Here is a 72,089-nt window from a genome sequence, read left to right as displayed (position 1 = left end):
ATCAGAACTTTTGAACCCAAGGCTTTGTTTCCACTGACTGCCCTCTTTGGAGCTGCAATGGGCAAAAGTAAAAGTATTTAGCACATCCAAAGTAGCTCATTTCCGTATGTCACATATTTTTGTCAGCCTTCATTATTGCTGCTTATGATTTCTTCAAGTCTCTTTTGCTTGATAATTCTTTAGGATGAAATCTCTTCAATCCCCTTTCTAACCTCACTGTTGAAAGATATCTAGAAGGCCCACTGGGTGTGGGTTATTATTTCCTAGTCTTCTGTCTCCTCTGTTGTTCCCCACTACTTATAAAGTAAAAAAATAGAATGAAAGTCTTTAGGTTAGCATTCATTATTTTCCTAGTCTTTGCCCAACATCATGATTCTTCTTTATAAACGCTCTGCTTCAGTTAGATGGTCTAACTATTGTTTCTCCCAAGTCCTGGCCTCTTCACACCACTATCATATTAGAGAGAAGCTGTCTAGATTGTTCTCCACTCTCAAAATACGACATCATCTTTAAAAACTCCATAAAACTGTCATGACCTATTAGCATCTACTTGACACTTCTTTCTAAGTTCTCAGAGGAATGTGTTATATAATGTTTAAGAAGAAAAGTCTAGATCAGGCTGCCTACACTCTAAACCTGGTGAGGCTAGGGATTAAAGTGACCTAAGCAAGAACTTCAAGCTCATTTGGACCTCTGATTCATCATTTACATAACTGCAAATCCTACCTCAAAGGATAATTGTGAAGATTTAGTATTATAATAATCTATGTAAAAGCTCAGTGACCAGCACGTTATAAGCACTCAATATTAACTCTTATTTTTGCTTGGTATCTTTATCATGCCTTCCCTGTGACAGCTCTCATTACCTAACCAACTGCAATGAAAACAACAATTCCTGGTCTTAGTGGGTTAGTTTTTCCTCAGCAAAGCATCTAGTACAATATTCAGCACTCTTTAGCTGCTGATAGCTCAATCTTATTCAATGAATGTGATTCAGAATATATATTTAAAAACCTCTTTTTAAATGTGGAACTCTAAAACAATAAAATACCTGAGGAAAGTATAATTTACTTCTAAATAACAACAGAATACTTCCTGTACATGTGGCAACAAACCAGTGCCTGACAAATAGTTTAAAAACTATAAGAGTAATACAAGTAAACATGGTGAAAAGTTAATTCCAAGAGTCATTCTCAACTTAGTAAGAAAAGTATAATGTTTATTTATGTTCTGGCAAATTAGATGTAATATGAAGAAGAGGCATTGGTATAATTTTTTAAAGATGACAAAATTCCAATTTTTTTTATGGACAGCGTGATTTTCTACTTGGAATCTTCAGAAAATAAAGAGAGTTAATAAAAGAGTTTAATAGAATGCCTATATATAACATAAATATGTCTAACTCAATAGTTTTCCTGTGTACCAGCAATGACCAATTACAAAATACAACAGGAGAAAAAAATAAAATAATGCATGTATTATGTATCAGAAGTTATTTCACTCTTCTGAAGTTATAGTTTTATTTTCTATATTTATATTTACTGTATATTCTGTTTTTTCTACAAAATATCATGACTACATTTTATTTTATTAATATAAAATAATGGTGGTTTTAAAAAATGGGAGAGTAAATGTTGATGATTCAATTTGACAGTAATAGCTGATTTTGAAACTTCCGTATTGTCTCTATGCTTAAAAGTGTGATTCTTCAACAAGCTTAGAGCAATCCAGTACATAATAGGATAGTCAGTTTTGCTTAAACTAATTAAAAATTCAGCTTTTATGCAATATATCCCTGCATACATTATGAAATCCCAATATTTTCAAATACCAACACTTCCTTACATACATTTACTTTCTATAGCTGTTACATTATTAGTAATAAATTTCTTCCCCCCACAGAAACTAAACAAGCTTTTGGGCTGGTCATTCCCCTGTTATGGCCAATTCCAGCTTCTAAATCCTTCCTGTGATGCTGAAGCTTCATCTCTACAATTTTCCTGGACTCCCTTCTCAGCTGAGGTCTCGTTAGGTACTGATAGTGGGAGAAATAGTCTGTACATTGAGGGCAGGAAGAAGGTAGAAGGTACTTTTTTCCTATTCCAGATCCTGCAGCAAAGAACAACCATGATTCAAATGCCAACTTTTTTGGCATTCCCAGCCACAATCCCTCAGACATACAACATTAGATAGCTGCATCCATCTTGGTGACCTAAGTAACAGTTCTACTACACCCCATCTGTTAAACTTATGTCTCAGAAAAATTACAAGCTGCTTTAGTCCACAGACTTTTGTGATCACTTTGATAATCAAAATAGATCTATTGAAATGCCAAGCATCTTTTGTATTCCAATAGAGAATTATGAGTGCCATGTTTCTTTTCACTTTTATGAAATTAATGAGGGGCTACGTATTCCTAATAGATTCTTATATTGTCAAATAAAAGTAATCCAACTAACAATCTGGAACATGTAGCCAGAAATAAATTTCTATCAAAGTTTTAAGATGTAAATGCTTTTGAACTACATCTGTAAAATTAGAAAAAACAAATAATCATATCCATAATATTATTTTCATACTTCTAAGTATGAATAGACATATAAATTTTCACAGGCTTTTAGCTATATATCAACTTTGTTTTTTAAGAACTGACTTTACCTCTGCTTTGTATTTTGTTTTTTGTCTAAGACTCAAGACCTCATCAATCTTTCCCTCATTTATCTTACTTCTTTTCTAATTTACCTCAAGCCCTTATCCCCTCAACTATGCATTTTTATTCATAGAATTACTGATAATAATAAATGATTCAAAGTAACTTGAAGGATTTTTTATGTTTTGCTTCCCTTGCTTATATACAAAAGATGAAATTGTTACTCCATCCATGAAAATAACTTTTACTAAAATAAAGCAATTAATGTAAGTAACAGGGATTACATATTCAAACTAGCAGATAAGATGTATTTTGGCCTAAGGGTAAACTTTCTATTCACACTAAAATATAAATTTATTTGTTTTTATGCTGATCGCAATCTTTCCAAAATAAAAAACAACACTGTGAAAAACAGTTTAGAAGGAACTGAAAAGTTGTCTCTATCCTGCTTAACTTATTGCTATTTTTCCACTTCATAATGCAGGTGGAAAAATGATGTTGTATTCTTAACCTGGAGACCACCATTAACATTTGCATTTTTCCTATATTTCCTTGGGGAGTGGAGAATTTACTGATGAGCAAAGCAAAATTGTACTTCTAACTATAGGGATCCTCACTTAGATTAATCCTAATATAAATCTTCAAGGAAAAACAAAGATTTTTCTTTATCTTTGAGAGTTTGAGGCTTTGTTTGGAATTCTGCATTAAAAATGGATTGTCTATTTATATACAATTGAGAAATAACTGCAATTTTAATATCTTTTCCCTTCAGAGTGATCAAAGCCAATTGGTCTAAATATATAATAACAAAAATCAGTTTTGATAGTGATAGATAAGTTTGCCCTTACCACATAAAAATGGAGAAGCATAATATGATTTTTGGAGGTCTCCAATATGCGTTTTTTATCTGTTTTTCAATCTTACGGATGTTCCCAAATGAATAGTCTATTGTTTAGCTACACAAAGGGGACCATTCCATTCGACCCACAAGGTGATCAGTCAGGGCCTCAAGTGGGAGAGTTCATTACCTGGAGCTTGGCATGAATAATGATGAATGCCATTAGTCATCATAGAAATTTCGAACAGCTTTCAAAATTCTAGCCATAGTATTTGATTCCATGACCTCTTGCGACAATGAACCCCACAGACTAGTTGCATACTATGTAATGAAATATCTTTTCATTTACTCTATATTAATATACCATTAATTTCACACATATCAGAGGACAGTATACACATAAAACAACTGTTAGAACTTGCCAGTGATTTTCTGTATATACTGTCTTGATGGAAAATAAAACATCATTCTTTCCTGAAATACCTTTTAATAGGAAGATTATTCTATTTCCTCTGGGCTAAGACCAGGCTTCCTTAGCTTTTAAAATAGGTCTTACATCTATACTATGTTTATGTTACACTAAAACACCATTTTAGGATTTATAGACTGATATAAATAGTTATAAGACAATGTTTTCACAAAATATGAGCAACATTTTTGCAACCATGACATGATAGTGTGGACCATATTTGGCAAATATTCAGTCCCCTCTTCTTTCAATGTTGAGTGTACTTCCCTGATCCATTGATGTTTAGCTTGGCCATGTGACTTGCTTTAGCCAATGGGATGATTAGCAGAGGTGATACAAGTGGGGTCTTCAAATGTACTTGTCCAGTATGGCTTGGTTCCTTCCCACCCATGATCTACCATGAGAAGAGCAGGTCTCGGGAGCCACTGCCTTGTCACATTAGGCCCCAGATCAAGTATATGTGGAACTAAATTGAACTGAACTGTAGTCTGGAGCCAAACTGAGCTGACTCTCAGCCTGAACCAGAACTAGCCAACCCACCAAGCCTAGATCAGTCCAACTGCCGTCAAACTTCAAACCGGAAGCATGAGCATAAATGCTTGTTGTTGTAAGCCACTGAGGTTTTGGATGGTTTGCAAAACAGCATTATTGAAGCAATAAACTGACAGGTAAACCATGGAGAACAAACTGTTCTAGATTAATCAGTGATTCTGAAGTTATTCTATGTTTACTTGCCAGCTCTGACATGGAAGGGAAACTTCACTAGGAACAGGGCATTTCCAGTTTTAGCTGCTTACATTAGAATGAATTTCAATCATATTTTCTGGAAACAACAGGTGAGGAAATTACATAGTTAATGCATGAATTGTACTTTAAAAGATTTGACACGATTTGGGGACAGGAAATAAGAGATAAATACGGACAGCAAAATGATATATATCTACCTTCTGTTAGACATTTGTGGTGGCCTAGATTTTTCCCAAATTGATTCTGATTTTTAAAAAAAATTTCTGATTAAAGTAATATATTTTCCAAGTTCCCTGCATATAAAAAAATGATTTCTCTCCTTGCTTAGGCAAATCACACTGTACTATGTTAAATTTGTCATTTGTAAAGAAATATACATATATCCTTAAATTTTTTCTCATGTGTCTTTTCAGGTCACACAAGCAGTATTTATTATGAAAGAAAAAAGGAAGATAAGAATGGCATGAAGGAAGAGCATGATACAAGTGTCGCAATATTCTTTACCTTATTCAATTTCCAAATTTTTGTTGAGAACATTAGAAAAGGTAATATTTTTAGAAATAGCTAATATTTTTAGAATAGGTAATATTTTAGAATGGGTAATATTTTTAGAATAGGTAATATATTTAGAGGTAGGTAATACTTATAGAATAGGTAATATTTTGTTGAGAACATTAAAATAGGTAATATAATCACTTTTTTGGTATTAGGTTGGTGCAAAAGTAACTGTGGCTTTTGCCATTAAAACTAATGGCAAAACAAAAGAAGACTTAGAAAAGTTGTGAGTCATGGAGTTTTAAAACAGCACAGCTGTTACTTGAAGTAAGCTCCCCGATCCTATTGTTTTCAATTCTGAAAACCAGTTTTCATAATAAATGGTAGTATACTTATCTCAATATATCATAGAATTCCCACCCTATAGGAGTTAAACAAGACCTTATTTAATTCTGGTTCGGATAGAAATTTCACATATATTTCATAAATTTTAAATTATAAAAATCTTTCCATATCCATTGCTGCCAATTCCAGTTCTCTTCCAAGATATTGCCAAATATCAAGTAGTCCTTTTGTCTCCTGCTGAATTCTTACACTGCAATATTCAATTCATTACCCTATCCTAGTGTTTTTACACTCCAGATGGCTCTTGAATCTAACAATTTTTCTGCCTTTTGTGTTGCCCCTGACCTCTTCTGAATAAACATAATATTTTATCTAAAACAAATTCAACGGCTTTGGCCCTGACATGAAACTCCCACCATCCTGGCTTCTCTGATGTAAGTTGGGACTTTTTTTTTTTTCTCTCTGATCTCCCTCTGTTCAGTCTGTAGCTCCAGACTGGGATCCGGGACCTAGGAATTAAAGAACTTATTTTGTTAGAAATAAGTTAGATTATTTATTAGGTTGTGTTAGAAATAGGGGGAAAAAACAACAAACATTTTTCTCTCTCTCTCTTCTCACTACTCACAACACAACACAGAATTATTCACTTCTGGTCACCAAAATGTGTGGAGATTTATCCCTCCGATGCTCAAGAAATTCTCCAGTGGAGTTCAGTGGGGTGTCCTAGAATTCAAGTCAATTCTGACAGTACCTACCTGGAGATAGCATCAGATCCCACAGGTTAAGGACTGAGACCCACAAGACTGTCTCTACCTCAAATGCCAGTCTCAAGTACAGTTGTGTGTCACTTAATGACTGGGACGCATTCTGAGAAATGTGTCGCTGGGTGATTTCATCATTGTATGAACACCATAGAGTGTTTCATACAAACTTAGGTGTTACAACCTAAACACTTAAGCTATGTTGCGATAGGAATAATACAGGGTGGGCACAGGAGAACAGAAAATTCCAGGGAGCAGTTTCACATGACTAGTAAAAAGAAACTGTTGAAATAGCTGCAGAAGCTCGGGGCTGATATGACCCTAAAAAGACAGGATGTGAGCCAAACTAGCTAAAATCCACTGGACCCAACATGTTTCTGGATTTGACCTTAGAGGACCTCATTATACTCTCATTAACATACTGAATCACACACCCATCAGCACCATGACAGTTCCAAGAAATCTTCACCTTTTTCCAGGAACCTTCATGAATATTCCTTTGGTTAAAGAAACTCATAAAGATAGAAGCTCCTAACCCTGTTGTGTGACACTTTCTTGGGTACATCCACATTCCCCATTCTTGAGGGTGTACTTTTCACTTTGCAGTAAATCTCTGTACTTTCACTATTTTCCAAATTGTCCTTTAATTCCTTCTTGTGATGATGTCAGGAACCTGGGTACCAGCTGGGGTTGAGGTCCTACTGATGTTTGGGGACCTCCCCCAGCCCACTGGTATCAATATGGTATAGCCTCTTGTTGCTCCTAGGCTACATATCTGTACAACGTGTTATTCTACTGAATATTGTAGGCAGTTGTAACACAATGCTAAGTATTTATTGAAACATATCTAAACATAAAAAAGATAATGTGTTGTGCTATGACAATATCAGGAAGTCACTAGGCCACTAGGGTGACATTTTTCAGCACCATGATGGGGCCACCATCACATATGCACTCTGTTATTGATGGAGATGAACTTATGTGGTGCATGACTGTAGTAGGTTGTCACTGATACTTCTGACTAGCTGGCTATAAATCAGGGGTTCCCACAAACCCCTCCTCGAGTTCTATTAATTGCTAGAGCAGCTCACAGAACTCAGGAAAGCACTTTATTTAGGTTTACACATTTATTATAAAGCATATTACAAAGGATATAGATGAACAGCAAGATGGGAGAAATGCATGGGACAAGGCATAGGGGATAGGCATGGAGCTTCTATGCTCTCTCCTAGTGGCCTCTCTCCAGGAACTTTCACACAGTCAACCATCTGGAAGCTCCTGGAACCCAGTTCTTTTGGGTTTTTATGGAGGCTTCATTATGTAGGCATGATTTATTAAATGGTTGCTCGTTGATGATCAATCTCCCCTCCCTGAAAATTGGGGGTGGGGCTAAAAGTCCCAACCTTCTAATCATACCTTGAACTGATTAGCCTGCAAAAGACACTTTAATCACTTCAGAGATTCCAAGAAGTTTTGGAGCTACACGCCAGAAGGACAAATACATATTTCAAAATATCACAGTTTGCTATTTCTTATTATGGTCTTCCTTAAATTATTTTTCTGGGTACTTCATGGTTTAGCCCATTTAAATTTCCCCCAGTATTTTTGACAGGAAAACTAAAGCAAAACAAATAAACAAAAAAGATAAGAATGAGAAGGCAAAAATGCAAGAAAGAAAGCAACAAAATGCTTTAGGTAAGTAAAAATTCCTTTACTTACCTAAACAAACTCCTGAAACAACCATAGAAGTAGTTACTGTTGCTCTCTGATATCCAAGTGTGAGTGATCTGAGGAACAAGTTTTTTAAGACTTGTAGTCTGTAGCACTTACTGGACTGGATGGTGAAAGTTGGGAACTCCATATCATTGCAGCCTTTCTACTTACTTCCCCAGGACTCATGAAGTAGAGGAAGATTGGTCTCTGGAAGACATAGGAATCAGTGTGAATACTGAAAGAGCACAGGGAACTTCACCCCAAAACATGGCTCCCTTGTATAATGAGTATTTTGAATTAAAGGACCTTAGAGATCAACAGATGCTGGAAGAGACTTTTTCTCTCTACGTAAGGAGACCAGAGGGACCCACTAAGAATAATAATCGTTTTTCCTTCCCCTTTCCCACCTCTCCCAAAGACAGGATGAAGTTGTTTGCTGTAGTTCCTTTATCTGCCTAAACTCTGGACCTACCAAAGATGAAAGTAATAACTTCTGGGAACATCACACTCCGGGGACTGTTGTGGGGTGGGGGGAGGGGGGAGGGACAGCATTAGGAGATATACCCAATGCTAAATGACGAGTTAATGGGTGCAGCAAAACAACATGGCACATGGATGCATATGTAACAAACCTGCACATTGTGCACATGTACCCTAAAACCTAAAGTATAATAATAATAAAAAAAGAAAGTAATCACTTCTCCTTCCTTCCTTGAATTTTCATTAACTGAAGTCATATTCCAGGAAGAAAGGCTGAAGTTTGTCAACAAACCAAAAGAGACTATTGTCACAAAGCATTGCCCACTCTGCAGGCCCAAGAGAATTTTCCCCAGACCACTGAATGTTCTTCAGGCATATTTAATTATCCTAAAAATCATTTACTGCCCTCCTAAAATCATCCACACTTTCAGCACCTGTACCCTTTGTGATACTGGGCAATTGTCTGTGACTATACCCCATGCACATTAATGAATTTTTATGGCTTTTTTCTAATTAATCTGCCTTTTGTGAGTTGATTTTTCAGTGAAACTTCTGAGGGTGAAAGGGAAGTTTTTCCTTCACCTCTACAATAACGTACCTAGGGATAAGCACTGTTAACATTATGGTTTCCTGTGTATATGCCCAGATCATTCTGTATATGAACCTGTAGGATTTTTTAAATAAAAATTTTAAATAAACAATAACAACAAAATGATATGGACAGGAGGCAGGGAAATACTGGGTAGAAGAGAACCGTTCCTGGTGAGGGTCACACCCTCAAGCCTGGTGTGAACCCTGATTTGGACCCACAGCCCAAAGTGAGAACAGGCATTCATGTTTTCCCACCTCAATATTGCCTTTTCCAAAACCACCCTGGTCCGTCCCAACCCCCATTCTGTACCCATAAAATCCCCAGGCCACTCTGGCAGAGTGGCAGAGAAGGGGAGAAGAGAAGAAGCAGCCAGACATCAGAGAGAAGCATCTTGACTTTAGAGAGATGGCTTGATGGCAGAACTTCAGAGAAGAGTTCTGCTGAGTGTGGCCAAACTCCAGGGGAAGACTACCTTCCCACTCCATCTCCTTTCCAGCTCCCCTTCCTGCTGAGAGCCACTTTCAGTGCTCAATAAAATCCTCCACATTTAACACCCTTCAATCCATTCATGTGACCTGATTCTTCCTGGATGCTGGACAAGAACTCGGGTACCAAAATGGAAGGTGCAAAAAGGCTGTCACCCTGACCCTCCACTGAGCTCTGAAACACTTAAGCCATCCATGGACAGCAAAGCTAAAAGAGCACACTGTAACACACATGCCCTCTGGGGCTCCTGGGGTCATGGGTACACCCCCCCGAAAAGATGGTGCCCCGGGACCGCACAGAGTTCTACTCCTGCCAGTGCCTAGAAGCAATTGTCCCGGCCCCTGCACCTGCTCACCTGTGTGTTCCTGGTCCTGTGAGGGGTTGACAGCTGTGGGCTAAGTAAGCAAACCAGCCCCTTTGTGAATCCCATGAAGGGGTCAAGGAAATTATCTTGTTTCATCAACACATCTTATATTTATATGCCAGAAAAGAAACAAAAACACATTGAGATAAGCAGAGTCCTAGAAACAGAAAAAGCCAACGGCTTTCCGGGATTTCACTCCTGAAGAACAAAGGGGCTCAGATAACCCCTGTGAGGGACCACAGGGCTAGGGATCTGGAACCAGGGTTAGTCCAAAAAAGTGGATTTGAGGCAGGACTCCTCAATGTGCACCAGAGGTGAGAAGAACTGGGTTAATTGCCTGGAATGGTGGCCTTTGAAGAGGCCCTTGCCTGGGGAGAACTTGAGAACAGAAAAGGCACATACTGAGAGCCAGGGCTACTGTGTAACTGGCTAGGATTTCTACGAGCTAGAAAGTCTGAAATGAAGAGAATGAAATGTTATTTGGAATTGAGTGACCCCAAAATCTTAAGTTGAAGGAACCATAAAATATTCAGACTTGGGGGTAGGGAAAAGAGAAAGAAAAATAAATTTCAAAATAAGCAAAAACCCAATTTCCACTTAAAACAAATTTACATATGAACATTTCAAAAGTGAGGTACAAAATTAACTTAAAATTATAGCTCACAATAAATGTGTGAAGAAATTCCCAGAGCAATGAAAAAGAAAGTAAATAATTAAGGTAAGCACAGTTTAAGATTCTCAGGAGGTTGTGAAATAAAACCTCTTGATTAGTCAAGAACAAGTTGAAATAAAAATTAAACAACTAGAAATATTCAAAATTCAATATTAATAAATAACACAACACAAAGAGATATTAAGTAAACTGGCAGATAGTAATCAGTATAGCAACTAATAGGTCAGAAAATAAAGATTCTATAGAGGTACACAATATTTGAATGATACAATTAATATTCTTGATTTCCTAAAAATTCTAGAGGTAGCTTATGATAAACATAATATATTTTTATTGTAGTAAAATATGAAAAATATAAAACTTACCATTTTTACCATTTTTAAGTGTACAGTTCAATGGCATGAAGTATATTTCCATTGTTGTACAGTCATCACCACCATTCATCTCCAGAACTTTTATATCCTCCCAACTGAAACTCTGTATAATTAGATAATGACTTTCATTTCCCATTCCTTCACCCCCTGGCAACCATCAGGGGCTATCTCTATGAATGTGACTACTCTAGGTACCTCACATAAGTGGAATCATACAACATTCAGTATGTCTCCAAGATTCATCCATGTAATGGAATATTTCAGAATTTTCTTACTTACTCCTCAGGTGTGTAGTAGAGGATAGTGGGATCACTCTCTACATTGTGGGAGGTCTGATCTTGTTCTCTCATTATCCACACAGGCCATGACTAGACTCCTTTACACTTTGTGACACACCTCAAAAAGCTCCAAGTCAGATTTTCTGTAACACACATGGAGACAGACATTCTTCATATTTTATAGTCTTTCTTACAGACTGTAACTGTAACTTCCTTCAGCTTCTTTTGAGGCCAGTTTAAACAGAAATATTCTCACACTGTTCACTGAGGATTAAAAGGGACAAAGGCAGCTGATGTATAGATGATGAGCTATTGCCAGCCAGCCACAGCCACTGTCCTGTGGTGGATGGGAGGAGTTGCAGTTTCAACACCTTTTGCTTTCTTCAAATTTACTATTTCATTGTTAGTATTATGCCAGAATGTATTACAGCAAGTTGCTTCTTAAGATCTTGTTCCAATCTAAAATTATAATTCACTTATTCTGTCTGTAGACCACTAAACTAGGCCTTAAAATTATACTATAAATAGTGCCACCTTAGTTTATTGCAGCTATTTTCATATTTAAATGAGGAAATGGCATTAGTCTACCCTATATAATTTATTTTCAGATATGACTAATGAAATGATTCCAAAATATTTTTCAAGAGTTAAAAATACGTGAAATTTTTTCCTTAGAGGTCTGCTTTATCATGTAAGAGCTTAAAGAAACTCTAATTTTGTTTTAACTCTCCACTGGAATAAAAGATTGCCTATTTTAATTAAAAACCATATGAAATATAACTATTAAGTACCCAACAAAAGCACTAGGAGCAGATCTTAGTAGATATTACATTAGCATTTTAGGCTTAAGTCCTTTTGATATAGATAGAAATTCTTTTTTGTCAATATCTTACAACTCCCAGAAAAGTATTTCTGGTTCAGTTTTTTAAATTTTACTTTTGCTTTCCCCAGAAATGTTTAATGGGATGATTTCATATCTTGCATTTGAAGACATTGCTATTGGTGGAGTTAATTATGCTAGCTCTCATATTATTATCTGTTTTCTCTTTAGGTTGGGTTTAAAGTGATGTTAAGAAAAAGGTAGCTTATTACATTGATTAATCAAAGCTTCCAGAGAGAAGGTAGAAATATAACAATGGCTATTTCTGCCTTCCTTGCAGATCTCTTTCATTTCTTCCTACTTTCATGCCCTTTTACTTACAATGCTTGTTTGAAATGACCACTCTCTCCGCTCCCTGTGTAATCTGTTCCTCTGATCTTCTGTTAAATGGCATTATCCTCATGGAGCATTAGTGACATGACATTCTCTGCTTTCACTGAATCCCCTTAGACAGCCCCCTAGTTATTTCACAATCTTGCTGATAAAGCATGTGTTTATGCCCCCACATTGGAATATCAACTCCCTCACATTCCATATACCACATAAAATGGTGCTTGTATATAGTACACACTCAATAAATGTTGTAAAATCAAGTACAATGTTGTTCAGTGCTTAACATTTGTTGCAAATACAAAATTTGATATGAAAATAATTTGGAAGATTAAGAGATGATTTCTTATTGACCTTCTATACTCTTCACACCTATAGGCAGAAAGTTTCTCTTCTACCATTTTTTCCAACTGTGACATCCTAATGTAGGTGTAAAGCTCTACACTATACCTATAAGAATTGGTGCTTAATTGAAATATAAATGTTCTTACTAAAGAAGAAAACTTGGGGAGGAGAAAATAAAATATTAGGTTGGATAGTAGCATTGATTTCTCCTTGTAATATCTGCTTTTAAAAGTAGACATCTGTAGTAAGTAACGTGAGGGTTATTTGTATAGTCATAATTGGCTAAAAATAGTCCTGCATTTTGCCTCTTTCCTCTGTGTTAAAAGGAGATCACACAAACTTTGAAATCCTTCTTTATAATACTGGTTTTGAGGAAGGATTATTTTAAAGTGGCATTTTTACAGCATATTTGCTCTATAATTTTATCGAATAGGAATGAGAAGATAATCGATCAGTGACCACAACATCTGTGCTACTCTGAAAACCAGTGCTGCTCTTTAAAGTAAAGGGCTATATAGGATGTGGAAGATAAATCCTAAGCAACAAGACACCACTTCCTAGCTTTGTAATCAGATGACAAAGCTTTCCTCCCAATATGTAGTGGCCACTTTAGAGTCGTTTAATCTGTTTGATAATTGTGGTTCTGGGTCAAGTTACCTAGGCAGCAGACTCTGAATTGGACACCCAGCATGCAGAAGCTTATTGAGGAGTTCTTTTAGGATTAGCACCTGTTAGGGAAGTGTAGGAAGCTGAACTGGGCAAAGGGAGAAGTTGAACCCTAGTGTAGTCACAACAAAGGCGTGAGAGAGCCATGCCAGCAAGAAGCTCTGGAGCTGGACTACCACAGCAAGGATATCATAAGTCGGTGCAAGGATACAAGCCTTTATATCCCTGTGCTGCTAGTCACTGGATCCAAGCTATCCCTGGGAAGGGAGCATAAACTTGTGCAAAGTGACTCTCTTCAAATAATGGCAGTCCCCCCAAAAGGGGTGAGAACTGTTAGCTGTCAACTCTCGCAGTAGTTGGGGGAATGAGTACTTTAATCCTCAAAGTGGGGAGTTGTGTGGCATATCACAGACCCACTATGATTGTCTAATAAAAGCAATTTCTAAATAAAAATATATTAATATGTTAATACATAAAATATATTTTTATTTGCATATATTATTTTATGATACATTTTCTTTCAACTATGAGAAAGTTTAAAAAGAACTAGCCCTGAAATTCATGTGACAAATTATTGTTATCCAAGAATTCAAATGATGAATCCTAGTCATTAATATTTCCAACTTTATGAATTTTAACTAAAATAACACTTATTAAAACTACAAGATTCACATGTGATATATTTTATACATACATCAATATTTTAAATGTTTACTGTTGATCTTGGATTTAGAACGAATACTTTCTATTTATGAAGTAATACTGTTTATGAAAATTTGCTAGAAAGTTGTGTATAAACTCACTGAGCCCAAGATAATTTATATCCTTAGAACTACAATTATAAGCTGAAACTATTACTCTTTTTTTTAAAGGGCCAAATGTAGGTGGATGTCTATTGCCTAAAACTCCTTGGAGGACAGATTACAGGGGATGGGGTGAAATAGGATATGAAAAGCTATTAAATGGAAAAGAAATGTATATACACACATATATACATATGTTTGAATGTATGTGTTTGTGTAAACGTAGAAGAAATTTCATTAATGTGTTCATTATAAAAACCAAAAACCCAACAATTTTTTATTTTCTCTTTTTACTTTCCATATTTCTCGTATTTTCTACGAAATAAACATATATACATATACACATTTGTCTATCCATATACCTATCAATCTAATGATATAGTTCCTGGAGTTGTATTATATGGAAAAGCAAGCAAAGAATCAACTTATTTTTCTTCTTTCTTAGGTTGTATCTGCTGGGGCATGAGGTAGAAGGAACTCTGGATAATTTTGTCAACTTGAAACAAGAGAAAGGAATCAATTTCTTACACAAGGTAATCAAGACCATAATGTTTTCTTTTTAATTGCTTGTCACATTTCCTCTTATAAAAGATGTCTAAGTGACAAAGGTGAGTGACTGAACAGATTTTTAAAATAGTTTTATCTCCTCTCCATCCCAAATTTAATAGTCATTTGGCTTTGGGATTTAGTTGTCATTAGTCTTTCCAAGAATTGCTTCAATTTTTATTTTTTCCATTTGAAACATTTCCCTTATTTACATTCTTTGAACCTCAGTTCAGATGTCTCTTTTTTTCTTTCCTCAGTTTATATTTTCAGTTGTGGATTTTTATTTAATTTTGCCTTTACTTATTTTATTATAAAAACATTTACCAAAAAAGATTATTCAAGAATAGACTGTCGAAATATTTCAGAAATTGCTAAATGTTTTTTCACTTTTCATGCCTTTTGTTACTTGTCACCTACAGACATATTAAATGGCGTTTTTGCAGCTCCTTCTTTCCCCCACTTCAGCACTCCTTTACTTCTTTTACAGATAACACTTTACAGATTGGCTTTTCAGATAGTGGGATGTAGTCAACACGGATGCTTTTTCTGATCGATCAAACCAGCTTCCTTTGTTGCTCACTGGCGACAGGGTTAGTGATTTTGCTCACATCACTGTCAGATACAGTATTATTGAAGTTTTAAAAAATGTATTTTCAACTCTTTTTTTTTAAAGACCAATTTAGAGATTGGAGAAAAGCTATAAATACGCAATTATTTTGCAAAACTTCCTGCCCTAAAGAATTAGACATTGAGGAAAGACTTTCCTATTGCTTCAGGAAGTCACTTGACAAATCTGATACATTTCTTGTAGCAAAGTTTGGTGACTGCAAAGCAGAGGAATACCTTTTGGTGGGTAGAGAAACTCATGTGCTCGGACTCCAAACTTGGGATTTACAACCATTTGAGCTCTGTTTCTCAGCTTTTTAGGCTTAAGAACTCATCTTGCCTGTATCTTAAACTTGATTAGATTCTGGGATTCTTACTTAGATTTGTCAAGTTCATAAGAGATCGATGTCCTTCTACGTATACATCATGAATATCTATGTCTTAATTTACAGTGAAAATTTTGTTAATTGGAAGAACTACTCACATTAGTTCAACATGAATGCTTCTCCCTATAGCATGCCAAATATCAGTAAGATTACTGGGTGATCACAGAATTAGAACACTGTAGCACAGATTAAGAATTTTCAGGTTAAGATAGCATATAAACTCATTTTCCCAAAAGGCATTTCTTTACCAATATAATTCTACCTTTTGACGTCCCTGGTAAACATTTCCTTTCTCTTGCATAATTCTTGGAAGAATATTATGTCTTTCTTCTATGACTCTCCATTTTATGTTCTTCCAATGAGCATCAGCACTTTTTCTAATAGATACATGCTTTCTCTAAAGATATTAATGGCTTCAAGGCTGGGCACAGTGGCTTTCACCTGTAATCCCAGCACTTTGGGAAGCCGAGGCAGGCGATCACTTGAGGCCAGGAGCAGGAAGCAGTCCTGCCCTATTGGGTGCAGCTGCAGCCACCCAAGTCAGGGCTGTGGACCCGGGTCTCTCCGCACTCTTAGGGGCTGAGAAATCCCCCCCGCCATCCACCACACTGAGACCTTGCAGGCTTGGAAGTGCCTGCTCCTACTGCCTGGCTTTTATCTGCTGTCAACACCTGCTCCAAACTTGGAGCAACATGGAGCTGAGCCTGGGTGTTGTCACAGCCCAGCCAGGGATACACATGCTCAGGGCATTGCTGACACACCAGCCCCCTGCTGCCTCAGCCCCTCTGGAATTTGGGCACTAACAAGCATGGGAGGGAGGCTGATGGGGGGCTGGGGACAGCCTGGCACTGACCTGCAGGTGCCCCTTTGTGCAAGCAGCCTGGCAGCAGGAGGCAGACAGGCTCCTGGGTGGGAGGAAATGGGTCCCCAGTGAGGCCCCACCTTCAGGGCAGGAGGGCCTGAAGGCTGGCGGCCAGGCTGCTAGTCCCACAGACCAGAGTGGGAACTTGTGGTGCCTTTTCTGGCCCTGCCCATGGCTGCCCAAGGATCAATTGGCATGTACTTCTTCCCTTCTGAGGCCCATAAAAGCCCTGGGCTCAACCAGAGCTGAGCAGATGACAGGACGACTTGCCTGCAGAAAGGAGCCACCCACTCTAGGGCTTCCTCTCTGCTGAGAGCTGCAGAGACAGTGGAGAGATGATGAGGAGATGATGGATGACCAGCTGCAGAGAGGAGTTATCTATCCTCTCTGCTGATAGCTGAACACTTGGGATGACTTGCCTAGCAGAGATGAGCTACCCTCTCTGCTAGTAGCTGAACACTGTAGGGACACCCTGGCTGCAGAAAGGAGCAACCTGCTGCAGGTTTCCTCTGAGCTGTTCTATTGCTCCATGAAACTCCTCTTCCTCTTGCTCACCCTCTACTTGTCTGTTTATCTCATTCTTCCTGGGTGCAGGACAAGAACTTGGGAACCTCTGAATGGTGAGCTCTTTCAAGAGCTGTAACACAAACAGGGCTGAAACATGCTCCTTGCTCACCATGTTGTGGGTAAAGAGAAGGAAAGAAGAACTGCAACCCTTTGGAGACCCCAGACCTGGGAACTCCCCCAGCCAGGGCTGTGACTCCCTCTTTGGGGCCCTGCAGTTCCTAGCATCTCCAAGCTTCTGGGAGCCACTGCGTTCACTGGTGCCAGCTGTGGAAGGTTCTTGTGGTGCTCCTGGTTTAGCCATAGCCTCACAGATAGCCTGTGCCCATGCTGGCACCTGGAGCTGCCTGCCCCACTGTAGCAGCCAGCATATCTGACTGAGCAGGGCTGGACCCCATGCTCACTCACACACCCCTTGGCGCTCCACACAGTCCCCCTTGGCAGGCATGGGACCCAGATGGGTAGTGTGAGCCAAGCGCAGCCTGCCAGGTTGAGTGGGCGGAATAAACCCAGCAGGCCAAAGCAAAACTCGGGCAAATGCACCACCAGCCACAGAGATTTCTGGCCAGAAAGGTCAATACCCCAAAGATCCCATAACAGAAGGATCTGGGGTACTACAGGCCTTAGCCATCTCAATGGGGAGTTGAAGCTGAAATGACCCTTCACAGTTGTCTCCAAGTGGGAGGAAGGTCTGGGCCTTTGTGCTTGTGATATGACATGCCTTTGGATGAAATAGTCCTTTCAGCTTGAACAATTACTGTAAGAGTGGCAGCTTAGGCCTTTTGGCCAGCAGCATTCACAGCAGTTGGTGGAGTTAAGTCCTCGATTTCTGAAGGGGAACCTGGGTGCCTGGGTGGTATATTACAGTGCTCAGAATTTATTATCTGGGAGAGCAATGGTCCTGAGCATGAGAATTAACTCAGTTATAAAAAATAATGTTGAATTTACTGAATCTGAATCTATCAAGGTGGAGCCCAAATGACGGAAAATTTTAAAGGGTTCCACAAGTAATTCTGTGTATCATTCAGATTTGGGAACCAATGATGTAAAGGGCATAAACTCTTCTCACAGCTTCGGAAATAATTATGCTTTTCTTCCTTGAATATTCAGTAATTTCACATAGTATACACTACTCCTTAATGGGCAGAGCAGAAGGATGAAGGAAGAAATCACATTATGAATAGCTCTGGATTCAACGAAAGGGCAGACAGGCATTTTAAGTGTGTTCCACATTATATGAGAACAAAGGGATTAAGCACAATAGGAAGCCCATTAAATTGCTATTGCATTTGGAAAAAATTAAAGGTTATGTTCAGACTATTACAGAATAGATGTAAAGATTCATAAAACTATGTTAATCTATAAAATCTTCAGATAGATACATAATGAGCTATCTGGGCAAGCAGATAGAATAAATAAAGCAAAAATTAATGATTTTGCAATGCAGGAGCTCTTTTAGTGTGGAAATAGCATGCTATCTGTAGAACTTTAGTTGTAATAAGTGGAAGTAGACATTCAGAAAAATTTTACAAAGCAAAGTTAAAAGCATTTGTAACAAAATATTTTCTTTGTATTTGTGGTCTGTTGCTCAGAATCTCTAAGTAAGAGGTCTTGCTCTCACTCTTTGTTCCAATATTTGTCAGTATTGGATAGTTAGTACTGCATGTTTGGGGTGGTGCCCTTCCTTCCTAAATACCTATTTGCTTCCAGAAATTTGTGTTTTCTCTTTCACCCACCCTTACCCCCTTACCTATTGGGATTCAGTGATGTGGTATGAGTTTTGTTGACTGGAGTAGATCTGACTGAGTCCTGATTGCTGAACAGAACAGTGCCCCGCTTTTTTCAGAAACAATGTGTAGCTTAGAGGTTGGGTGGATGTGACCAAGGCTCAATTGTTAGACACAGCAACAGGGCCCTGTCTTTTTGCACCTAGCATGCAATTGGTAGGCATTCATATCAGCCCTGAAATCATTGAGCCTGTAAACTAAATGGTGTCTGAGACAGATCTCAATCAGTTTAGAGGTTTATTTCACCAAGCTCGAGGAGGTGCATGGGAAACACAAGTTTCAGTAGAATCTGTGGCCTGTGCTTTCTCCAAATAGGATTTTGTGGACTTCAATATTTAAAGAGGAAAGAGTGGCAGGAAGGGAAGGAGTGAGTCAATTATGCATTTACCTGGCACTCAGTAAATCTGCATTTTACATAAGATAAAGTTGACATAGAATGGAGGAAGAAGTAAAATATACATTTGTCTTGGGGTAGGTTGAGGGATGATTTTTAGTCCTATATCTGTCCTGTACCTGTAAAAGTAAGCTGTCAACTTGCATCATCAGGGTGAGATTCAACAGAACTCTGGTTTATGGTAAAGATTTTGGAGCTGATAAGAAATTTCCTTATAAGCAATTTGTGAGGGAGGACCCCTGGGAAGATATGTGGCCTTTTACTCTTGCAGCTATCTGTTTAAGAACAAAAGGAAGGTCGTTTTTGCATGACTCAGTTCCCAAGCTTAACTTTCCCTTTGGCATAGTGAGTTTGAGGTTCTGAGACTTTATTATTTTCCTTGCACAAGGCTTATACATGGGGGTACTACCTGAATGTTCATCAATTTTAAAAATCTGGACATTTAAACAACTGAACCAATTGGACCCCAGACAATTTTCTGTGGAATACCCATGACCAAGTGAGACAGAAGAGTTCCCTTGAACCCCTCGTGGGACTTGCGACAGGGGTGTGGCTTGTTTACTCAGCTGCCATGCTCAAACCCCTTGCAAGAGGTGGAGCATGCAGATGAGTGGAAACAGGAGCTGGGGCGAGTGCCTTTGGGCACTGGCAGTAACAAATCCCGTGCTGGCCCGCAGCAGTGTCTAGGGGTTGCCTGAAACCCCTGGAGCCTCAGAAGGTGTGTGTTACAAACAATGCTCTTTTAGCATTTGCCTTCTGCAGATATCTAAGTGTTAACCAGCTCAGTAGAGGGTCAGAGTGACAGCCTTTTATACCCTGCCCTCTTGGTACTTGGGTTCTTGTCACATGGACTTGAAGGATTGTGAATAATAATTTTATTGAGTGATGGAAGTGGCTCTTAGGAAGATGGGGTGCTGGAAACGGGAAGGAGTGGGAAGATAACCTTCCCCTGGTCTGAGGGAGATGATAGCCAACTGTCCCTAGCAGATCTCTTCTCTGACCATAGACTCTGATGTCCAGCTGCCTCTTCTCCTCTCGACGTTCAGATGCTTCTTCTCTCCTTCTCTGCCATGCTGCTCTGCACCTCTGCCAGTGAAGCTTGGGGTTTTTATGGGCACAGGATAGGGGCATGTTGGGCCAAAAGGCAACATTTGGGTGGGAAAACGGGGATGTGACATTCTTATTTAGGGCCCCAAGTCCAGGATTGAGGGTGGAACACTTGCCAGGGACCCCAACTTTTTTACCTAGTATTTCCCTGCCTCCTGTACATATCACAAGCATTAGCATAGAGGTAGGAAACAGTTCCTTCTCGCCTATGTAGACCATCTCTTTTCTGAGCCAGATAGGAGTTGAAGAGATTCTAGTAACTACAACAAAATTGGTGTTGGGTTTCTGAGTCTCTAGGTAGTGGAAGCTTCTACTGAACCTGAATTCTTCATTGACAGTTCAGTGCAGTTTTTTGATGCAACTGAAGCAAGTAGGAGGTGGTTTTGTGGTGAGCAGGAGTGGATCAAATGAAGGGAACTAGTGGGTTCTGAGTTTGACCTTGAGAGGCACCTCTGAGTTCCCATGAGAAGCTAGAGGCAGCGAAAAAGAGAACAGATACTAAGAAAAACTCACTAGGGAGCTTTGGAGCTATCGAGAGAAGGTAACCTTTTGAAAAGACAGAATTTCTATTCGTTAATTAACCACTGCCATTTAAGATATCGATATCAAAGTGCCTCATTTCTAGGAGCAGAGTGGTGAAGCCTGTCCATATGATTTATGTGACGAATCACTCTGCTTAGAAAAGATGCTCAAATGCTCTTTAGAGAAGGCAATTAACACAGGGCTTGCTTTTTGAAATAAAGAATATGCAAATATTCTACATCCATTTGAAAACTGCCCTAAGAAATTATTTTAGAGGGTTTTTCAGTGCCATAGTTTAGTGTTAAGCATAAGACAAGTGATAGTAATTGTGGTTTTTGCCATTACTTTTAATGACAGAAACTGCAATTACTTTTGCACCAACATAATATTTCAGTGGCTAGGAACTTTATATAAATTGGTGATTTTAGGGCACAAGCAAGGAAATATAAACATGCAGTTATTCTTTAAATAACTGTAGTCAATGTGTTCTTTTCATGAGTTCACATTTCAAGTAAGAAAGTATTACAGTTGTTTCAGGCTATACTTTCTAGTGCAGAGAACGGATGGGATTTTCTAACTGTCTTCAGTGTGCTACTGGCCCACTGAAGTCTTTGGTTCCCCAGGCATTCCAAAGAACAATGTTCACACAGTGAGCTATTCCCCTGAGATCCCTCAGATGATCAGAACCTGAGGTAAGACAGCTATTCATGGACAGAAACAAAACCTCTAGGTTCCACAAGCAGCACTTACCTACTGAGAGTTTTGAAAAGAACACTGCACTCTCTGGGAAAACATGGCCCCCTGAGTCCAATTCCCAGGTGGCCGCAGCTCTTCAGATCCTCTTTGCCTGCAGCGACTCAAAAAGAGAGGCTTTTTGCCAAAATAATGTCAGTTTTATTCCTAGTTACTACCCCTTCCCAGAATGATGTTAGTTTATGCCTACCAGAATTCTTAAGGTATTATCACAAGTATGCATCTTCTTAAAGAAGGGAGATGATTCAGCAATTCACATTTGTATGTACGTGTGTATGTGTGTGTGAATGAAAGAGACAGAGAGAGAGAGAAGAGCAAGAGGAAGCACGTCTATGCCTTGAAAGTCCTCAGATGCATTATTATTTGAGCAAGATCATTTCAACAGGATCACCCTAGATGTGATACATCTAGCCCATTAAGCACATTAGCCACCCTTCCTGTCTTTGTGCCCAGTAGGGCACATACCTATTGATGCCAGTAAAGCTTGGGTGGCCTCGTCTATCTGTCTTTTAGCAGGAGAGTTCATCAAGGTTACTCAGGGGAAGAATATTTTTACAGTGTAAAGCCTCTACATCTAGGTACCAGAGAATTCTCTGGGAATATTTTGGCTTTCATGCCGATGAGTTTGAATAATCGGTCCTCACATCTCCAACACCTTGGTGTGGGATGGCATGAATCCTTTCACTGAACTTTTGTTCATTAGCACTTATCGAGCCATACAAAATGTGAGCTGATGTTGAGAAAGTGTGATTTAGAAAGGCACTGTGAAGCTTATCTTGTCCAAGAATATTTTTGCCTTAGACTAATATATCACCTTTCCTTTTGACTTAGTCTGAAATTTCCAAGATTGGAGTCAATTCCTTGAACTGGACAACTTCTAGGTTTCTGTACTCAGAATACCATTATTATAGTCCACATATATTGCCTGAAGGTGGAGGAAGATCCTAAAGCCATATTTTGGTTTTCCACCAGGTACTAACTAAAATGTACATTTTAAGCTAATCGCCATTTTAAAAGTCACAGGACTTCTGAGATACTGGACTGCTAAGCCTCTCAAGGGGTAAATATGCATGTGGGGAATTCACATTAATGCATTCATCATTTTAAAGTAGTAATTGTCTGAGTTTCTGATGAATTTCTAGCTCTTATTCTGGTTCCTCTTATGGCTTGATATAGCTTACTGTTCCTGGATAGTCTGAGATGCTTCTCTATCTTAGCTATTTATCTTGTATTGATTTGGAACTAGTCTAAATAATTTCATGTTACTTCAAGCCAAAAAAGTCTAGATAAGTAAGAGGCATCCACATATGTGCAATAATTTAGGAGTGTATTGTATGTAATACAATGCCTAGCATATAAGATATACATAAAAAATATTGAAAGAAAATCTGGGCCGGTGGTGGTAATAAGACCAGAAAAGACAGGATGGAAACCAGAGATTTGTGATAAAAGAAAACCCCAAAAGATTTGTCAAGTGATAACATAAAAAAAAAAAAAGATTGATATGGCATAAATCTTGTGAGGATTCATGCCAGAGAGACCTGAACCAACAGGTAGACTTCCATCAGTTTTTTTGCAAAATAATTCTATACAAATAACCTTTAAAAAATCTGAGAACACAGTAAGTAGTGAGAAAACACAGACCAAAATAAACAGTAATGTAAGTAATATATGAAGCATCTATGATTTAAAAATATTGGATGCTTTCTATGTATTTCATGGAAAAGCACCTCCCCCTCTCACCCCCTTTTTATCCTTTCCTTTGTATGTACAGGTTAATGTCTCTAGGCATTAGAAAAGAAGCTAAAGAGGGCTCTCTTTAAAAGAGAATTTTTTATTTTTAATGCAAAGTCAATTTAGCACTACACAATGCAATTCAAAATGGGGTGTTTCTATTTCAGTAAAGGTGTTGGAAAGACAGTGAGTGGAAGAGACAAGGTTGTAAATAGCCCCAGTCACAGTAAGTCATAGCTGAAGGACAGTGTATGCATTTATGGAGGTTGGAAAGGACCATTAGTCACACATCCATCTTTTCAGTCACTGAGAGAACAATCTCCATTAGTAACATCATTTTTGAATAATAAGAGAAAATGTATGTATGTATATCCTTGGAAGTTCAATAAATAGTGACCCTTACACCTGAGAAATTTGTAGGCACCTGGGAAAGTTAATTATCTCTTTTATACTTCACAGTTTTATAGAATATTTTTATATTACTACCATGGTGTATTAAGCTATATCTTGGTGACCATAAAACATAAATAAGAAAAAGCTGAGGGAGAAAATACATCAAAATCACTTAACATGGTGTCTGTACAAGTCAGCTGCTTAAGATAATAAATTAAGGAAGGAAGAAATGTTTTCCCACTGCATTCCTGAGTTGATGTGTCCAGTGCAAGATGCACTGGAATCCTGCAGTATAGTATCTTGGGTTGCCTCTGGTTTTGATCAGCTCTGTGGACCCATGTTCTGGAGGAGCTTAGACTCACCATGTGCCAACAGTGTTCCATTCAAGTTCATGCTGCTCAGATTTGTGTTTTGTATCCAGGGCCTCCTCCCATGCTGTGGAAACCCACTGAGCCTGGGTATATGCACAGCCTGGAAATGTGGGAGAATTTACATCTTTAGGGGCAACCCTCAAATGGAAGAAGAAGCCAATGAAAACAGACTTCCATCCTTCGGGTGAACAATTCACAGATAGTTCTGGCAAATTCACCCCAGGAAGCTTGCTTATGCCTTCTCACATTAGCTTTTCTTCCCTTCTTGCCTTTTTTTACTCTTCTTGTTGCCTCATTCCTGATTTTTGCAATCACCTTGCAAATAAAACAACTGCACCCAGGTCCTTGTCACTAGCTCCGTTTATAAGGGATCCTAAACTAAGATAGTTGGTCATTGTGTATTAATCTGACTGATGTTTCTCAGAAGGCATATAGTCAAAATCAAAGGCTACAAACCATAATTTGATTTTTAGTAGTTTAAAGGTAAAGATTTGGTAAATACTATATTGAAATACTTAACATACTTCATTTCACCTACAAAAATGGGTATGTTTTGTTTATACTTTACCTATGTCTATGCAATGCTATAGTTGAATTAAATTTTGCAAAACAAATCTGACATTAGGAATTTCCTGCATTAGTAAAAATCAACTCTTATCCCTTTATGATATGAGTTTATGTTCATATTACTCATAAGTAGGTGATAATCATCTATATAAATCAACACAATCACTCATTTAATACATTAAAAGGAACATGTTTTTGTAAAGTGAATAAATTGCTTCAAAATAGAAATAATCTTCAGTTTCTCAATTCTGATTTCAATATGACAAATTTCTTAATCTGGGAAGCTATACTTATTTTGAAATGTACATAATCAAGATTTGAACTTTTCTTTTGAAATAAATGGTTCCTAATTTCTTGAAGAATATGTGAACTTAAAAGGACAAAATAGAATTGTCATGAGTTAATTTCACTGCCATTAAAATTCTGTTATTATAAAGCTTATGAAGTCCACCTAGCACATATTTTATAAGCTCCCATTGGTAATATAAATTAGAAGAAAAATGTGCTTAAATAATCTTGCATATATGAAATATATGGAAAATATAAAAAACACTTTAAAGTGTTATTGCTGAAAAATAATTTTTAAACTGTAGTTGTTGAAAAACATTTTCTAAAATAAATGATAAAAGTAATCATAATGAAAGAGAATGCTAGTAACATATTGTGAATTTTTCAATGTTTATAAAAATATTTATAATTTAATTAAAATTCGTATAACTTTATAAAATTAATAATTTTAAAGTGGAAAATTCAGAAGCATTTAAAACAGTCACAGTCTTGTGCAATCACCACCTCTATGCAGTTCCCAAACATTTTCATCACCCCAAAGGTACACATGTGCCCAATGAGCAGTTACTCAATTCTTTTGTCTCCGCAGCCCCTGACAACCACTAATTTGAGTTTTTTGCCCCAGCAATTTTTTTTATTTATAGTAATTTCTCACCATTTATTTAAAGTGGTAAAGTTCTTTAAACTGAAAGTTAAATGAAGTATAATGTTCAAGTAGAAGTCCATATTTCTTATCTAAACTCCCTGTGGAGAAATGCATGTTAAGATTTCAGATGTTTTTGGATTTTATAAATGTTATATATGGACACATGTATATGAATTAATTTCCTAGTGGAATTTTTTTCATTTAAAAAATATCTTATTTTATTGTGGTAAGAACCCAACATGGGTTCTCTTCTGTTAACAGTTTTTAGGTGTACAATACAGTATTGTTGGCTACATGTACAATGGAGTACAGCAGGTCTCTAGAACTCACTCATCTTTAACTAAAACTTCATGTACATTGACTAGTAATGCCCCGTTTCTCTCACCTCAACTCCTGACTATGAGTATTTTACTCCAATTCTATGAGTTTAGCTATTTTTAGATACCTCATATAAGTAAAATGATGCAGTATTTATCTTTCTGTGACTGACTTGTTTCAATTAGCATAACGTCCTCAAGGTTCATCAATGCTGCCTCATGTTGCAGAATTTCCTTCTATTTTAAGGATGAATAATTTTACACTGTATGTACCTACTACATTTTCTTTATCCATTCACCTGTCAATAGACATTTAGGTTGTTTCAACATCTTGACTATATTGAATAACACTGCAATGAATATAGGAGTGATGATAATCTCTTCGAGATGCTGATTTCAGTTATTTTAAAATAAATACCCAGATATGGAATTGCTGGATCATATGACATTTCTATTTTTCATTTTTTGAGGAAAAATTAAAAATAGCACCATTTTGCATTTCCTCCAATAGTGCACAATATGAGGTGATCTCTCATGGTGGTTTTGATTTGAATTTACCCAATGTTTAGTGATGTTGAGCATCTTTTAATATACCAATTGCCATCTGTATATCTTCTTTGGAGAAATGTCTTTTCAAGTCCTTAGCCCATTTAAAAAATGAGGCTATTAGCTTTTATTATCCTATTGAGTTGTAGGGACGTATTAGTCTGTTCTCACACTGCTAATAAAGACATACTCAAGACTGAGTAATTTATACAGGAAAGAGGTTTAATTGACTCACAGTTCCACATGGCTGCGGAGGCCTCACAATCACTGCAGAAGGCAAATGAGGAACAAAGTCACTTATTACATTGTGCAGGCAAGAGAGCTTGTACAGGGGAAGTCCCATTTATAAAACCATGAGATCTTGTGAGACTAATTTACTATCATGAGAACATCATGGGAAAGACCTATCCCCAGGATTCAAATACCTCCCACTGGATCCCTCCCATGACACATGGGAATTATGAAAGCTACAATTAAAGATGAGATTTGGGTAGGGACACAGCCAAACCATATCATAGAAGTTCTTCAGATTGTGGAGATTAACCCCTCATTAGATATATAGCTTGCAAATATTTTCTCTCATTCTGTACATTGCCTTTTCACTCTGTTGATTATTTCCTTTGCTTTACAGAAGCTTTTAGTTTGACGAGTCTCACTTGTTTATTTTTATTTTTCTTGACTTTACTTTTGGTATCATATCCATGAAATCATTGCCGTGACCAATGTGATACTAAGAGGGAAGTTTATTGTGATAAACACCTACATTGAAAAAGAATAAAGATCTCAAATAAGCAACTTAACATTAGACCCCAAGGACCTAGAAAAAGAAGAAGAGCCCAAAGCTAGAAGAAGGAAAAAAAATTACAAAGATTAGAGCAGAAATAAACAAAATATAAAACAACAGGAAAAAATAAAAAAGAAGAGCTGATTCTTTGAAAAGAAATAAAACTGACAAACCCACAGCTAAACTAAGAGAAAAAGAGAGAAGAAAGAAAGAAATAAAATCAGAAAAAAAGAGGATACATTACAACTGATGCCACAGAAATAAAAAGGATCATATGACACCATTATGAAGAATTATATGCTAACAAATTGGGTAACATAAAAGAAATGGATAAATTCCTGCAAACATGCATCTACCAAGACTAAATTGTGAAAAAACAGAAAGTTTAAACAGACCTATAACTAGCATGGTTATTGAATCGTTAATTTAGAACCTCCCAACATTTTTCGATTATATATTCTTTTTTAAATATATTCTCCTTTGAATAACATCACTGAAAGACAAGTATATTAAAGATAAAATTTTCTCTATGTATAGAAATTAAAGGAAAACTTAAGTTGTTAAGAGACATAGGAATCTATTAATTTGGAAATATCTCTTATGTCAGTTGAAAAGTCTTTCATATGGTCTGAAAACTTTATTTCAAATTATTAACAACAGATATATTTATAATGTGCCAATAGAAGATCAGTAGAAAAGTATAATTGTATGCTTATTTGGAAATATATTTATAAATCCAAAGTGGTCATTAACTAAAAATAAAATAATTATAAATGTCAATTGGAAGTAAGCAGTTGCAGATATGAAATGCCAATTTAGAAGCTATTGATATTTTTAAGGTGACATATATTCTTACTTTATTCTTGCTTCAAACATCTGAGCTTTTATGCTCAGTCTTCATCAGTCTATGACATAGTTCAAAAACTCAGACTCTTAATTCACAATTTATACATAATTCAATTATATATTTTATTTGGTCAACTTTGGTCAACCACATATGACTTCTGGTACCATGGTATAGATTTTTCCATATTTCTACACTGACATTAGATACATTCACCTAAATCAACTGTAAAGATATTTCCTCAAAAGTGGTTGTAAAAATAATAGCACATTTGTGTGATGTACAAAGGGAAATAAAATTAACTGTCCACAAAATCTTTTAAATCCCATGAGTTTTGGAATAAACTATAATTTACTATTTACTCTATAATTTTCAATTAAAATACATTCTATTTTAATTTTCACCCTCTGTTGTTACCTACAACGTTATAACATCTTGAAATCATTATTCAGAGAACTTTTTGTTAGTATACATGGATAATATATATATCAGCTAACCTCTTTCATCATGGGCATATGAGATCAAATACATTATGTTAATTATGTAATAAGGATCTCCAACTTTTCAGAAGGCAAAGTTATATCTGGAGTCAAACAAGACCAAATTAAAGGTAGGATGGTAGGCGTGGTTCACCCTTGGTAAATGCAGTAAGAGAATGCATTGTTGGGAGGGCATTCAAACAAAATTCTAAAACTTATTAAATAGGTCTGCTTTTTATTAACATAATGTGTCAGCATTTTGGAATAATGTCAGTTAAAAAATACATTCCTCCACCCCATCAAAACCTTTGTTTTAACTTCTCAGTTCTAAATAATTGCAGCAATTACTATCTATTTATCCACCCATATATTTATCTATCTAAACCTATATGCTTAAAATGAGCCACATTAGTACAGTGTTTATTTCTTATCATTTAATACACATTGTATTCTACATCAAAATTAATTTAAAATTTTTCAGTTTTAATGTTGGCCTATGGCACACACAGACTCAGATGTACATGTTCATTTCCAGAGAAAGTTGTAATGGTTAGAAATTTTTGACATTACTTCAGTCATAGTCTATGTCTTTACCCTTGTGATAGTAGATATCACATATGACTGTGTTTGAATATTCTATTCAAAATAAGCAACAGTATCTCAGTGATTGTAAAGACTAAAAACTGAATTTTAGTTATTCCATTTCTATTATTCGATGTAATTAAATTCAATGTAATAAAAATTGAAATTTTTATTCATATTCAAAATTTGATAGGTGAAAATTTTAGCTCATACATAAAATATGTTACTCAGTTTGGATATTTTCAAAAAATAAAGTATGTTCTTCATTTTCAGTTGTCAGTTGCTTATTTTAAAACTAAAAAATGGGTCCAGAAAATAATGATTATTGCATGGTTATTAAGAAAATTAGTTTTGTCCTTTAGATGATGGTGGTGGGAAAGAAATGATATAACCCAAGTTCAAATGCACTATGTATGCCACTGTCAACATACTTACTAAACTAGATAGATACAATACTAGATAAGTCTATGAGATGTTCTCTCAACCTTCCTACTTATCGCTACATATCCTGAGGTACAATGATGGCATAAAAGTAATTTCAAAAAGGTACATCAATATTTTTAACAGAAATTTGAACAAATGGAAATTCTAATCATAATTAACAATGGATATTGTATTATAACTTAATTTTGTTTTTAGTCTTTGGCAGATTAAAAGTGCTCTTTCATTTACAAAATGACTATGTAAAGAAACAAATGTAGGCAAAGAATAATAATAGTGTCTCATTTCATTTTTAATACTTGACTACTGCCAGTGTCTAAGCCCTACCGTTCCTGCTCCCATTCTGCCCCACAGCTGGGCAAGCTATTAAAAAAAGCTCTCTAACTTAATGCTGGTGAATTCAAATCATGGAATCCTTGTCCTATTAAGAGGAACCTTCACTCAGACCCATTCCTTAACTACCATAAACTCCATGCTAGTTCCCGATCTCTTTAGTCACTTTTGAATCTGCTTGGCAGCCTGCCTGCTCTCCTAAGAATCATTATGTGAGTCATAATTCTTTCCTACTCCCTTTGATGTATGTGGCATCTTCAGTCTAGACATCCAAACTAAATGTTAAGTGGAGGCTTCATTCCACCTCTGGGAAAGGTACAATGCGGCTGTTCTCCCAATGTAGGACATACACTGAAGTGCAGTCAATATGAGGAACTATGGAAATACGAAAGAACCACTCCCCCGACCCCAACACATTGAATGTTGGATATATTACCCATACAACAAACATTTTATGCCTAGTTGAGCTCAAATCCAAGGCATAATAACCTAAAAATTATATAAATAAAAAATATGAAAAATTAAGTAAAATTTGAAGGTTAAATGGTCCACGGGGGTAAGTACACAAAATACAAGCAGCAAGAGCTGGTGACTGGAGTTTTTCAACTTGCTAAAAGAAAAGAATCTAATCCTCAATCCTTTATGTCTATGAAGAATAGCAACAAAAATACCTGAATAAAACTGGACATCATAAAATCCTGCATCAGCCATGAAATAGAACTAGGAAAGCTCATATCTCCTAGAACATTGTAGGAGAGCTTAGAGTACACCATGAGCCATGGGTGGATTATATCGTAGACAAATATTTGGTCAAAACACACCCATCTCAAATTATCCTGGAGACTTTAATCTAAGAAAGTAAGATAAAATCTCTTTCCCCAAACCTACAGAATACTACTTTAGGTATTCTGAGTCTTCTAATTTTTAAATGAAACATAGAAAGTTAAAAATATTTTTTAAATAAAGCTGATGTATATTTAATAAGAATACAGGGCGTAGCCTTGTAATAACAGTTCTGCAATTCAGGTCATGGAAAATACCCTTTTTAAACAAATAGCAACGAAGAATATATCATAAGAATATCAAGCACACACAAAGGTACTAGGCACAAATAGAAAGTATCAATTGTTTTAACTAACCAAAAAGCTTGCATCAGAAAACTGAAAATCTGAAGGACATTTTTGACAAGTCTGCTGAAAATATTCAAAGGGGAGAAAAAAAGAAAAATCAAGGTGTTGTATGAAAATAATGGTCATATTTTTAAATTACATAACCTAAAAATCAGAGCATAATCAAGTAAAAAAACATAGAGGGGTTATAGAGTTGATAATACCAGGCTGAAGAGTAAAATATTGCCATAGATACATGTAAGAAATAATTTAAAATGACACAGATATATAAAAAGATAAAGATATCTATCAGATATTTTTTAAGAATTCATGGAAAAAATAATGACAAGAGCATTGTTTGAAAAGTTGAGAACTTTTTAGAATTAAGAAATTAGGTAAGTCCTCATGTTGATGACTCAAAACAGATGCATACAAACACTTCATGTGATATAGCCACCAAGCATCAAAGTAAGAAAGAAATCCTAAATTAAATTGGGCATTAATAATTACCAACTAAGCAATAATAATTATACAAACAGTCATTATAAAATCAGGCAAAGTAGAAATTAGACATGATAGATCTTATTTTTAAGCAGTGAGAAAGAAGAAATTATAACATAAAGTTTTATTACTAGCTGAATTATCATTATGAAACAGCCACTGAAAAAAACAGTTGCTAATCATAGATACTCAGTAAAACATAGGCTAACCCATTTTTTTCACCAGGAAAGAAGTTGAACTCACAAGGAAATAGTGGCAATGTTAGGTATGCTAAATATAAAATTAATTTGGGGAATCAAAATATAATGAACTAAAATATTGAACAATAACATTGAAGACGGAAGGTCAAAACCAGAGTTATAAAATCTTGAAGCTTTTGACTATTATGAAATAGGTTAGTAATGGGTAGTGTTATACATTTTTAGATTTACATGTTAAAATATATAAAAGTTAAACCACATAAGACTTACCATTATAAGTAGAGAAATTAAATGTTTAAATTTAAAATGAGTAGAAGTTAAAAAGAAAAGGCCGAGGCGGGCAGATCACGAGGTCAGGAGATCGAGACCATCCTGGCTAATATGGTGAAACCCCGTCTCTACTAAAAATACAAAAAATTAACTGGGCGAGGTGGCGGGCGCCTGTAGTCCCAGCTACTCGGGAGGCTGAGGCAGGAGAATGGCATGAACCCCGGGGGGTGGAGCCTGCAGTGAGCTGAAATCACGCCACTGCACTCCAGCCTGGGCGACAGCAAGACTCCATCTCAAAAAAAAAAAAAAAGAAAAGAAAAGGAGGGTATTTACAAAATTGATCAATCTAGTGGTATTTTAAATGAAGGAAAAAAGTGAAAGAAAAGAAATAAATGAAGACAAATATATGAATAACTACAATAAATGTAAATGAAATAAACTTTCCTATTCAAAAAACAGAAATTATTATATAAGCTGGAACAACAACCAGACAAATCAGACTATATGCTGTTCAGAGAGACACAAAACAAAAAACATAGGATAGTCTGAAAACAGTAGATGGAGAAAATATACCAAGACCATGCATACCTAAAGAAAGATCATTTAGAAACATTAATATTAAATTGAATTCAATTTAATTCAAAAGCTTTAATAGATATGAAAGGTAATACAAAATGATAGTTGTTGAAATGAAAATGATAATTCATTACAAAATAAATAATTTCAGCGAGAATATTTGGCAAAAATAAACTCCAATTTTATATACATGTAAAATATATAATATATATGCACATTTAAATATGTATGCATATATATTCACATTTATATATGCATATACATGCACACTTTATATATATATGTATATTATACATAACATGGTGGAAAGGAGCAGAGCAAGCTCTGTTTCCTTCATTTCCTTGTAAGGACACCAATCTCTTCATGGGGCTTTAGCCCCATGACCTAATTCAAATCCTATTACCTTCTCAAGGCCTCACCTCCAAATGCCACCATGCTACAGCCTCAATGTATGAATTGTGAGTTGAAAGGAAAAATTTCAAAAATAATCATAATACATATTTATGTTAATTCAATGCACTTCTTTCAGAAGTTAAGTTTTAAGAAGGTTGTTTATTTTCTATTTGTTTGGTGAATGTTACATTGCAAATGAACCAATCGCAAACACTGACTAAATGTGAGTATACAAATCACCACCACCACCATCACTATGAATCACAAAAATATACCAAATGGATATATGCAATAGGTTCTCTGACTATAATGCAGTTAAATTAAAGAGCAACTATAGTCTCCCATATTTTAGGGAAAATACTTTCAAATAACTTGTGGGTTACAAAGCAAACTACAGGAAATATTTTAGATTATTATATATAAAATTATAATACTTTTTAATAAATAAATGTGGGATGCAGGTAAAGTGTTACTTAGAGGAACTTATGACTTTAGATGATTTGCTAATAAATAAGAATAACAAGAAATCAGAAAATCAATGAGGTAATTACTCAACTCAAAAAGCTAGAATGATACAAACTAAAATAATGAGGAATGTTTCACCCACATTCAGTCTACCCCAGTAGCAGTGGGACTGGAAATTTGAAAATTAGTGGAGTTGTCTTTTTTTTTTTTTAATTGTGGTGTGGTGTTCTATTGACATTTAATGTCAATGGGGCAAGGATACAAAATGTCCTACAATGCACTGGATAATTCTCTGTAACAAAGAAAAGTCTAACCCAAAAATGCCAAGAGACTTTCCATTAAAAAATATTTTATGATGATCAAAGTTTATTTTAAACTCTAAAAATTCTAAATTTGATAACGTTATGCAATGGGAACTCTCGTATCCTGCTTGCGGGAATATAAATGAGTAAAACCACTTGAAGAGCAATTTCACAATTTCTGATAAAGCTGAAGATGTGCACTTCCCCTACTCATCCTGTGACTCACTCCAATCTCCACTTATGGGTATATTGTCTAAAGCAGCCCTCACACATGTGTGCCAGGAAACACCAAAGTGTGTATGGCAGCATTGTTTGAAATAGTTAAAATGTGGAAATCCTAGGCATATACCAATAGAAGAATAGGTCGATAGAATATGTCAATAGAATATGACAGATTCACATAATGGAATACTGTAGGTCAGTATAAATAAATGTAATCATTTTATATGTAGATCCCGAATGGAGAAAGCAACTTGCAGAATAATTCAGGGAAAAGGGCCATAAAATCAATACACATATAATTCTATATATAATTCATAGATATATATGTAGTAAAATATGAAATTATGAACAAGAAGTATAACTATCCAATTTATTATAGTGGCTATGTCTGGGGGGAGGGGGAAGAGTTATGAAACTAGAGCACATATGACTTCAACTCCATTTGTTATTTTACTATCCTTGAAGAAAGCAAATATGACAAAGTGTTAATTATCTTAGTTCAGACTGCTTTAACAAATATACCGTAGACTCTGGCTTGCACAATAAACACTTATTTCTCACAATTCTAGAGGTTGAGAACTCCAAGATCAAGACTCTAGTAGAGTCCATGTCTGGTAAGGGTCTGTTTCCTGGTTTATAGACAGCCATCTTCTCACTGTGTTTGAACATGGCGGAAGAGAAGCAGAGCAAGCTCTGGTTCCTTTATTCACTTATAAGGGCACCAATCTCATCATGGGGGCTTTACCTTCATGATCTAATTTAAATCCAATTACCTTCCCAAGGTCCCACCTCCAATTACCACCATGTTACAGCCTCAACATATGAATTTTGTGGTGACAGGGAATGAGAACACAAACATTCAGTCCATGACAACCTTTGTTAATTTGTCTGGTACATTTGTGAATATTATTCTCTGTAACATAGTCTATGTTTTGAAATAAAAATTTTCATTAGTCATCACAGCTCATTGAATTTAAATTTACAGGAATTGTATAATACATATTAGAGTCTGCACTAAAATAAGATCTTTATGTTACAGAGTCTGTGCTCTGTGTACTATACTATACTGTCCCTTTCATGTTTCCACTAATTCCTAAATATTCTTCCTGGTAGCAACATTTTGAACATTATTAGTTCATATGTTTGAAAATGTTTTCAGTTAACATGTCAACTGTAGGCTAAATTAACCTTTATTTTTTTAACTCTCAAACACCAAGGCTTTTTCACCTAAACATTGTTTCCTTTTTCTCCCTTTCATTATTGTCTCAAAGTCCTAAGTTCTGTAAAACTTATTGTAAATTGAGTTATATTGTTTACCTATTGTATTAGGCCATTCTCATGCTGCTATGAAGAAGCAAATGAGGCTGAATAATTTATAAAGAAAAGAGCTTTAATTGACTCACAGTTCCACATGGCTGGGGAGGTGTCAGGAAACTTACAATATTGGTGGAAGGCACCTCTCTGCAGAGTGGCAGGAGAGAGAACAAGTGCAAGCAGGGGAATTGCCAGACGCTTATAAAACCATGAGATCTCGTGAGAACTCACTCATTATCAGGAGCACAGCATGGGGAAATTGCTCCCATGATTCAGTTACCTCTACCTGGTCCCACCCTTGACTCCTGCGGATTATGGGGATTACAATTCAAGGTAATATTTGGGTGGGGACATAGCCAAACCATATCATTCTGCCCCTAGCCCCACCCAAATCTCATGTCCTCGCATTTTAAAACACAATCATGCCTTTCCAACAGTCCCCCCAAAGTCTTAATTCACTCCAGCATTAATCCAAAAGTCCAAGTCCAAAGTCTCATCTGAGACTTCTGATGAGAGTCTGTAAAATCAAAAGCAAGTTAATTACTTCCTAGATACAATGGGGGTATAGGCATTTGGTAAATACAACCATTCCAAATAGGAGAAATTGGCCAAAACTATGGGGTACAGGCCCAGTGCAAGTCTAAAATCCAACAGGGCAGTTGTTCAACCTTAAAGTTCCAAAATGATTTCCTTTGATTCTGTTTCTCACATCCAGGTCATGCTAATGCAAGACGTGAGCTCCCTGGACATCACTGTCCATATCACTATCAGCATTTTGGTCAAAGCCTTTCAACAAGTCTCTAGAAAGTTCCAAAGTTTCTCCCATCTTCTTGTCTTCTGAACCCTCCAAGTCTCTAGGAAGTTCCAAACTTTCCCACATTTTCCTGTCTTCTTCTGAGCCCTCCAAATGGTTCCAACCTTTGCCTGTTACCCAATTCCAAAGTCGATTCCACATTTTTGTGTATTTTTATAGCTGCACCCCACTCTCTGTGGAAGCAAATTGCTGTATTACTCTGTTCTCATGCTGCTATGAAGAAATACCCAAGACTGGGTAATTTATAAAGAAAAGAGCTTATATTGACTCATAGTTCCACACGGCGGGGGAGGCTTCAGGAAACTTACAATCTTGGTAGAAGGCACCTCTTCACAGGGTTGCAGGAGAGAGAATGAGTGCAAGCAGGGTAAATGCCAAACTGTTTTAAAACCATCAAATCTCGGGAAACTCGCTCATTATCATGAGAACAATGTGGTACCACCTTACTCCTTCAAGAATGGCCATAATCAAAATATCAAAAAATAGTAGATGTTGGCATGGATGTGGTGAACAGGGAACACTTCCACAGTGCTGGTGGGAATGTAAATTAGTATAACCACTATGGAAAACAGTGTGGAGATTCCTCGAAGAACAAAAAGTAGAACTATCATTTGATCTAGCAATACCACTACTGGGTATCTACTGAGAGAAAAAGAAGTCACTACACAAAAAAGATACTTGCACAGGCATGTTTATAGCAGCACAATTCACAATTGCAAAAACATGGAACCAACCCAAATGCCCATCAATCAACAAGTGGATAAAGGAACTGTGGTATATTAGTATGATGGAATATTACTCAGCCATAAAAAATGAATTATGGCATTCACAGCGAACTGAATGAGATTGGAGACTGTTATTCTAAGTGAAGTAACTCAGGAATGGAAAACCAAACATCGTATATTCTCACTTATAAGTGGCAGCTAAGCTATTAGGATGCAAAGGCACAAGAATGACACAGTGGACTTTGAGGACTTCGGGGGAAAGGGTGGGAAGGCGGTAAGGGATAAAAGACTACAAACAGGGTGCAGCATATACTGCTCAGGTGATGGGTGCAACAAAATCTCACAAATCACCACTAAAGAACTTATGTAACCGAATACCACCTATTCCCCAGTAAGCTATGGAAATAAAAAAAATTTTAAAAATAAAATGCAAATAAAAATAGAAAATAAATAAATAAAATAAAATGTTGGCCTTCTAACTGACTTTTTTTGTGGATGGCTTTTTTTTAATAGAAAAGAAAAAGAGCAATTTTAAAGCATTGCCTTTCTCTTGAACTTTAGAAAATTTCAGAATTATTAGGAAGGTGGAAAGGTGATTTTATTTTTGTTTTTCGAGTACTCATGTGTTTTATTCCCTAGGGTAGCTTCTCAATATATTTGAGAAAGCAACCAGAAACAAAGTAGTCCCTAGAGATATAAACCCAAGAGGAAACCTGTGATATTTTTCAAAATAAGTGCAATGTGACTTTTTTTTTAAGATACAACATAAAAAAGGTTAAAGCGTTCTTTTCTGTCTCGGCCCTTTCCTCTGCTTGATTGGTCATAAATGATGATGTAATTCATCATCTTCACTTCAGCTGTTAGGATTAAACCTTTCAGAAATGCTGACAGGACCAGGAGGACATCTTTCCCCCTTAGTCTCGTCTAAAACTCAGTCATGGCTAATTTACCTATGGTGAAATGAGTGAATAGAAAATTCTAAAGGGACATTGCTTCATACAAAGTGTACTGTTTACTCCTTCCAGATGCCAAAACTTATTAAAGTAAACCATCATCAATTCACAGTGATGAAATCATGAAGCAGCAGTGTACATGTAACTTTAAAAATCATGCTTGCTCCAGAAGAGATTGCCTCCCTCAAGAAGACTGCTTTTGATTAGAACCACACCAGAAAAACACATTGTGACTTTGTCATTTGAGAACAGCTGTGATGTTCTTTTCCTTCTTTTTGTTTTTTAAGGGAAGATAATTATATAATATATGCAAGCTATTATGACCTGAAATAGTGAATCTCCTATTTTTATTTCAGTTTATTGTCCCATGAGCATGAATTTATATCTTTTATCAATTTGAAAATGGTTGTCATCCTGGGCAACATCAGCTTTGACCTAAAGCCTCTTGTATTAATTTTTCAAGTGTATTTGAATTTTGAGCTATTAACTATTCAAAATAGATGGAGCAAGGAGTAACCTAAAGATAACAGGGATAGCATGTAGAACATTAGATACATTTTCCGAGAGACACAAAGATTAAATAATGAAGTGGGTAGCACGTTCCTACATAGAAAGGCAGAATATTATAAAGAAATATGTTCTTTTAGAATGAATGTATTCAGTGAAGTAAATTTTCTTTTATAATTTGACAAAATTATTCTTAAGTTCATATTGAATAAGAACAGAATTCTAAAAACTGGAGAAAAATTTAAAAATAAAAACAATCTAGAAGAGTTTCCATCAGATGTTAAAATGTTGCAATTAGTTTCAGTCTGAAGACTGAACAGAATAAATAGTATTAAATGAGAGAAAAACCTAAAACATACTTAATTATATAAAATTTTAAACATAATAAAAGAAACTCATTAATCAATGGATTTTGAATAAAAATAGAGTACTTTATTAACTCTATTTTAAACAAATACATTTAGATCCCATAACAGACCATATCAAATTAAGTTTCAGCTGGATTGAAGTGCTCAGTGAATGATATAAACTCTAAAAACTTAGAAGAAATATATCTACCCTTTTGGTCACAGGGAGGATTATTCTTAGTGTGAAATTAGCAAGAGAAGACAAAAAAGAAAAACAAATGGAATGCATAATCCCTGTGAGAAATTTTAAAAATTATAGTCAGCCACAGCAATAGCTGAGAGGTCAGAAGACAGCCGTGTTAAGGGAATCTGAGGAGGGGTGTATATCCAATACAATAGCTCTCCCTTATGTGTTTTAATGTGTTGTAATTTCTTCCATTAAAACACAAATTAAACTGCAGACCAAAACAACAACAACAAATCCAGTGAGCCCTATTCTTCCTATCTGTCATGCTTTCTCCCTTTTAAGGTGAACATTCTCAAAAGAATTATCCATCATCGCTGTGATGCCTCTAAAATCTCAATTTCCTACCAGTAATTACTCAGGACTTATTTTATCTTTTTGTTAAAAAGTACATTGAGCGTTCTAATCTGTTGATTCTATCTCTTTCACTGTTTCCCCTTTGGTCCTTGCATTCATCTTTTCAGCTTGGATTCCATTTTAAAAATCACTTTGGCATCCTTTCTCTGTTCTTTTATCACAAATGTTTGGCACAGCTAACCACTCCCTCTTTTTTCTTCACCCTCTCGTTTCCTTGCTTCATTGATTATTTCCCTTGGTTTTGCTCCAGCCTCACTGGTTATTTTATCTTTGTCTGATTTTCAGGTTTCCTCTCTTCTGCTGAATGTCTAAACCCTGTCACGCTGCAGGGCTTTGTCCTGACACACAGTCAGGGTTGAAAACTATTTTTCTACGTGGAACAGCTGTATCTCCTGCCTGTCTCCACTGCCTGTAGCCTTGTTTTTCACACCAGCCACATGCTGTTATTTTGGTTTCTCAGAAATGACAATATTTGATCTTTCTCAGGGATTTTGCACTAGCTGTCCAGGAAATCTTTTATTCCCACATCCTCAAAAGGATCTTTTTTTTTTTTTTTTTTCCTGTACTTTAGGTCTAAAGTTAAAATATCATTAGGGAGGACTTTGCCAACCATTTATCCATAAGATCCTTCTATTTCAACTACATTTTCCTATTTATTTGTCTTCTTGGTATTTGAAAGAGTCTTATCTCCTTATCTGTTGTTCTACTAGACTGGGATCTTTCTCTTTCTGTTGGAAGACCAGCTGTTGAGAACAGTGCCTTGTCTGTCTCGCTCACTAGTGTGTATGAAGGAGCCATAACAAGGCCCTACTCTCAGTAGGCATACAATGACTATCTTTTAATGAATAGCACTAAAACAACATTAGAAGATATTTTTGCTGGTCAAATAACCTACAATTAAAGAAAAAAGAAAATTCCAGAAATGTTTTGCGGGTGTGAGCATTGTGGGATAGCCACTCTCATACTTGAAGCTGGATTATGACTTCTTTAAAAAAGCATTTTGGCAATACACAGCACTTAAAATATATGTGTGCCCCTTAATCAATGATACATAATAACCAATTAATTAATTAATGATTGACTTTTCACAGTATAGCATTGTATGCTTATAACAGTTATATTTTACTTATGACCAAAAAGTTAAGGGATACATCATACAATTGCACTTAGCTTGCTCTATAATGTCTTTACTTGTGGTTTAGTGACGTTTACTTGTTTTAATAAACAATTACATTGATGTCTGTCAATTAAAATGGCAAAATTTTTAAACAAATGGCAAGATTTCAGCTGAAACACACCTTATATTCCTCACAGTAGATAATTACTCTAATCCTTTCTATGACCATTCCCCAGAGAAAAAATATAAAACATTATGTGTTAGTATTATTCTGGCATTATAGGAAAAATGGAAATTGACTCTGGTCTCAACGGACACACGAGTACCAAATATCTTAGCTTGGCATGTAAATATAAAATACATAAATGCAGATATAAATTTGAAGGGCAATACAGATGACTATGTAATCAATATGTTTACAAATATCTGAAGCCATTAGCTAAGCACAGTATTTAAACTATTTGCATTTTAAATTTCATAGTTCCTTTTCTCTTTTCTCTTTAAATATTTCTATTTAATAGGATGTGGTAAATTTTTTATATATATTTAAACTTAAACATAATTATATATCTCATTCGTAAATAAATCAAATAAATTGGGATTCAAATAGAAATGAGAAATGAAAGACTTTTCTAAACAATAAATTTACACTAACCTACTAAGGAAATAAATCATCTAAGACTGCCATAAACATGCCACATTTGGTAGGAAAAAAGGGACTCAACAAAGGCGTTCATTTTAAGTGATATGTACAGTGATCACCAACACCAATATAATGCGATACCTTAGACAATTTACATCACTTCTCTTGTGTCTCTGCAGGCGATGTTGCAATAAATAGCAAGTAAATATGGTTGTTAGGGATTTTAAATATATAAAGTGCTACGTTAAGACTTAAAAAGCATGAAGAAAAATGGGAGATGCTGTTTGCTTTTGAATATAATCTATCAACACATATTATAGTTCTACTATTTCTTTGTAAACAATTCCTGAATAGATATAGATTTAAAATTAGCAGAAGCCTTTTACATATCTATTTATAGCAATTGAATTTACTTAAATCGTATAAGTTGAAACTATACTTAAAATTATCTTGTATCTTTTTACAATAGAAATATAAATTCAAGACACAATATTAATATCAGCACCTGACTGTTGGTGCTCTTTATTAGTTCAGCCATTGAGTCATTGCAAATTCTTCTGTATGATTTAGACATACTCTTGGTTTATTAAGAGTTTTTATCAAGAATAGATATTGATTTTTAAAAGTGCATTTTACTTGAATCTTTTAAAGAGTTCCTGTGTTTTTTTTCCCTTGAATTTGTTAATATGGTGAAGCATAATGCTAGCTTTTACAAAGACAGATATCCTTGTATTACTGGGATAAACCCAATTTCATCATGTAATTATTATACACGATATAGATATTTAATATGTATACATATAGCTACATTTAATTTGCTAATACTTTATGTAATATTTTAACATATACAGTCATTGCTAAAATTTATCCATACTTTTTCTCTAATGGATAGTTTTTGCTTGATTATAGTATTGAGGTTATAATACTATCTTAAAATGTTTGAAGTATGTTCTGAGTACCGTGTGGCTTTTATTTTCCTCTGGAATAAGTTAAAATTTTGAATGATCTATTCCTGAATACCTTTAAAATAGTCTGAGTTAAGACTTTTTTCTTTGTGGAAAGATTTTAAGCTAACTTATGTGTATAGTACCATTTATTGTTTCAGTTTCTTCTTGAACCAGTTTTATTATATTTAGTTTTTCTATAAATTTATCTACATTTTTGACATTTTAAACTATATTTACACAGAATTAGTTATGATAGTCTCTTATTTTTTTAAATATTTGCAATGTATTTGTAGTGATTATTACATCTCATATTCCTATGTCAACATTTTTTCATTTTCTTTTTTTAAAATTTAGCTCTCCAAATTTATAGTTTTTCTCTCATTTTGGAAGTTATACTCAATTTCTACAGTTTCTTATGCTTATTGCTCATTTTAAGGTATACATCATACAATTGTATTACTTATGATTTCCTCATTTTATTTTTTTCACATATTATTTTTTTCAGATTTTTTTTTTCACATCTTAAGTGGCTTAAGTGGTTAATTCCTTAATTTGTAGGTTTATTTGTTTTAAATAAAAGCCCTTAAGTCCTCTAAGGACTTTTAGCTGCATGTCACATGTTTTGATATGTAATATTCATTATCATGCTGTTTCAAGTGTTCTCTAATTTCTGCTATGTTGACTCCATTAACACACAAGCTATTAGATATATAGGTTTTTATAGTTTTGTGTATTTTTAAATTATTAATGCCTCTTTTTATTATATTTTAGTCAGTTAATGTTCTCTGTATAAAGCCAATACTTTGAAATTTGCTGACACTGGCCCCACAACTATATTCTATTACCTGTCTTTTAACATAAATGTTTCGTGTGAGCTTGAGATGGATTACTGGGTGCAGTGTTTTATGTAAGGCCATTATATTAAGCATATAGTTTGTGTGGTTCAAGTATTCTATAACCTTATCTCCTTACAGATTTTGTGTGTATTTGGTTATAACAATTAGAGGAAGAGATGTGTTAACGTCTTTTACCATGAGCATGGATTTATCAATGTTTCCTTTAATTACGTCAAAATTTTTAATGTATTTATTAGTTGTATACAGGTTAGAACTGTAATTTGTTTTCCCAGTAGACTGTAAGAAGTTTTACACTAGAAAGTTAGTCTTATGAGGGTAGGGCTTTGCATTTACTTTTTCATTGTCATATGTCCGGTATTAAGAACTATGCCATGTGTATAACAGCTTTGTCATAAATATTAATTGACTGATGAAAGGACCATCTTGGTGAGGTAAAGGTTTATCATTAGATGGTAACTTAAAAAAAAAACAGCAATTATTTTTTCCTTAAAGTCTACTTGTCTGGTTTTAATACAGTGATAAAAGATTTTATTAGTAATGACTGATATTTCTATTTTCATCCTTTTTCTCTCAATTTTTAGTGTTAAGTATGTTTATTGTAAACAGCACATTGTTTTATCCATACAGCTGAAACTCTGACTAAACAGAGCATTCATTGTGATGTCACATACGTGCATTTTTTTACTATTTTATTTATTATATTTTCTTCCCTATATTTCTGCCTTCTTTAATTAATTTCATTTTGTTGATTTTTCCTGCCATACTGCTTATCTTCATATTATTTTGAAAGTTATGCATTCTGTGGGGTTTGTTTTAAGTGATTACCATAGACATTTATGTGCATATCTATCATAACAAAGACTGAGCTGGCATAATATGCTTACTGTTCTTCTGAACTTAAAGGAAATCTACAATATTTAAATTTGGATTATCACCTCACACAGATTTTTGCTGGTGCATTTTGTCATTTTGATTATATGGGTTTCTTTAACCTCACTTAAAAAAATCACTATTCTTATTTTCAGTTAATATTTCTTTAGACTTATACTGATGTTTACTTTTTTTCCCTTGCCATTCTTTCTTTCATTTCACATTCCTTTTCAGATTATTTTTCATTTTCTTAACATACATCTTTTAGGATTTCCTATGGTAAGGGCCTATTTATGCTAAACACTGTCAGTGTTCATTTTTCTTAAACCACCTTTACTTCATCCTCATCTTCCAAAATTATTTTTACTGGGTAAAAAATTTAAGTTATTAGGTTGGTGCAAAAGTTATTGTGGTTTTTGCCATTACTTTCAGTTCAAAGTTAATGCTATTAGGTAAGCGCAAACGTAATTGCAAAAGTACGTAAGTTTTTGTTATTACTTTCAAAGGCAAAAACTGCAATTACTTTTGCGACAATCTAATAGCACTGACTTTCTCTAGGATTTTAAAGAAATTATTCCAGTGTATCCTGATTTCCATGTTTGCCATTGGGAAATTCACCATTAGCATAATTATTGTAATTTGTGTTTTTGCTCTACTATTTGGAATATATTATTTGCTTTAAGCTTCCTATGTACAACAAATTAGTGCTAAGTGAACTAACTACAGAAAACCCAAGATTTCAAGTTGTGTTCTGCATCCCCAAGAAGTAGTTATTCCTGTCCTTAAAGAAAGTAGTAGTAGTTTCTTTTTTTTTTTTGACATGGAGTCTCACTCTGTTGCCCAGGGTGGAGTGCAGTGGTACGATCTTGGCTCACTGCAACCTCCGCCTCCTGGGTTCAAGTGATTCTCCTGCCTCAGTCCCCTGAGTAGCTGGGATTACTGGCATGTGCCACCAAGTCTAGTTAATTTTTTATTTTTAGAGAGATGGGGTTCCACCATGTTGGCCAGGCTGGTCTTGAATTCCTGGCTTCAAGTGATCTGCTCCCCACCCCCCACCCCCCGTTCAGCCTCCCAAAGTGTTGGGATTACAGGCGTGAGTCACCATGCCCAGCCTCCTTTTTTTCAATAATGCATGGCTAGGAATTGGACATAAGAATTACAGCGCCCTGGGATCTCTCAGTCATTCTATCTGGCGGGTGAAGATCTGATGGTCTTCACTGCTTGACATTCATGAATCGCCCTAGTGCTAGGCTCACTGGGTGTTAGTTAGCCCTTGTCCTCTGCCAAAATTGCTCTTCCTAGACCTCTGCAGTGGTGTGTTCTAACAATAAATCAATGTCTCTTTCCCTGCTTCTTGTCACAGTACCCTACTGAAATTCTTCTGGCTTCTTTCAGTCACTTGAACTGCAGTAGTTTTAAACTCTGCTTGATTGCATGTCCCAGAGCATTGAAAACTCCTTAGGATATCTGAGGCCAGCTGTCTGATCTAAGCAGAAGCTATGAACAAATATGAGCAGATCTGAGATTTATCTCTTTTCTCCATCCAAAAAAAGTATAGATAATAACTTGAGTAAAAATAAAACTTCCCAATTTGCAAATTTACATTGAATATTTAATACCATATAAATCATTTTTTTCAGTCTCATGCTCTCCTTAAATTGCAGTTCTTAATTTAGCATTGGAACAAGGATAGTTCTTGAATCTTTGGTTAAGTACTAAGAGCCACATGACTCATGTCTTAGGAATATATGTGCTTTAATACCATTGTCCAACACTTAGGAAGTCATGATAAATATATATCCTAATTCAGTCTTAAACTGATGAGTTTAATCTGTGATGCCCTTCTAATTTGTACCTATGGTACAACTATAATTTCTAACTATAATTTGGAAATCTCTCAAATGTGATTCTAAAATAACCATAGGTTCTATTGTGGTTCAATCTCTGTTCGATGTCACATTCAAAGAATTAACTGTTCAACTCCAGAAGCCTATAGTTTTTATTTAAAAATGTGCTTCACATAGAATATCTTCCTTAGAGTCTTTAATTTATTCAGGAAAGTACCTTTTGGAAAGAACATCTTTGAAGTATGTAAAATTGATTCTATAGGGAATAAGTATTGAGTGTCAAACAATGACTGATTAATACATTTTTGGATGAGAGATTATTTCTACTTTAAGAATTATGTGAACTTTCAATTTAAGTAGAATAAGACATGGTGCAGTTTCACAATATTAGAGCTTTGTGAAAGAAAAAACAAAAACCAACAGTAATAGTACCTGATAAGTGGTATTGTATTTATTTTTTCACAGTGTTTTACAGAAAATCAAAAAAGAAATTTTAAACGGGTTTTCTCAGAAGGAAAGATGCTTAAACTAAGATTTAAAATATGGTGGAGAATGATTAGATGGAAGAGGGCAGAGTGGTCTTTTCAGGGAGACAGAGCAGGCTGGAGAGAAGCATAGCCATTTGAAACAGCATGATTGTTTTCAAGCTGTAAACACTATAACATGGGTAGAGTGGAGAATGCTTGCAACTCTCGAGTGGCAAGAGATCGGGTAAAACAATAAACAGGAATCATACTCTAAGGGGCTTCTTCTAGTTAGCTAAAAAATTTATTTATTCATTTAATTTATCTTATTTTATTTTTTTAGACAGAGTTTCACTCTGTTGCCCAGGCTGGAGTGCAGTGGTGTGGTCTCAGCTCACAGTAACCTCCATCTCCCGGGTTCAAGGGATTCTCCTGCCTCAGGCTCCTGAGTAGCTGAGATTACAGTTGCCCACCACCACATCCAGCTAATTTTTGTATTTTAAGTAGAGACATGGTTTCATCATGTCGGCCAGACTGGTCTCAAACTCTTGACCTCAAGTGATCTGCCTACCTCGACTTCCCAAAGTGCTGGGATTACAGGCGTGAGCCCCATGCCTGTCAGAGCTAAGAAATTTAAACATTACCTTTGACTGCATTAATCACTTTAAATTAAGAGAATGACATACTTATTTGCATTTTAGAGCAAAATCATTTGGTTAGCATTATGAGGCATGAAACCTGGTTGTTGGGATGAGAACTATTGAGCCCAGGAGAAAAAAGGCAGAGGAAGAAGGTAAGAATGATTCTAAAGTTTCCATGCAAATATAAATGGGATCTACCAAAGTAGCTGGGGAATCATGCTTTCAGGTTTGAGGGATCCTAAAATCATCCCAGAATATCTTTCTAGTAATGTTTTTAATCTAAATTATTGAAATATTTCACAAGAAGAAGCTTCCCAGATTAGCTGGGCGTAGTGGCAGGCGCCTGTAGTCCCAGCTACTTGGGAGGCTGAGGCAGGAGAATGGCGTGAACCCGGGAGGCAGAGCTTGCAGTGAGACGAGATTGCGCCACTGCACTGCAGCCTGGGCGACAGAGCCAGACTCCGTCTCAAACAGCAAACAAACAACAACAAAAAAAGCGTCCCAGAACACAGATATACCTTCATTGCATGATGTATGTGAGACAACACACTTCTTCTCTAGCAGCATCTCAAAGTTCAATAGATTACAGTCTCCAGGACCACAGGCATACCAAGTCCCTTGTTAAGTCCTGGAGAAGCTAGTGGTTTCTGGACCTGAAAATTTCCCGTACAGCATTTAGGTAACTCTGAGCAATTGACTCTCCTACCACCATGGGGCCAGGTGGTAAGACAAGGCTGTGACTCACATGCTGTATCTCCTCTGGTTTTGTCAAAATCAAATTGTTTTCATCATGTAGGTGAAGAGAAACTTGAATAACATTTAAAAATTTCCATAAAGGAAAAAATTATTTGCTATGCAAACATAAAACGATTATTGAGATACATTTAAAGTTATAATAATGATGATTTTTACAAATGGAGGCAAATGGTTTGAGTAGTTTGGCTTATGAATAATCAGTTAGGGAACTATTACATGCCAACAGATTTGAACTTCAGACGTGATGGGGTTGGGGCCAGGTTCTGTGCCTCACAACTGTAATCCCAGCACTTTGAGTGGCTGAGGCGGGAGGATTACTTGAGCCCAGGAGTTCAAGACCAGCCTGAGCAACATAGGGAAACCCCGTCTTTACAAAAATAATTTAAGAAATTAGCCAGTCATGGTGGCACACACCTGTAGTTTCAGCTACTTGGGAGGCTGAGGTGGGAGGACTGCTTAAGCCTGGGAGGTTAAGGCCTCAGTGAGCTGTGAGAGTGCCACTGCACTCCAGCCTGGGTGACAGAGCAAGACCCTTCTTGGAATAAAAATAAAGAGAGAGAGAGAAGAGGAAAGAAAAGAAAAGAAGGGAAGGGAAGGGAGAAAAGAAAAAGAAAGAAAGAAAGAGAGAAAGAAAGAAAAGAAAAGAAAGAAAAGAAAGAAAGAAAGAAAGGAAAGAAAGAAAGAAAGAGAAAGAAAGAAAGAAAAAAAAAGGAATGGAGGGAGGGAGGGAGAGCGTTGGTTTTGCCTAGCTCTGGCAGAGGATGACTTATTGGTCATCAATGCCATTTTTGTTTCTCTCTGCTGTATAGCCAGATCACATTTTGTAGCCTCCGTTGTGGTAAGTATGGTCATAAATCTGAGTGTTGACCAACTGAAGATAAAAAGAAAAGATGTACACCATTCTAGGCATCACCCATAGCAAGATGTCACTCATGACCCTTGGTGTTTTCATATCATCACAAAATGCAGAGGACTACACTGACCTAGAACATAGTGGAGACACCAGATGAAAGCAGCCTGGGTCCTGGAATGCTTACCCAGTCTCTCACAGATTATAGGCACACTCACTTTGAAATTTAAATGTGCAAAAAATAGTTTTCAATTGTGTGAACCACTGAGAATTTATGGTTTGTGTATTTTGGCAGCTAACATAAAATTATTACCTGAACCCAGAGAATGTAAATTACTTAGTGACGAGTGTTTCTGAAACATTAAGATCAATATCAAGGAATGGACAGCCCTACGCAAAGCCTGTCTCTCCTCTCATAGGTTTCTGTGAATGTGTAATAGTTTGCCAAGATTGTAAAGGGTCTGAGATTTTTGCCTTACTTGCAAGCTGACAAGTTAGCCTGCCACAACTTTATAAAGGCTGGCAGAAGTCACCGGACTCCTGGTGAGAGGAAGGAACTTTTTTATTCATAGCACAGCAGGTAGTACTGCCTCCAATTGCCTTGACCCTACTTCCCATAGGGGTGATAGTAGATGTGGGCCCAGATGAATTCTGCCTATGCAAACAATTTTTGCCAAAGCTGAGGAACCCTGGATCTAGGACTATTCAGTCTTCTAAAAGAGGACGGCCAGCAAACTGTCCGACTTTGCCCCAGAGTGGAAGTATTGTCTGTGTAATTCTATTCAGAAATAAATCTGCCTCTGCCCCAGAGAGTGACACTATTTCTCCCTTCCAAAGCTGTTTGCTATATAAACATCCTTAAAAAGATAGTCTGGAACAAAATCTGATATGAGGTACACAGAAATGCTATGGAAAACTATCTCTCAATATGTGTTAGATTCCAGCTTAGATCACTAAATAGCAAATGATAGAAACATGGAATGTGGGAGCAATTGGTGGATTTTAGAAGCCACTGATTCTGTTCCATCATAGGGATGTGAAAAATGAATGTGAGAGAACAACTGGCTTGCCCAAGGCCACATAGAGAATCAGTGGGAATCCTGAGTCTATTCTTCATAGCTTGCTCCCAAAAGAATCATATCTAGGTGACACATGTATGTATATGATTGACATTAATTCATACATGCACTTCGTTTACATTTTGTGTTTTAAAAGCAGTACTATGAAAGTAGTGAGTATGTGTCGGGAATTGGGAAATATGTACTCTTACCACTGTCCTGACAATAACAGTTTTATGGAACCATTCGGATTTGACCACCTTCAGGGACAATTAACTACCTTCTTCTTTTCTTTCAGAGTACCTTGTTCATATCTCTATTATGTTAAGTTTATGTATATGTCAATCTCCCACATTTGATTATGAATTTCTTAAAGGCAAGAACTGTTTCTTAAAAAAACTTAACAAACTGAAAAGCATACATGCAAATACAAAAATGAGATTTGCTGGCCAGGTACGTTGGCTCACGCCTGTAATCCCAGCACTTTGGAAGGCTGAGGTGGGCAGATCACCTGAGGTCAGGAGTTCGAGACCAGCCTGACCAACATGGTGAAACCCCGTCTCTATTAAAGATACAAAAATGTAGCCCAGTGTGGTGGCACATGCCTGTAATCTCAGCTACTCAGGAGGCTGAGGCAGGAGAATCACTTGAACCTGGGAGGCAGAGGTTGCAGTGATCTGAGATCGTGCCACTGTACTCCATGCTGGGTGATGGAGCAGGACTCTGTTTCAAAAAGAAAAAGAAAAAAAAATGAGATTTGCTACTATGTGGTTACTGAATTCCCACTCTTCTATTCAATGCTTTCTAATGTCTGGGCTATGATTTATGCCAGATTTCAGTTATCATGTTTTGCTTCCTCGCCAAAAAACTGAATATATTATTTCAATTTATGTTCTGTTACCTTGAATTGTAGGCTGAAGCTCCCAGAGATAATAACTGGTTGCTAGAAAAATGTACCTTGTTTTTTCCATACTTCATTAATGATATAATTGGTCTAATTAATCACAGCACTTCCATTATATTTCTGAAGTTGGTTCATACTCCTTGTAGGAAGGAGATTGCTAAATTACAAAAATGAGAAAAATTAAAAATGTATTTTTCTTAAATACTGTAAAACATTATTAGCATATGAAGTAAGGCTAAATAGTGAAGTCCCTATTAGATTATTGCTGTTATGAGGGTCCTAAAACAGTCTGTCCCACAGTGACTTCTCACATTTCTACACCCACCTAGAAATTTTGTTTGTTTGAACACAGTTGAAGGGGCAAAGAAAGGCAAGAGTTTAAAGTTTGGAACATAGCTGCAGTAAGTGGCAACCACTGCTTTCTCCAGATTATTCAAAGACATCCACTTTTTACATCCAGTTTGGCCCTATGTTTGCTTGTTTTTAATTCTTTCCCCTAATCATGCCAAGAACTATTCTATTAGTCAATCACATAAGTTAATTAACTGACTGTATATTAGTATGATATTTAAATAAAAATACAAAAACATAAATATATATTTTGTATAGAAAGTATATTCTCAAAAATATCAAAAGTAGCTGCCAAATTGGTAAGATAATGTTTGTTTCTCATTTTTTTATTTACAAAAATATTCACTGAGAACCCAAATTACTTACATAATCAGAATAAGAATAAATGTTATTAAAAATATAGGCCACAAGGGGAGCACACTTCACCACCCCCCAAGAACATGAGTTGGTCCATTTTTGTGTTTCCATAAAGGAATGCCTGAAACTGGGCAATTTATAAAAGGAGGTATAATTGGCTCACGATTCTGCAGGCTGCACAAGCATGGCAGCCATATCTGCTCGGCTTCTGGGGAGGGCCTCAGGAAGCTTACAATCATGGCAGAAAGTGAACTGGGAGCAAGCCCGTTACATGGTGAGAGCAGAAGCAAGAGTGGATAAAGGGGAGCTTCTAGACTCTTTTAAACAACCAGATCTTGCATGAACTGAGGGAGAACTCACTTATCAACAAGAGAATGGTTCTAATTCATTCATGAGGGATCCACCTCCATGATCCAGTCACCTCCCACCAGGCCCCACCTCCAACATTGGGTATCACATTTCACCATGAGATTTGGGGGGGACAAATATCCAAACCATATCAACATATAATCTCTTGTTTCTTAGAAGCTATTAGTAATATAAAATAATATGATCCCTATAGTTAGCAAATTAATGTCTCCCACCCTCCCCAAATTTTCATATTCTATTTATCAGAAACAGTGTATATGTTAGTTTACAAGGGAAAAGAGGAATAAGCTTGCAGGTGAAATCAAGGATGTTCATCAGCTGACCTTAATACTGGGAGGTGATCCTGGATTATCCAGGCAATACCAATGTTATCACAAGGGCCATTAAGAGAGAAAGAGGGAGGCAGGTGATAACCAGAGAGGTGGCAATATGAAAAAGACTCAGCTTGAATTTGCTGGCTTTGAAGATGGAGAAAGGGACCAGAGCCAAGGTTTGCAACCAGCTTTTAGAAGTAGGAAAAGGCAAGACAGCCAACTCTACCCTGGAGCCTGCAGATAGAACACAGCCCTGCCTGCACCATGATTTTAGCCTTGTGGGGTATTGGTTGGTATTCTGACCTACAGAACAGTAAAACAATAAATTTGTGTGGTTTTAAGCCCCCAAATTTGTCACCGTTTTTCACAGCACCAATAGAAAACTAGTAACATCTTTATGTGGTTTGACTAGAAATTCAGTTCATGACAGTTTGAAGGCCTTTACAAAGGAGATAGAACACATGAATTCATGTTGGTGCCTGAGAATATTACACAAATTGGCACATTTTCTATTTAGGTAGTTCCTTTCCCACAAGAAGCTGAGTATATTTTACGAATCTTTGCCTTTGGATTTCATCATGTGATTTGCTTTAGTTAAGACGATGAAGCAGAAGTGAGAGGATGCTGAGTCAGACCAGGCCTCAAGAGACCTTGGAGTTATCTTTTTGCACTCCAACATCTCTATGAGAAAGGTGTGTCCCATCTAATCTGCTGGTCCCTGTAAGAGGGTGAGTGTCACATAGCAAAGGGGAAAATTGCCTGATGCAAGCTCAGCCCAGATCAGCCGAACACAGCTGACCCTCAAACATGTGAGAATAAATAAGTGATTGTTGTTTTAAGATACTGAGTTTTGGTGTTCTTTGTTATGCTGCAATAGCAAATTCATAGAGCTCCTATCTAAGACTTTTTGTTCTGCTTTATTTCATATTTTTTGTGGGGTAAAGTGATGCATCATAGCAACTGTCATGCGATAATGACCAACGTTTTACTTGGAGGCCTAAATCTGGAAGCTGCTAAAGCTCAGTTCTTCTCACCAACAATCTTTCCTCCAGACTGACAGTCTGCGAAGTTTTCTTACTTTCCTACTTTAGAAAGGTCAGGCTTTTATTAAACATAACTGCCCTCCAACACCCCCTGAGGATCTTAGACATACATATTTTTGGGGGATTTTGGCATAAAGTTTGCTATTTTAGTCAGTATTTAAATTGACATTTACATTTTTGTACCTTAATCCTCTTTGCTGATATCCTGGATGCCTGCCTATGTTATATATATATTCTTTCTGATAAAGTTTCTGAAATGAACTAGTGCCAGCTGAGGAGCAAATTCCTTTGCTATCACTGAGGTAAGCATTGGAAATTGAGGAACGTTTTAAAATTTGCAAAGTTTCTCTTTAGCAGTGGAGGAAAAAAAGCCCCTTACCATCAATTTCTGTTTAATTCAGAGGCCAATCCACCATAAGATATTTTTCAGGAAGACTGATAAGACAAAACTTTGTATGTATTTGTAACTATTCTTTCACTTTAGGGAAATGAGAAGAATGAAAAGTGAAAAAGTAGGTTGAGAAAACAGAATTTAACAGTTTTAAAAATTGTAACATCCTCTAAAATGGGGCGTCTTAAATTACTAAACACTTTCCAAATTATACATAGTGGTAGGAGAAAATAGGATGCATATCATAAAAGAGACGTGGCAAGTTCAGATTAACTGTTAGGTTTTGAACTTCTGGGGTTTTCTTTCATTACACCCTTGTAGATAGGATCAGATCTTTGTTGATTAATGTTTTGTCCACAGTCATTAGCACAGGGCTTGAAGCGTGTATCAGTGATCAATAAATATTTGGTGAATTAGAACCAATGAACATAGGAGTTGTACTTTAGTTACCATAGATTATTATCTATTTCCACTAAAATGGAGGTTCCACTGATTATACGTTGGCCAGGGTTTCCTGGCCAAGAACATTACTATACACATGGGTGAACAGAAGACTATATGAGAGAAGGATTTGGAATCAGATATGAACCCTGGGAAGTATATATATGCTACTCTCAACTTTTGCAGAAATTGTCCTTCTGAGGAGCCATTTCAAGATAAAAGTCACAGTGGCCAAGAGAGTTAGACATGTAGTTGCAAATGGGCAAGATTTCCTAATAAGTGATAATCAGGTGTTTGCTATTAATGAGTTCAATAATAATCTTACAGGATGTTTTAAAGAAGCCTGACTATTAATGTAAAGCTTGTGAAGATACACTATTATTTTAAAAGCTAAACTAGATAATAGATAAACAAGATAATAGAGAAACAAGAACAGAGAAGTTGTTTTTCTTTAACATTTTTCCTCTTGTTACATAATGAGGATTTCTATCTGTGTAGGATCCAAGGATAAAGTGAAAGCTTTTCTCATTGTCTGAAAGGAAAGATAGCATATTCTGAAAGACAGAGTAGTATGTTGGCATTGTACCGACTGACTATGCATTAGATCAGACAGCAAATTAGATATTGATAGAACTATTTTGGACAGTCAATAAGCTTTCTGATGATTGATATCTTTACACTGCCTGGTAATATCAGTGCCAGCATTTAGAAACTAGAGAAAGAAGCTGTAATATAATATTCTCTTTGTGGAATCCTTAAGTGTAATCTAAACTCAAAAGTCTCATTACTTAAATAGCAGGATTCACAGAGCTGACTTTCTCAGGAACAAGGGAAAGAAAATTAAAACATCATCCATTCTTTTGTGTACAAGACCATCCTTCACCCTTCAATCTGAATCAGAGGGCAAAGAAGTCAAGTGGTTTAAAGTTCTCCTGATATGTGGCAAAAAAAGTGGTTCACAAAAACAGTCAGCAAAAATGTACCCTAAAGAATAAAAGTAAACGAAATGTGAAGCAAATGGTTCATTTCATTAGGTGACTGTTTCTGATAAGACATTTAGATTAAAACACAGTGCTCAGGAAACCACAAAATATATCACTGTCTGCTTCTAAATAATAGTTTCTGAAATGTAATCAGGAAAGTAGAAGATAATGATAAAAGGCACTGTGACATATAATGGCCTCTGTTTTTCTTTCTCCAATCCCCTCTCATCCTCCATTTTATTGTTCATGAAGAATTTTTCTACAAGTTTAATCAATCAATCAATCAATTAATTAAATGTGTGTTTATTCACCCACTTATTCAGCCAGCAAATACGTATTGGCATGGTTATAGACAGTAGAATTCAGTAGATGGTGAAACAAATAAAAATACCTTCCCAGAGCTTAACCTCTAGTGGGAGAAGATAGATGATTAGCAAATAAATAAGTAAAGTATATAGGAGATCTATTGATGATCAGTGCTAAGTAGATGAATAAAGTCAGTAAAGAAGTTAAGAAATGCCATGAGATGAGGTTTGCTATTAGGAATGGCAGATGAAATATGAGGTCTTTAATTATATTTGGATTTCAATTAAAAAGCCACACATAACTATTTTAGTAAAAGTATATCCCAAGTATTACTAGATGAACAAAAAGAAACATGATTGGAGAAGAAGTCATCATGCATGTTGCGAGGAAATTATGTAATAGTCTTACATATGCTTTGAAGAAGTGGTGGAAATATTGAACATACTAAGTAGAACTATAAGAGGATATAAAAGTCCAAATTGGAATTTTAGATTGAAAATTAAAATGTCTGAGATGAAAAATATACTAGATGAGATTAATGGCAGATAAGATATTTCTGAAGAAAAGATCAGTGAACTTAAAGACACAACAATAAAAAAGATTCCAAATAAAGCACACCAAGAAAAAATGAGTAGAGCGTTAGTGAGCTGTGGCAAAAGTTCAAGTGACCTAATATAACTGGAGTCCTCTAAGGAAAGCAGAGCAACTTTTAAAGAAGAAATGATGAGGTATTTGCTGAAAACTATGAAGCTACAGACATAAGAATCTCAACAAACCCCAAGCACAGCAATATACTGTTGGACATTATAACTGAAGTGCATTAAAACCAGTGATAAGAAAAATGCCCTAAAAGTATCCTGAACAAAATTACATATTACATTAGGGATGTCAGATGACAAATGACAAAGATGATGTATAGCAGATTTGTAGTCAGAAATGATGTAAACCAAAAGGCATTTAAAATGCTAAGAGAAAATAAAAACAAGATAAAACAAAAAAATCTGATAACCTATGATTGTATACCCAGGGAAAATATTTTTCAAAATATGCAAGAAAAATAAAGAGGTTTTTCAGACATACAAAAGTTTAAAGAATTTACCAATAGCCAACAAGTACTATCAAATATTTGATGAAGTCCTTCAAGGAGAAGGAAAACGATATCAGATAAAAATATGGCTCTACATAAACAAACGATTACTGGACCTAAATTCTATGTGCATAAATATAAACAATCTTTTTGTTTTAAATTTTTGAAATGATAATTTATTTCTTCAAGTGAAACTAGCCCCATACTGTAGACAACAATATCTACTTTATAATCTCGGTAGAACTAAACTGTATAACAAAAATAGCATGTAGGGTAGGAGAGGAGAAATGAAAGTATAATGTTGTGAGATTCTTATTTTATATTGGAATTGATATAATGTCACTGGAATTGTGACTGTAATAACTAGATAGCTTCCACAACAACCCAAAAAGAACCTCATTTCTAGTAGCCACGGGGCTGATGTTGCTGAAAATCAAATTCGATTTTTAATCATGTGAGTTTCTTTATCACAATAATAGTTTAATTCAATCTCTCCTAGTTTCTCATATGAGAGTTAAGCCATGAATCAGGAAAGAATTAAATACCAAAACTCTAAATGAGGATCTCCCATTGGATTCAGATGAAACTGACAATCTTGAATCTTCTTGTCATTCTTATACTCCCTTAGAAGTACAAGAAGCTAGCCCTCCAAAGGCTAAAAAGACCAGCCTTCCTCATGTGGAAAGCACTTTGATAACCATGGAAGGCCTTGCTCATTTTCCTCAAGCCACTGTAACCACGTCATTGCTATAAACCCATACTAAGGGTCAAGTCTCATTATGCTTCAGGAGGACATGTATCTTCCATATTTCAAGAAGAAATGGAAATAGCTTGTACGTTAAAAGGTTGCAAGACCATGCTATTAGGTGAGTGCAAAAGTACTTGCATTTTCAGCATTGTTGGAATTTACTGTTTGATATTGGAAGCAAATTGAATTTGAAACAAATGAGAAAGGTGAAAAAGCTTGATAAGTGGCTGCCTCATGAGCTGAGTGAAAATTTAAAAAAATTGTCATTTTGAACTGTCGTCTTCTCTTATTCTATGCAACAACCATGAACCATTTCTTGATCAGATTGTGATGTGCAATGAAAGTGGTTTTATACAACAACAGGTGAGGACTAGCTGAGTGGTTGGACCTAGGAGAAGCTCTAATGTACTTTTCAAAGCCAAACTTGCACTAGGAAAAGATCATGGTCACTATTTGGTGGTCTGCTGCCAGTCTGATCCACTACAGCTTTCTGAATCCTGGTGAAACCATTACATCTGAGAAGTATGCTCAGCAAATGGATGAGATGCACTGAAAACTGCAACTCCTTCAGCCGGCATTGGTCAACAGAAAGGGCCCATTTCTCCATGAAAATGCCCACCGCACGTTGCACAACGAACGCTTTAAAAGTTGAACAAATCGGGCTACAAAGTTTTGCCTCATCTGCCATGTTCATCTGATCTCTTGCCAACTGACTACCACTTCTTCAAGCATCTTGACAACTTTTTGCAGGGAAAATGCTTCCACAGTCAGCAGGATGCAGAAAATGCTTTCCAAGTGTTCATTGAATTCCAAAGCACATATTTTATGCTACAGGAATAAGCAAACATTTCTCGTTGGCAAAAATGTGTTGATTGTAATGGTTCCTATGTTGATTAATAAAGATGTGTTTGAGCCTAGTTATAATGATTTAAAATTCATGGTTCAAGGCTGCAATTACTTTTGCACCAACCTCAATAATATATATTTGCAGAAATATAGGAAGCATGAGTGGTAATGGATTTTAAAGTTGATAGACCAAGTAAGGCAGTATATAAACTAGATTGGGCTAAATTCATTGATATGGATGTATTTAATAGAGACTCCAGGTTTAATGTATTGGCTTGTGCAGTTAGATGTGTTTTTAAACACTTACTTGGATGTTTGAGTGGCTGTGAGCTCACTGGATCATCCATTTAGTGAAACTGAGATGCCAGAGCTTTTCTGACATTATATGAGAAGAGAATCCTAAGGCTTGGGGAGATAGAAATGTTGGGCTGAATTTATCATGTATGATCCACATGGGAGATGGGTATCTCACAACTACATTCCATAAGGAGATCTAGAAAACACTCTTTTCACTAAGGTATTGATAAATACATCAGTGACAGAAGCAGCTCGAAAAGGCTCTGTGATTGACTCCATTGTAAGCCATGAATGGCTGTAGGAAATGCCACCATTGAGACAGTCTACTTGATTTCAGAAAAAGATGACAGAAGAGCAGAGGCAAAACAGCCACACTTAATCATCAAAGTCAAGGTGGACACATCATCCAACAACGGAAACAGGGATGTGGCAGTAATTAGCATGCTTTGACCTGCAGAGAATTTTAGTGGTGGCTAATTGATCGCAGTGTCCCTAGGAATGAGATAGACAGCTTGGTAGCATATTGCTTGATTTGCATAACAGGAAAAAATTTAAGTCTGGTAGCAAGAAACCTGACTTGAGTTGCTAAAGTGAAAAATGTAGCTTCTCATCCAGTTTCCAAATCTAAGTCTGTTCACAGATCCAGAGCCTCTTGACTGCACGGGAGTCCTAGTCTCCTTGAAGAAGGACACTGCACTATTGCTGCAAGTACATATTAAAATCTTTCTCTAGGCCTTCCCAAAGGGACCTGCAGCCATTTACTAAGGTGGCTGTGCACTGGGGAAAGGAGATACCCAGACTTTTCAAGGATTACTAGACACTGGCTCTGAATTGAAGCTTAATCCTGGTGACTTGCAATGCTACTGTGGCCCACCTGTCAACAAGGGGCCTACAATCACCAAATGGTCTTATGTATGAATCATAGTTATCCCAGTAGGTCTGCATACAAATCCTTTTGTTATTTTCCCAGATCCTGAATATATAACTAGAATAAACTAACTTGACAACTGTTAGAATACCCACATTGGCTACTTGACTTATGTGGTGAGCCATGATGTGGGAAGGGCTACACAGATGCCCTTTGAACTTCCTCTCCCTGACAATATAGAATTTGAAATTAGAAGCAATTCCACATCCCTGAGAGAATGCAGAAATTAGCGCCACCGTGAAGACTTAAAAGAGGCATGGGTGGCAATGCCTATCACATCCCCACTTAAATCACCAGTTTGACCTATGCAGAAATCAGATGAATGATTGAACTATCAAAACTTTAATCAGGTGTTTACTGCTGTGTATTGAGTGAGAGTTGTTACGTAGACAAAACTATAATCCTTTATGGGCAGTTGGTAATAGTTTGAATGGATCGTCATGGATTTAAAGGAAAAAACTTCGAAGATTGATGAAAAGAAAGTGTGACAAAGAAGTATGTAGATATATCTCTCAGAATAGACAGAGACTATAAAAATTTTGTGTCCTATGTGAGTGCCCACCACAAAGGGCATCCATCACAGAGTAAACTCTTAATAGTCACAGCTGACAAACAACAACAAGAATGAGTAAATAAATTGGTAGACAAAATGACAAGTGTGTGGATGTCAGTCAGCGTGTTTGCCCCACTATATTAGCTCTTACTCAATGGGTTCATGAACAAAATGGTCTTAATTGTATGGACAGAAGCTATGCATAGGGTAAACATCCAGGACTTTCTTAGACAGACTCTGACCTGGCTATCACTACTGCCAAGTGACTAATCTGTCCATACTGGGCTAAACCTTAAATCTCCCATACAACACCATTTCATGGGGTGATCAGAAGATAAGTCTACCATCTGGTGGCAGATTGATTACATTTTAATTCATCCATGATAAACAGATCATACAAAGATTTTACATCAGTGAAGTAGACATATATTCTGGATGCAGATTTTCCTTCACATCTCATAATGCTTCTACAAGCACCATTGTCTGTAGAGTCATAGAATGTCTTATATACCATTATGATGTTTCATGCAGCATTGTGGCAAATCAAGAAAGTCATTCCTTGCAAAGAAAGTGAAGTGATGAGCTCATATCTGTGGAATCAACTATCTTCTCATATATCCCATCATCCAGAAGTAGCTACCCTTACTGAATGGTAGAATGGTTTAGTAAAGACACCGTTATGGCTCCACTTGAGAAACAACACCCTGAAAGGATGGAGTTATCTTTCACGGAATAATGTTTATGCTTTGAATCAGAAATTATTTTATGGTGCTACTTTTCCCACAGGCAGAATACATGAGTCCAGGAATTAAGTGATAGAAGTGGGAATGGTGACTCTCACAATTACAACTAATTATACTTGCAGGGTTTTCTTACCCTGGCAGCTATACATTCTGCTGGCTTGAAGATTTTAGTCCCCAAAAGGAAAATGCTTTCAACAGAGAAACAACAAAAGTTTCACTGAATCAGAAGTTGAGATTTCCGTCGGACCATTTTGGGTTTCTTATGTCATTGAACCAAAAAGGCAAAAAGAGAGATAGGCCAGTTGCAGTGGCTCATGCCTGTAATCCCAGTACTTTGGGAGGCCAAGGTTGGAGGACTGCTGAGGCCAGGAGTTTTAGACCAGCTCCGGGCAACAGAGCAAGAGCCTGTCTCTACAAAAAATTTAAAAAAATTAGCTTGGCATGGTGGTATATGCCTGTAATCCCAGCTACTTGAGAGGCTGAGGTGGGAGGATCGCTTGAGCCCAGGAGTTTGAGGTTGCAGTAAGCTAGGATGCCACTACTGCACTCTTGTGTGAGCGACAGAATAAGACTCCCATCTCTTTAAAAAAGAAAAAGAGAGATCATCTACTAGATGAAATGACTGATCCTAATTACCAAGGGGAAATTGTGGTTGCTGCTTGCATGACAGAACCAAGTCTGGAACCAATGAGATTATCTAGGGTGCCTCTTAGCACTGCCACATCTAATAGTAAAGATAAATGAAAAATTAAAGCAACCTAAGTAAAAGCGTGGTGACTGAAGATTCACAACATTTGGAAATAAATATTTGTGTTGCTCCACCAGGTAAAATAAACAAGAGAAGCATATGTTCTGGCTGAAGTCAAAGAAAATATTGAATGGATAGTTAAAAGAAGAACGCCCTGGGTATCAACTACAACCTTGTGGCCAATGTAGTTGCAACAGAGAACGTATTTGCTTTGCATATTTTCTCTATGTGGGTTATTTTCTCTCTCCTTCCCATTGCTTTTTCAAAATTTATTTTCTGCATGAATTATTAGAGATAAAATTTACAATTTAGTCTTCAGGTAACAGAATATTCAGTAGGACCATGACTAAATTCAAGGAGTAATCAATATTGTCTTCAATGGAAACCAAACCTGTTGGGATTTTTGTGTGTTTTTTACTGAGAATAACTGGTTATATTGTTTTACTGTTGCAAGAGAGTTAAAGTATGTGTGGAAGAGCATATCCAAGCTAAATAGCCAAAGGGGTGGAGTATATCAGTTATCAATTTGCCCCCCAGCTCTCAGTGCAACTTCTAATATATGCCCTGTGATAAACGGGAATTATATTTAACATTTACTCAATTAAAGTGAACACAATATTAATTTTTCTTGGTAAAAGGCACTGGAGGGACATTGTAGAAGGAAGAAACTCTCCTGCAGTTTCTGGCTGCAGCACAGGAGATGGAAGTGTGGGTGCAAGTATATCTGGTTTACCTTCATGAGCCGTGAGCCTAGAACCAGGTCCCTCTGGAGGTGTGCAGCCTCAACCTGAAAATAATCTTTCCATAACCCTTTCAGCATGGAAAATGATAACAAAAGACCTCCATCCTACACCTGTACCCTCGCTCTCCCTTCTAGTTCCTGTATGGTCCCAGTGCAGCCTATTTGCAGCTCAGAAGTTTTACACCAGCCAAACTACTGCTCTTTCTGCAAGCCCGTGCACAGCTCACCTGGTATTTGGAAGGACCTCATTCCCTCTGTGTGCCCACTGAGTGCTCATACCCTGTTACTGATTTTCTGCTTTCCACCTATATTCTGGAGAGTATCCTATTGTTTGTCCTGTTACAAAAGGTCAGCTCCAGAAACTTGGCCAAAGCAGCAAACTTCTCTTCTTTTTGATGTGCTAAACTATACCTCCTCCATGCTGTTCTAAATTGTTTCCAAATTTTTTCTTCCTTCAGTGCTCTCCCATAGCCCTAGGTTACAATATCGAGTTTCTTTGCATTTTTTAGCTACTCTTTATCATAGTTATTAATTATTTATTTTAAACTTCCGCTACATTTAACCTACTCTGTGATTTCTGTCTTCTGATTGGACACAGACTGCTATAGCCATATTAAAAGATTAAAAAAGAAAAACTACATGATCATCTTAGTAGATTTAGAAAAAGCACTTAAAATATTCAACATCAATTTCTGACCAAAAAAAATTATTAAATTAGGAATAGTGAAACTTCTTCAACCTGATAGGGCATTCTACACAACATTCTAGTTAATATTGAAAGACTAAATGCTTTTACCATATATTAAAAACAAAGAATAGATCTCTGATCTCATGACTTTTATTCAATACTGGATTTAACATTCTAGTCAGTGCAATAAGGTGAGATACACAGATAAATAGATCAGATAAATAGACAGATATCCTGTGCAGAAACAAGTAAAACTGGCTTTACTTGCAGATGACACAATCATCTATGTGAAAAATCTTATGAATCTGCAAAAATAGCTACTAGAATCAATAAGTGAGTTTTACAAGGTTGTATAATACAAAATCAATATATAAAACTCAACTATATTTCTATATAGCAGCAATGAACAATTAGAGAACATAGTTTTTAAAAAGAATATCATTTAAAATAGTATCAAAATGTATGAAATACTTAAGGATCTATCTGACAAAAAATGTTCAAGAGCTGCGCACTGGGAACTATAAAACACTGTTGAGAGAAACAAAAAAAATCCCAAATAAATGGACAGATTGTTTATTCAATAAGTGTTGCTGGCACAACAGTAAAACCATGGAAAGAAAACGACAATACCAACACTACAAAATAAATTATTATTTAATTTACACCTAACGCCATATAGAAAACATAACTTAAGGTGAGTCATTAACGGTAAAACCTAATATAATACTGGTATAACTTGTAGAAGAAAACACAGGAGAATTTTTGGTGACATTGGGTCAAAGATTTCTTGTATATAGCACCAAAGCCATGATTCACAAGCCAAAGGATTGAAGAATTGAATTGGATTTCATAAAAATTGAAAACTGCTACTCTTTAAAAGACACTGGAGAATAGAAAGACAAAATACTGGCACAGAGAAAATATTTGCAAATCAAATATCTCACAAAGGACTTGTACTCTAAATATGTAAAGATTTCTCACAAATAAATAGTTACAAAACATACTAGCTAACATAAAATAAGTTAAAATCTGTACCTAGAACCTAATACAAAATGGGCTAAATATATAACCTAATGCAAAATGGCCTAAAATCTGTACCACTTCATCAAAGATGACATACAGATGTCAATACCTGAAAAGTTGGATTAACATTATCAGTCATTAAGAAAATACAAACTACGAGTTCATTAAGATTGATATGGTTAGGCTTTGTGTCCCCATCCAAATTTCATCTTGAATTATAATCCTCATAATCCCCATAATCCTCACGTGTCAAGGGAGAAGCCAGGTGGAGGTAATTAAATCATGGGGGCAGTTCTACCCATGCTATTCTCATCACAGGGAGTGAGTGCTCAGGAGATCTGATAGTTTCATACAGGGCTCTTCCCCCTTTACTCAGCATTTCTTCTTTCTGCTGTCTTGTGAAGAAGGTAACTTACTTCCCCTTTGCCTTCCTCCATGATTGTAAGTTTCCTGAGGCCTACCCAGCTATGCTGAACTGTGAGTCAATTAAACCTCTTTCCTTTGTATTAAGAAACTACCCAGTCTTGGGTAGTTCTTTATAGCAGTATGAAAATGGACTAATACAAAGATATTCTTACATATACTAACTATAATGTCTACAATTAAAAAGTCTGACCATACCTAGTTTTGGCATTGATGCGAAGCAAAGGAATGCTGATACACACCTGGTGGAAATTTAACAACTTTGAGAAAACAGTTTAGTAACTAGTTTGAAAAGTTAAACTTACAACAAACATACGATACAGCCATTTCAAATCTTGGTATTTACACAAGATGATATATAGATGTCAATACGTGAAAAGTTGGTTTAACATTATCAGTGATTAAGAAAATACAAACTAAAACTACATTAAGATTGATGTGGTTAGGCTTTGTGTCCCCACCCAAATTTCATCTTGAATTATAGTCTTCATAATCCCCATAATCCACACCTGTCAATAAAATAAAACATACATTCATACAAAGATTTATACACAAATATTCTTAACAGCTTTATTTGCAACAGCTCAAAAATAAAAAAAAATGCCATTCAACAGGTAAAAATGATAAACAAATTGTCCTTAAAAGAAGAATGAATTATTGATACATGCAACAATACGGATGAATGTCAAGTTAATTATGTTGTTTGCATGTAGTCAGATGAAAATGAGAACATACTATATTATTCTATTTATGTAAAATTTTGGAAAAGGCAAACTAATCTATAGTGACTGAGTGCAGATTAATCATTGCCAGTTGCATGATGAGTGGGAGGCAAGACAGAGTGAAGGCAATTATTTCACAAGTCTGGCTGTGAATGGGAAAAGAATGGGGGCTGGATGGAAATTTGTAGTCCAAAAGTATTATCTTCAGATGGAAAGATTAAGTATGTTTTAGTGCTGACGGGAAGAAACAAATAGAGTTTGTAGATACAAAGGGTAGGAGTAAGTGAGTAGAGAACTGGGAAGAACAGGGAGGTTGAATTGCAGGGTTCCTTATGGTCAAAAACAGAAGTTTGGATGGTGGGAACTGCAAGGTTGCTGAGGGCTCCTTGGTCAAGAAGCTGGCTATTCCAGAGGATGCAGGGGCAGTTTCCACAGCAAGGTGATTGTATTAGTCTATTCTTACACTGCTATAAAGAACTACCTGAAACTGGGTAATTTATAAAAAAAAAGAGGTTCAATTTGCTCACAGTTCCAGAAGCTGTACAGGGAGCATGGCTGGGGAGGCCTTAGAAAATTTACAATAATGACTGAAGGTAAAGGGGAAGCCAGCATGTCCTACATGGCTGGAACAGGAGGAAGAGAGAGCAAAGGGGAAGTACCACACACTTTCAAACAACCAGATCTTGTGAGAACTCCATCACCAAACAGTATTAGGAGGATAGTGCTAAACCATTAGAAACCATTCCCATGATCCAATCACCTCCCACCAGGCTCCACATCCAACATTCAGGATCACAATTCAGTATGAGATTTGGGTGGGGACACAGAACCAAACCATATCAATGATTATTAGGTTTGGGATGAGGAAGATTTGAGGTCAGGGTGGAATGAAGATATGTGTGCCCTAGAGGCCTGATGAGGCTTTGCAACACCAGGCCCAGAGTTGGCCCAGGATGACTAGGAATTAAAGATCAGCATTTGGCTTTACTCTTTAACTCCTGGTGTTCCAGATCTCTTTAAGACTTTAACCAAAGCATCACAAATCTTAGCCAACATCTTTGGGCATTTTTCCATTCTTCTGGTATCTCGGTGTCCCATCTGCAACAATTTCTTCTCTTCCCGATCTACATTTGCTGGTCTGTGGCTAACATCCATTAGACAGTAAGGACTCTGGCTGGGCAGTCTTCACTTTCAGTTTCTCATTGTTGTTATTTACCGCACGATATCTGGTCTCCCTCAAAGAACACTTTTCAAGCCTGATTCAAAGAAAAAAACTTCACAAAGCTTTTATAAATGAACCTCAGCTGAGTGTGGTGGCCTATGCCTGTACTCTAGAATTTTGGGGAGCTGATGTGAGAGGATTACTTAAGCCCAGGAGTTTGAGATCAGCCTGGGCAACATAGAGAGACCCTGTCTCTACAAAGTATAAAAATCAATTAGGCATGATGTTATGTGTCTGTGGTCCCAACTACTCAGGAGGCTGAGATGGGAGTATCACTTGAGCCAAGGACATTGAGGCTGCAGTGAGCCATGATTGTGCCACTACACTCCAGTCCAGGTGACAGAATGAGTCTTTCTCTCTCTCCCTCTCTCTCTATGTGTATATATATATATATCTTTATATCTTCAAACTATATATATATAGTTTGAAAATATAAAGAGTGAGAATAAGTGAGTAGAGAACTGGGAAGAAGAGGGAGGTTGAATGACAGGGTCCTTTATGGCCAAAAACAGAAGTTTGGATGGTGGGAACTGCAAGGAAAGGAACACTTTCTTCTCTTCCCAATCTACATTCACTGGTCTGTGGCTAACATTCATTAAACGGTAATGACTCTGACTGGGCAGTTTTCACTCACCACATGATATCTAGGAGTCCAGACCAGATATCATGTGGTAAACAAAAACAATGAGAAAACTCATTGTAAAAATAGGAGAAAACTCATTGTAAAAAAAAAATATATATATATATATATACACACACACACATAAATGAAGAGAGAGATAAATATATATCTATATAAATCTATCTCTCTATATATTAATATCCTGTTAGTTCTGTCCCTCTAGAGAACCCTGACTAATATACTAATTATGTGAACAAGAGATCCATATAAAAGCAAGGCAGTCTTGAGAAGAATTATGACTAAAAATGACCTAGAAAGAGAAAGAGAAATGAGGTAGAAATTTTATGTTGCAAGAAGAGCAACTCTATTCAACTAGTAAGCTTTCGATTGGTTCATTCTAAGTTCTTTGACATTAAATATTTGATACATATACAAAGAAGAGATTGGAATCAGGAATTTGAAGATTTGGATTCATGTTTAATCTTTGCCATTAATTGCTGAGTGACTGTGGATAGACAATCGAGTCTCAGTTTAATTATCTGTAATATGGTAATAATTAAACCTGTGCCATTTATTTGTCAGAAATCAAAATAAGAAAATTTATTTGGGTCATTATTATGTATAAAATATATCGCTCCAAAGATAATTATGATTTTTGATTGTTTTTATTGTTTTTAATAGGTAAATAGGAGCTATAAGGCAACCAAATAAAGATATCTTGAAAGCAAAAAGGTCTAAGGTAATGAGATGCTCGTTCTTCTCATGCAGATCTGTGTTAAATCCTTCATTTTTGTAAAGCTTTTTCATAGAGGCCCACTGGACATGTAAGATGATGATATTTCAAACCTGGAGAGGTAGCACTATTTCTAAATTGGGAATACATGCCTGGCTGCTTCAAATATTAATCATAAGGCAGCTATCGAATTGACAAGAAACTGAAAACTATTGTAATCTCAAACATGCTTTAAAAGAATAAATTAAAATATCAAATAAAAATAGTCCGGTAGACCCAGGTTTTGCTTTTTCTACTTACTTATCTATTTTATATTAAGAAAGCCTATGCATTATGGCAAATTATTTATTAGTCCTTTATCTATTTTTTCCTTGATGATACCTCCACCCCCTAGCCAACAGAGTATATGTGTCACAATCTTGTACTTAGAGGATCATTGAATGGATCATAGTTGAACAATTTATTTGACTCATTATGGCCATTGTAAACTACAATGTGTTTGACAAGAAGCTTTCCATACATATGCTTTTCAAAGAGGAAGACAGATTTTGAAACATGTTAATATATTAGCTTTTCCAAGGTAATACATTTGGAGCATTGTTGGGATGGCTGACACAGTCTTGTATAGCCTGAGGGAGAACTGCAATGGCTGTTTTACTTCAAGATTTCATTAGATCTAAAATAGTTATATTTCAATTGTGCCTCATAATAGTTCAAAGAATTTTGGAAATGCCATATACTCTTACAACATAGGGAAAATTATCAAATGTTAATTTTAGAAATTTAGGTGTCTTAATCATAATTGCTTTGTGGATAGAAAGTAGTATTATATCCAGTGCTGATACAATCAAAATGCTGTATTTAGTCTGCATGAAGCTTTTCTTCTGGGAATTACGGAATGCTCTGTCCTATTTAACATAGCATATGGACATAGAATATACTATTATTGTAGTCTTCTTTTTCTATTAAAATGCTAATGACTAAAAAGGGATTTCATTTTTATTAAGGAGGTTAGAAGTACAAGTGTGGGAGAGTGAATTAAAAACAAACCTACTGGGAGAAGAGATAAGAATTCTAGACATCTGCATGATTCTTTCTTCCACATATCAAATTCGGAATCATACATCCATAGGGAAGAGGGATATTAAAATACAAAAGAAAACTGAACCCAAACTTATGAAAGAATAGCAGGTCACACCAAAAGGGTTCAATGAAAGCAAAGAATTTTCTTATTTTATTCATAAACAATGTGGATATTCATAAAACCCAGAGACACACATAGTGTGCCTTTTGTACTTTTTGTCAAAGTACAAAGACTTTTGAATTAGCTTTTGTACTTTTTGTCATTTTCTTATTTCTTTAAGAAACATGTAATAATACCATCACGTTATTATTCTGGGCTTTTCTCGTTATGCTCCTGCTTTTTTCTTACTGACTTGCCTTTGCCTAATTCAGTACTCATTATTGCCTCCTTCTGCTTGCAAAACGGTTTGTGAATCTGATCCCACCCTAATCCATATCCCAAATCCACACCTCCATTCCAGATTTCAGGTCCGTTCAAGCATTCCTATTATATAGCTATTCAGATGGATAAATTAGGTATCCAGAAAAGCCTACAGGTTACTTTACTTTTTAAAATTGTTGTCACAAGGTTAGAAACTAGCACTTTTCCTAAACATAAAAATGCTTTTGGCTGACATTCAGCTGAGTTATTTGAGAGACTTTGTTTTTCATGATAATCATGAACAAAGGTGAAGAACCTAAGAGAAACTGTGCTATTCATCCTGGTCCTAGAGTGACAGGAAAAAAAGATTTTGCAAAGTTAAATGTCTCTAAAAGCCAGTTGCACACGGTTTCTATTTCATAGCTACACACTTTTAATCATTATTGTTATTATTAATTTTATTTTAAGTTCTGGGATACATGTGCTGAACGTGCATGTTTATTACATAGGTATACATGTGCCATGGTGATTTGCTGTACCTATCAAGCCGTCATCTAGGTTTTAAGGCCTGCTTGCATTAGGTATTTGTCCTAATGCTCTCCCTTCCTTTGCCCCCCATCCCCCGACAGGCCCCTGTGTGGGATATTCCTCTCCCCATGTCCATGCATTCCCATTGTTCAACTCCCACTTATGAATTAGAACATGCGGTGTTTGGTTTTTTGTTCCTGTGTTAGTTTGCTGAGAATGATGGCGTCCAACTTCATCCATGTCCCTGCAAAGGACATGAACTCATTCCTTTCTATGGCTGCATTAAAATCATTACTAAGCAATAATAATTCTGAGAAAAAGCAAACAAGAATTTATATATTTAAAATTCCTACATAAATGTAATGTTACTTTCAAGACTTAAAACTCTTTAGCTTTAATTACTCATTTATCCTGGAAATTAAGGTTTTTAAAACAAAAATACATAAGCTCAATATCCAAATGGATTTTAATATGGATGGCCTATATATTTAAAATATACTGCCCAAGGTAATTTACAGATTCAGTGCCGTCCCCGTCAAGCTACCAAGGACTTTCTTCACAGAATTGGATAATACTACTTTAAAGTTCATATGGAACCAAAAAAGAGCCCACATTGCCAAGTCAATCCTAAGCCAAAAGAACAAAGCCGGAGGCATCACGCTTCCTGACTTCAAACTATACTACAAGGCTACGGTAACCAAAACAGTGTGGTACTGGTACCAAGACAGAGATATAGACCAATGGAACAGAACAGAGCCCTCAGAAATAATGCCACATATCTACAACCATCTGATCTTTGACAAACCTGACAAAAACAAGAAATGGGGAAAGGATTCCCTATTTAATAAATGGTGCTGGGAAAACTGGCTAGCCATATATAGAAAGCTGAAACTGGATCCCTTCCTTACACCTTATACAAAAATTAATTCAAGATGGATTAAAGACTTAAATGTTAGACTTAAAACCATAAAAACCTAGAAGAAAACCTAGGCATTACCATTCAGGACATAGGCATGGGCAAGGACCAAAAGCAATGGCAACAAAAGCCAAAATTGACAAATGGGATCTAATTAAACTAAAGAGCTTCTGCACAGCAAAAGAAACTACCATCAGAGTGAACAGGCAACCTACAGAATGGGAGAAAATTTTTGCAATCTACTCATCTGACAAAGGGCTAATATCCAGAATCTACAATGAACTCAAACAAATTTACAAGAAAAAATCAAACAACCCCATCAAAAAGTGGGCAAAGGATATGAACAGACACTTCTCAAAAGAAGACATTTATGCAGCCAAAAAACACATGAAAAAATGCTCATCATCACTGGCCATCAGAGAAATGCAAATCAAAACCACAATGAGATACCATCTCACACCAGTTAGAATGGCCATCATTAAAAAGTCAGGAAACAACAGGTGCTGGAGAGGATGTGGAGAAATAGGAACACTTATAAATCATGCTGCTATAAAGACACATGCACACGTATGTTTATTGCGGCACTATTCACAATAGCAAAGACTTGGAACCAACCCAAATGTCCAACAACAATAGACTGGATTAAGAAAATGTTGCACATATACACCATGGAATACTATGCAGCCATAAAAAATGATGAGTTCGTGTCCTTTGTAGGGACATGGATGACACTGGAAAACATCATTCTCAGTAAACTATCGCAAGGACAAAAAACCAAACACCGCATGTTCTCACTCATAGGTGGGAATTGAACAATGAGAACTCATGGACACAGGAAGGGGAACATCACATTCCGGGTACTGTTGTGGGGCGGGGGGTGGGGGGGGCGGGGACAGCATTAGGAGATATACCTAATGCTAAATGACGAGCTAATGGGTGCAGGAAATCAACATGGCACATGGATACATATGTAACAAACCTGCACATTGTGCACATGTACCCTAAAACCTAAAGTATAATTAAAAAAAAAAAAAAAAAAGAACAAAATCCTGTCATTAGAAGCAATATTGATGCAGCTGGAGGAAATTATCTTCAGAAAATTAATGCAGAAACAGAAAACTAAATGCCATATGTTCTCACTTATAAGTGGAAGCTAAACATTGGTTACAGTCGGACATAAAGATAGGAACAATACACACTGGGGACTCCAAAAGGAGGAAGAAAAGGAAGAAGAGAAAGGGCTGAAAAACTTCCTTTGGGCACTAGGTGATGGGATCAATAGAAGCCCAAACCTCAGCATCACGCAATATACACTGGTAATAAACCTGTACATATACCCCTTGAATCTAAAATTAAAATTTAAAAATGTCAGATACACTAGCTTATTCTACAGAAATATGAAACCTACACAATTCAGAGACTTAAAGAAACACTGATTTATTTCTCTGGAGACCATTATCTCACCAATTAAATGCATTAAAATGAGTGACCCTCATCATTTCTACATCCATGTCATTGGCCAAAACAGTTCACATGACCACAATTAACTTCAAAGGGGGGGGAGAACATTTTTTCATGAACACAGAAACATAAAAAAGAAATATTTGTGAGCAGCAGTAAGGCCTTCTCCAAAACAACCAAATATTTCAGTGACTTCACACACACAAATGCATTGCTCCTGTCACTGTGTGCCTGCACATGCATGCATATATCTACACACCCATGTGTGTGTAGATATATGCACACAGCTGTGTTTCTCCAGTGATCTGTTCCACATCATCATTTGGAGACCCAGTTCTCTTGCATTTTTTGACTCTATCCCACTCCAGAGTCTTCATGCAGCTGCTGGATTGAGAGAAAGCATACGGCTTACACATAGAAAAATCCTATGGCCCAGGTCTGAAAGTGATGACATCTCTTCCATTTATATTTCATTGACAAAAATGCAGTCATTCTGCCACATCTCACTGCAAGAGGGGTTGAGAAACCTTTCCTAGGCACATGGTTTGCTAACCATGTGCCTAGGAAAAAGTGGTGAACAGACTTTTGGTAATTATTCACAGATTAAATGAACTCTAATTCTTTAAGCAAAATATCTCACTACACTTCCTTCTGACTTCATAGAAA

Source organism: Hylobates moloch, unplaced genomic scaffold, assembly GCF_009828535.3.
Source record: "Hylobates moloch isolate HMO894 unplaced genomic scaffold, HMol_V3 SCAFFOLD_2, whole genome shotgun sequence".
Classification (NCBI taxonomy): domain Eukaryota; kingdom Metazoa; phylum Chordata; class Mammalia; order Primates; family Hylobatidae; genus Hylobates; species Hylobates moloch.
This window is presented reverse-complemented; position numbering follows the sequence as displayed.